At 42.6% G+C, this 72,089-nt stretch overlaps 3 protein-coding genes across 3 annotated transcripts; 1 reads left to right on the forward strand and 2 right to left on the reverse strand.

Annotated features, from left to right (window-relative positions):
- The first annotated feature begins 15,537 nt into the window (after positions 1 to 15,537).
- LOC115385616 (aflatoxin B1 aldehyde reductase member 4-like) lies at positions 15,538 to 34,963 on the forward strand. Its single transcript, XM_030087689.1, has 11 exons — positions 15,538 to 15,749; positions 15,908 to 15,962; positions 16,161 to 16,263; positions 16,358 to 16,384; positions 28,288 to 28,527; positions 30,681 to 30,868; positions 30,953 to 31,057; positions 31,956 to 32,052; positions 32,358 to 32,457; positions 32,569 to 32,698; positions 34,627 to 34,963. Exons 1-11 carry the CDS (start codon positions 15,538 to 15,540, stop codon positions 34,786 to 34,788), a joined length of 1,419 nt encoding a protein of 472 aa, XP_029943549.1. The 3' UTR covers positions 34,789 to 34,963.
- A 2,293-nt stretch (positions 34,964 to 37,256) lies between these two features.
- On the reverse strand, positions 37,257 to 43,426 carry LOC115385618 (mRNA turnover protein 4 homolog). The gene is made up of 8 exons (XM_030087690.1): positions 43,381 to 43,426; positions 43,072 to 43,265; positions 42,039 to 42,142; positions 38,598 to 38,679; positions 38,472 to 38,539; positions 37,930 to 37,937; positions 37,492 to 37,568; positions 37,257 to 37,400 (listed from the first exon to the last, which is right to left on the reverse strand). Exons 1-8 carry the CDS (start codon positions 43,424 to 43,426, stop codon positions 37,257 to 37,259), a joined length of 723 nt encoding a protein of 240 aa, XP_029943550.1.
- A 23,026-nt stretch (positions 43,427 to 66,452) lies between these two features.
- On the reverse strand, positions 66,453 to 68,108 carry LOC115385619 (complement C1q-like protein 2). The gene is made up of 3 exons (XM_030087691.1): positions 68,048 to 68,108; positions 67,128 to 67,259; positions 66,453 to 66,736 (listed from the first exon to the last, which is right to left on the reverse strand). The coding sequence occupies exons 1-3, from the start codon at positions 68,106 to 68,108 to the stop codon at positions 66,453 to 66,455; spliced, it is 477 nt and encodes a 158-aa protein (XP_029943551.1).
- Positions 68,109 to 72,089: the final 3,981 nt, after the last annotated feature.

Consider the following 72,089-nt stretch of genomic DNA (forward strand, 5'->3'; position numbering starts at 1 on the left):
ATAGGTCTTCAAAATCCTGATCACTATTGCAAAGTTCGGATGAAAACAAATGCTGGTCTGCAGTGTGAACTGAAGCTTTGTGTTTCTGTGCATCTCTTCTGTGTATCTCTTTCTCTCTTTCTATCCTCTCTCGCCAACCTGACTAGCAGAAAGCAGCCACCTCTGGTCCTGGTTCGGCAAAGGTTTCTTCCTTTCTACAGTCACTTGTGCTTGCTCATGTGGATCTGTTGGCTTTCTCTGTAAAAATGTCTAGAAATAACTATGTTGTAATTCTCGCCATATAAATAAAGCTGGATTAAATTGGATGCATTGAATTTTAAATTACCAGGTCGGTTAATGAACAACAACATTCAATGACCTACATGTCAGGGTTTCAAGTGCATCAAATTCCCACATCAAGTTCATGCTCTGGCAGCTGTCCATGGTGCTGAACCAGGTGACAGTACAGGAGTGACAAACATGACAGTCCTCAGAGCGGACCGTGGCCTCTGCGTTCTTGTTCTAGCGACTTGCTCATGTGAGCTGCTGCTCAAGGACTGGCAGGCCACACATCTGGTGGTGTGTGTGTGTGTGTGTGTGTGTGTGTGTGTGTGTGTGTGTGTGTGTGTGTGGTGTGGGTGCATCTGTGCATATTATGAAATTTAATCGTGGCGGCGTCTTTGACATGAGCAAAAGGTCTCTCAAATGATGTTGAGCTTTCCCGTCAGCAAAGTTTTTTTTTTTTCTTTTTCTGATGCATATCTGCTCTAATCCTGTTCAAACATCTCCATGATATGCTCGTAGCAACCGCTCCACTGACCAGCCTCTGCTCCACCGGTGGAGCTCTGCTCAGCCGGCAGAGCAGCTCTGTGAGACGCTGTCTGATGAGCTCTGAAAGGTTCCACCGACTGCAGTGCTCCGCCGGGCGCTTGCCTCCGCCGGTCACAGAGACTCAGCAGGTAGCCTGTCATTGGGCTGGTTGAACAACTCAACCGTGAATGAGTGAGATTTTTTTGTCCCTTTGTTTCCTCTGTGATGGACAGATGACCTGTTCAGGGTGAAACCTGCATTCACTGATTGTTAGCTGGGATCAGCTCCAAAGCCTCATGACTTTAAGTTGTATAAGGTGATTTTGAGAATGTAGAAAAACAGGAAACAACACTTTTAGTCTTTTTGAACCCCAGTGTGACAAGCTGCTGCCTGTCTGTGGGTTCGTCCGCAGCCAGCCTGGGCGCTGTTTCATCCATCGTTATTAAAAACACAAAACAGAAAGTACACGGCCTGGGAAGCCTCCTCGGCCTCCCTCCAGGCATCCCCCAAAATCCAGCCATTAAGACATTAAGCTCTCCAAGGAGATGACGTCTCCAGGTGAGTTACCAATCTGTGACTGGAGTTATTAAGAAAAGTTTGTACTTTAAATTGTTTTCTTTACGTTATTTTAACGACCAGGTCAGGATGTGAGAAGAATCCTACAAGCAGTACTTATCAGTCATTAATATTAACTACAATAATTAATATAGTGCATTTCTGTTCTATCCGATTGTCAGCAATGCTGGAGTTTTAAAAACCGAGATCAAATTTCAGATCCACAGTTGAATTTAACAATTGAATTAATAGCACATTTTCAATAATGAACATTTTTCTTGCATTACAGGGATCAAGGTTCACAACACCGTTCCCTCCATCAACCACTCATTAAGCTCGAAGCAGGCTGGCAAGCAGGAAAGGGAACTATTGATATTATAAAAGAATGAGCCACATTAACCATTGAGGGACCGTTCACCGTTGATGTCTTGCTTGGTAAAATTACAAGGTTATAAGGGGATTATTGTTTGGAATTTCATTATTTTAGATGATATTTGTGGTGGCTTGTTGTATTATTAATAGTAGCATTGGTAGTCATGGATAACTGGATAGCTGGTTCAGCAGCACCGGAGTCCACAGGTGAAGTGGTACAAGATGCAGCGGCAGCAGGAAATGAGGTGCAGATGGCCTGATGCACCATCTGATGAATCACGATTAAGGACTGCTCAGTTTTGAAGAGATTGTCACTGGAATCACTTAAATTAGTGTAGATCAATTGTAAAGATGTAAAAACAGTTTTTTATGCTGCAGCATTAAAGTTTGATGAAAATAATGATTGCTGATTTAAGTTCACTCATTATTGTCCTTTGTATTTTTTCAACCTGTCATTCAATCATTTTGTTGTGATCTTGTTTTCATACATGATCCAAAATGTTTTATGTAACAATTTTTGACATATTATTTACAACAGCAGAGAGTAAAACTTTATTGATAATTAATATCAATTACGGTAACACTTTATCTGAAGCCCCCCTGTATAACACATTATAAGTACATTTATAAAGCATTATGATGCCATTATAACACGTGTAGCTATAGTTATAAACATTCATAGATGATCACAATGCCAGGACCTAACCCGAACCCTAACCCTATGTTGTATAGTGAGTTATAAAGCATTGTGATCATTTATGAGTGCTTATAACTATATATAAACACTTATAATGTGTTATACCGGATGCTTCAAGTAAAGTGTTACCGAATTTTTTTGTTTTTTTACAAAAATATGGATGTAATTCTGAACACTTAATCCATTTTTATTAATGACCTCTATCACTGTATATAATTTTGATCAAAAGTAACTAATAGGGACAGATGGACCATTGTAAGTTGAAAAAGATCATCAGTTTCACATAAACTGCTCCAGTCTGTCTGAGGAACTCTGCTGGGTGGTTCCAGCTGTCATACTGCAAAAAACATAAAACACTGTCTGTAGTTTACATGGTGAAAACCAGATGACCACTGAAGGTGCTGTGGCGATTCTCACTGTCATAAATTCTGCTATTCTGCCAAAGACGCACAAAAACAACGTCTCCGACCTCCAATAACAATGTGACGCCATTGGAAGATTTCATAACACCAGAAGTCTGATGCTCATATGCACTGAAAACATGCTGATCATTCTTCACAATATAAGCACCTGAAGCATGTGATGCATGTCCATATGCGACAATATGTATCTCAAAGTGGTAGGCTCCTCTCACTGGTGCTGTGAAAAAACCTGAAACACACAAATTTACATGCGGACATCAGGTGGGGTCCTTGAATATTTGGTGAAAATAATCATCAAGAAGTCCCGTGAAAAAAAAAATTATAGATTTGGATTATTTGTCCCATGTAGTGTTCAATAATTAAAATATAGGATGAAAAATAAATTAGTAAGCATCAAACTCCCTTCACATCCATCTAACTGACTACAGATAAGCCGATTCTGGTTTCCATTCACAGTGTAATCCTTCTGGCCTTTCTTCATGGAAAGATGAGGACTGACACTGAGGAACATGGAGCATTTTCTACTGGACCTGTTTCAGCAGTGGATCAAAAGTGATTAGTGATGTTCTCCGATTCAATGTGTATAAACTTGGTTACCTGTATTAGGGTTATAGGCATTTCCAATATTTGTAGCAACATATCTGAAGACCAGAGGTGTTTGAGTGTTAAATGGTCCCAGAGTTCCTGAACCTGAAGCCAACAGGGAGGTTGAAAACGCCACTTTCTTTACTGTGTGTGAGAGAAACATCCTTCTGTTAAAGTTTGTAGCTTAAAAGCAGATACATTGCAGTGAAGATGAGCTTTTTTTCTACAATCACAAACCTTCCCCCTCTCTCCTCATAGCCTCCACATGGTTTTCAGTGATGTTTGCTCTGGATTTAATGGTCGCCAGTTCTCCAGCTTGAGCTGAAAATTAATATTTATTAAAGGTTCTAGCAATAGCATCATTGTAATGTTTTTGATGTATAACATCATTCCACAAGCTTATGTCCAACAAGCTACAGCTATGAAGTCACATTTTTAGTAAACAACTGTCAGTGTAACCATACATCATTTAAAAATAAAAGTCGCTGATTGTACCTTGTTGTTGTGTTGTTATTTGCAACTCAAGTTCTCTGTCCTTTGCTGCAAGTGCTGAAAGCAATAAAACAAAAACAGAGGAAACATTTAATGTTAAACAGTACATCAGTGCTTTGACGTATTGTCCTTTTTTTTTTCTTCTTTTTTTTTTTTTTTTAACTATTTTTGACACTTTACAACATCGTCCCACATGCTGCTTTAGGCCCATGAGCTGCAGCTATAAACTGACATTTGGAGGAAATAACTTCCACTGTCAAAGTGTGTCACACAGATATTTATCATTAGAAATAAAACTGATTGATAAATGTACTGTACCTGTCTGTTGAGTCTCCAGTTGAGCAACCTTAGCTGTTTCGACACAATGAAAAACAAACACAACACCCCATTAAGAGAAAAAAAAATTAATGATGTTAAACAGTACATCATTGGTATCCCTCAGGCCAGTTTTGGCCCATGAACCACATGTTGGATCCAGCTTCAAAGACAATCTGGAGGAAACAACTGTCAGAGTCTTGGTGTACACATATTATTTAAAAGAAAACCGATTGATAATTGTACCTTGCTGTTGTGTCTTCAGTTGGTCCAGCTCAGTTAACTGCAACTTGAGTTCTCGAACCTCAGCTGACTGCACTGAAAAACAACCAAAACAAAACCCACAGAGAGAAAACAGTCCATGTTGTTAAAGTACATCAGTGGTTTGAGGTAGTGTCATTACTTCTCTCACTGTTTTACCTTCGTTCTCTCTTTGCAGATCTCTCATTTCATACTTCAGTCCAGCCAGTGTTGCACTCATCTCCCTCAGCACAGCATGGATGTCAAGTGTGTGGCTTTGTTGGTTGTTCAAAGTTCTTGCTGGTTCCTCTCCTTTTGATTCAGTTTGCAGCATAATTTCACTGTCAGGCTCTGTACTGAGCTGAGCTGCAGAGACAGAGCAAATCAGGAGCAAAAAAGAAAGAAAGGTCTCCATGTCTTCTCTCAGAAGTTGGTCTGTGTCGCTCAGACTGATGGTCCCAGATGTCAGTGCAGCCTTAAACAGTGTCCTGGATGTCAGAAGCTGATCAGTAACTAGCAGGTGGTTGGATTTATCAGAACATCCGCGAGATAAAACTTCTACTTTGGACTTGACATGAAATTGAAACAAATGTGTCACAGGAAACTTTGCGTGAAAACATTTACAGTCATACTTTAGGATAGGGTTGCCAACTCCCTAAAAAAAAAAAATAAATAAAGGAACACCTCACCGGCAGAGCTGTCTGGTGGTTCACGTGACCTGATTGCTTTCACCCATCCCAGCATGGTGTTTTTTTTGTTTTTTGTTTAAACTATTTTGCCTGTGAAACTATTAATTATTTGACACAAATCTACGTGGATGCATACGTTCTGATATGGATACGTAAAAATCAATTACTTTATAAACCATTTATTTTTAGTGCAAAATAATGTTTTTATAATAAAAATATATTTCTTTAACAGAGAACTGTCTGCTTCTGAGCATAAAACAAATAAATCTTTCCTTTAAATGAACTATTTTGTTATTGCTTAACCTTGTATAAATTAACATAAAATAATTAAACGCAAAATAATATAACAGTGCCAGTTTACACATTTAGTGTAGAAAAACTCAGCGGTGTGCGTGTGTGCATCATCAGCCATGCTGTGCGGTGATCTACTAACTTACATGTCAGTGTTAAACTCCAGCCAAAATGGAATTGTTCATCACTGAAGTCATTTAACCCAGAGCCTGTTCCAGATCCAACAGCCCTCTGCTCCACATCAACGAGTGTACAAGTGACTAAAATGCTGTGAGGATGATTCTTTCAATTGTGTCTCAAACCAGAAGCCTTAATCTCACTAACTGAACGCTGCAGCTGCACTCTGACGCCCGAATGTTTGTTTTAGAACAACTTTAAAATCCAGATGCAACAATTTGACACGCCCCCCTCACCTGCACCTCTCTACACAAAACGCTACACAACGCAAGATCCGTTCGCTCCACCGCAACGCACTGGATATCAAATGAAACTAGAAGATCTACACTTTAAGATGACACCACGCAGAATATTCTCTGGGTCGACCAGCTCCCGTCAGCGGCAAAACAAACAGAAAACGATCTTGACATTTCACAGCCAGCGCCCCAGATCGCATGTTTCTCACACACTTCTTCAACAAATCTCAAAGCTGTTCTCACCAAACACAACATATTTAATGTCCTTACTGTTTTGTGGTCATTTTCCATCTATTCACACTCTCCTCTGGCCAAAATTAGCCCCATAATCCTCTATAATAGTGAGAGAGCGTCATACGCCTGAATGTTTTTCATTCCAACAACGGTGGCGACTACCCAACATGCATTGCGAGGCCGGGTGTGTGACGTCAGCTGCAAATACTCTATTGGCCAATGAACTGCCGTAGCCTACTAGGAACGGTCTTTTTTTGACCAATGAGATAAGAGTGATTCTGTGTTGTTAAGCCATGTTTGTCAGCTCATTGGTCACAGAACGTCAGAGAGCCGGTGAACACTTCACCGGAAGTTTTCATAAAAAAGTGCATGTTCCATTGCTCACGTTTTGACTCTCACAAAAATACGGAACAAAGTTCGTTCCTTTTCAGCTCAATACGGAACGCACACTTTTACGTCCAAATACGTAACAATTCCGTTTTTCAAGGAACGGTTGGCAACTCTACTTTAGGAACACATTCAGTGCAACAGATTTGCATTTAAAGTCCTGTTTATCAGGCTGCATGGTTCATCCATGTTGACTTTATGGATGAGGCTGAGCTTGGTGGTCACCCTCTCAATGTCAAAGAATCAATCAAATTATCTCTGGAGACAAGCCAACAGTGACTTCATCTCCTGGTATCATGAACCTGGACTTTCTTCAGCTCGTGGTCAGTACTTCAGATTTCTCCCACCTTGATTTCTCCTCTTGGTAGTTCTCTCTGCCAAACAAAGCTCGAACCTGTGAACAAGTCTGATAAGCTGCTGTACTTTGAGGGTTCTTGAGTCTTGGTCTGGTGGATTTTCCTCTGAAGGTTCATCCCTCCATTGCTTCGACTCTTTTTTTGTTTGATGTTTTCACATGGAAGCTTATCTCGCCACTTTTGATATAGCCAAGTAAGAAAATAAGTTTTCCAAAGTCCATCCACGTCCAGCATGTCACTGGTACTGGGAGGAAGCCAGAATACCTGGAGGTGACCCACACACACACGGGGAGAACATGCAAACTCCATACAGACAGGCCCCAGGCCCTGTTGTTTATCAGTGCTCTGTAACGTCTGCCTGATGGTGATAGGGTGGGAGGGGTCTGTGATGATATTTTGTTCTATTACATTTTGTACAGTTCATCAGGAGAAGAAAAGTTTATCATTCAACTTAACAGTGTTAATTGTAAAGAAAGCAGTGTGGTGAGCTGTCAGGGCCTGCGAGGCCTTCTCTGCTGGCCTAAAAAGTATCTGAATTACAGACTGATGGAATTTATATTAGTCCTGTGAATACTGATTAAATAATTACAAATGGTATGTTCTGGTTCCTTTCGTAGTTTTCCCACGCTGCTTCCAGACATGTTTTTTTTTCATATTAAAGTTTTTAACCAATCACATTCCAGCCATCATCTGTTGTTCAGGTCAAAGAAATCTGCCTGGAGGCCTTCACAGTCACTTCTGATGGCTCAATAAAGTAAAGTGTCAAACAGACAGTTGCTTCAACCAATCAGATTTTGAGTTGGCGACTCAGCACCTTCTCGCAGGCGGACAGTAACAGCAGCGTATTCAGGCCTTCTGATTGTATAGTCAGTGAGCGGACTAGCCAGAGCTAGCAAACAGCATCCGTAGCGAGCTGCACGTGCGAAAATACAGTTTGGCAATGGTGGAAGGAGGAGACGTTGATGTAAATTAATGTGAATTAAAAATTACACCAGAAATTCCACAGGGCAAGCTCGACTTCAGCACTGGCTTTGATGGCAATCCAGAAGGATCTGCTGATGGAACTGAAACACATGGATAATCTATATGCAAAGCAATTGAACTCTTTTTGAGGAAGAAAAGAAGGATGGATTTTGTTTACAAATAATGAGGATTTTGGTGAATAAAATGTTGCTATTGTCTTAAATAATATTGCTATTTTATTAAGTTGTTAATGCTCATTGTATGTGCACAGATGGAGAAGGAGACTTGTGCACTTCAGTAAAGGCATTTATTCTGGCTGCACAAAAATCTATCTGCTTTGCAACAGCTCTTTATATGCATGTCTGTATAATAAGATGGTTTTTATAGACATAAAATAGTTATTGAGAGGTGGATTGGTTCAGGCAGATCTGTTCTGAAGGCCTTAGTGTGAAATGTACGGTCCGCCACTGAAAGAAAGTGAAAACAGATGCAGATTTTATCAAATAAGGTCACTTGCCCCATAAAATAAGTTTCCCAAAGAGGTAACAAAGGTTAGGACCTTGTTCTCTGTGTAAAATTAGAACTAGATCTGATAACAATTTGTGTGATTTAATTTTTATGTTCCTGACATTAGTCATGAGACTGGCTCTCTAAAGTGGGTTATTTATGAAGCCACAAAATCATAAACAACTCTGAGTATGATGGAGTAAAGCTCAAGAACATTCCAAGGTATAATTTATCATTTAGTTAAAGTCTGATTTTAGTTCAATCTTGATGACGATGTTGAGAGAAACTGTGATCAAAACAGTGTTGTGGTGTTCAGGGTAAAATGATGGACATGTCTTGATAAAAGATTTTAGGTGAAATAATGATCTGGATTCAATCTCTTCATGGTGGCTCATGGTGGCTGGATGATGAGTAAAGAAGCACAGACTTCCCTGTTACAATCCTCCTGGGACATGCTCTCTGACAAACCCAGAGATATTCACTGAAAACTCAAGGAGGTTCTGGATCCAGCTCCTCACTGGAAGTTGATGGTCGACCTAGAAGGGAACCATCCTTTTTTTCTTTTCTATCTCTCTGGGATGGTTTGCTGTTGGCTGTATCCCGGGACCAGGGCCAAGTTGGTAGGGACCGACTTGGATTTGGGCCGATTTGACTGTAAGCCTAAACCGCTCCAGTCTGTCTGAGGAACACTGCTGGGTGGTTCCAGCTATCATCCTGCAAAAAACATAAAACACTCTGTAGTTTACATGGTGAAAACCAGATGACCACTGAAGGTGGTGGGGCGATTTTGATTATCATAAATTCTGGCATTCTGCCAATGACACACAAACACAACGGCCCTCATTTATCAAACGGTCATATGGTGGGATATGGGCGTACTGAAAGACGGGATCGGCATTTATCAATATGATCGTGATCGTATGGAAAGATGAAATCTCACGACAGGTCTGACATCGTGTACGCAACTTTGAGTCAGTGTGGATTTGCGGTGCAGCGCAGAAAAACCTGGCGGAGCGTGAAAATAATTATAAATGAAACCTCAAACATGTCATAAAACACAAGCAGCATATATTCAGTACAGATTAAAAAGTATAAAATAATATAATACCCTTACAGAATATCTAATAAAATTCCTCCTTGTGGGATTAATAAAAGATTTTTAACTTTCAATAACTCCGCTGGTCCATCCTGCCACGGAGAGGAGCGCAGTTTTAACAGTGCAAAAAGACGCACGCGCTGCTGCAGAGCAGCTTCAGATGCTCAAACTGAGCCGGGTAAATGCTGCTGTTTAGCCCCGAAGAGGTGTGTGACTTTATTTTGGCCTGTGCAGTTACACAATGTTGCATTGGCCGATAGCGTTACTGTTAGAAGAAATTCTTATGCCACTGAGTACGTGTGCTTTATCGTTGCACAAATGTCCCAGTTATGCACAATATGTCATCATGTTGTAAGAAAGTCCACAGGTTAGAAACACGTTTAACTGTACCATAATCTCATTACCTGTCTCAGCATATGACGTATAGGATGAAAGTTCATTGTTATCTAAAGACTTGCTCTGTATGTGCGTATGTGATGCCTTTGCAATAAGTAAGCTTAAAAGAATACTCCGAAGATTTTGGACCCACGCCCTATCCCTATCATTTACAAAGTGAGATAAGCTCATAAATACCTTTTTTGTGTCCGTTCGTCCAGTGCCTGGCTAACAGCTGTTAGCATCGTAGTTAGCTTAGCTCAACTACGGCAGGTAAAGTAGAGACAGAGCCAGACTGAGAAAGTGGACAAAATACTCCTTCCAGTGGTCCAGGGGACGGCGTATTAGCACGTGAAGTAAATCCGAATGGTTATAAAACATTTTAGAAGATGTGTTTTCTTTTCAATCCGTTAAAATAACGTTTCGATACACACAGATCTGCACAAGCATAGTGCTCTGCGGAAGGATATACCAGGCGCACAGCGGCTGAGTCTATGCTTCTACTGCTGTGCTCTGGTATATCCTTCCACGGAGCACTGCGTATGCGCAGGTCTGTGTGGATCAAAACATTATTTTAAGGGATTGAAAAGAAAACACGTCTTTTAAAATGTTTTGTAACCATTCGGATTTACTTCGCGTGCTAATGCGCCGTACCCTGGACCACTGGAAGGAGTATTTTGTCCACTTTCTCAGTCTGGCTCTGTCTCTACTTCACCTGCCGTAGTTGAGCTAAGCTAACTACGATGATAACAGCTGGGAGCCAGGCACTGGACGAACGGACACAAAAAAAGGTATTTATGAGCTTATCTCACTTGTAAATGATCGGGATAGGGCGTGGGTCCAAAATCTTCGAAGTATTCTTTTAAGTAAGCTTTATTTGTATAGCACTTTTCCTTGACCAGGGTCACAAAGTGCTTCACATAAAAATAATCTGTACAAAATACAATCACTAAAATAACAAATATGCAAGATAAAACAGTACCATGCAGGCCAAAAAACAAATAGATATACAAGATAAAAACAGTACCATACAGGCTAAAAGGCTTGTTAAAAGAAAAAGGTCTTTAGCTGCTTTTTAAAAGAATCAACATTGTCCAGAGACCTGAGTGAGCAGGGAAGCTCGTTCCAGAGACGCGGTGCCACTGCCTTGAATGATCTATCCCCACGAGTTTTGAAACATGTGCGGGGAACCATTAACAAGTTTTGGTTGGAGGACCTCAAGCAGCGAGTGGAAACATAGGGCTGGATCAAGCCCCTGATGTAGTCCGGTGCCTGCCCGTGTAGAGCCTGAAATGTCAAAACCAAGATTTTAAAATTTATCCTGAATGAAACAGGGAACCAGTGTAGGTCCTTGAGTATGGGACTTATATGGGCTCTCCTACGAGTGCGGGTCAGAAGCCGTGCAGCGGAATTCTGGACAACTTGAAGGCGTGCCAGTTCTTTTTTGTTGAGACAGGTGAACAGGCTGTTACAATAGTCGAGGCGAGATGAGACAAACACATCTACAATCAACTCCAACTCTTTGAAGGACACCATTTTGCGAAGTTTAGCTATATTCCGAATTTGGAAAAAGCAGTTTTTCACAAGCTGATTGGTGTAGTGTTCCAAGGACATTCCTTTATCAAAAATAACACCCAGATTTCTTAGGCTGCCTTTAACTGAACAGTTCAGGTCACCAAGATGGTGCTTTATGGCAGACATGGCACTGTCTGGGGCAACAATCAGAGTCTCCATTTTGTCTGAATTCAGCTGCAGACTGTTTTCACTGAGCCACTCCTTAATTTTGGCCAGACATCTCATCAGCGACTTAAGTTTTTCTGGCTCAGATGACTTAAAGGAGCAGTACAGCTGCAGGTCATTGGCATACAGATGGTAGGACACATCACTGAACTGCTGAATCAGCTTGCCAAGAGGGAGGATATACAGCGAGAACAAAACAGGTCCAAGAACAGATCCCTGTGGCACCCCCCACTGAAGCTCAGACATCACATTGTCAACGGAAACACTGAAAGTTCTACCAAACAGGTATGACCTAAACCAGTCCAAAACAGGACCTGACAACCCAACCTAGTGCCTCAGTCTGTTGATCAGGATGCCATGGTCGACTGTGTCAAAGGCAGATGATAGGTCTAGTAAAACCAGTACAGTGCATTTGCCAGAGTCCGCAGCCATCATAATGTCACTAGACACTTTCAACAGGGCCGTCTCGGTTGAGTGAAACTCACGAAAACCAGATTGAAACGTGTCGTGTATGTTGTGTGTCTTCAGAAAGGAAGCAAGTTGGACACAGACCACCTTCTCCAGGACTTTAGCCAGGAATGGAGTTTTTGATATTGGCCTGAAGCTCTTAACATCTGCTGGGTCCAAGCGTGCTTTCTTGTGTGGCTCCACAATGGCATGTTTGAAAGAACGTGGAAACATGCCAGTTGACAGTGACATGTTGAACATTTCTACAATACAGGCCCCAATCAAATCAAACACGTTCAGGAGGAGTCTAACAGGGAGAACATCAAGACTACTAGAGGATGGTTTCATTTTGTGAATGACAGATAAAATGTCCTCTTGTGTGATGGGCTTAAAAGATGCCCAGCATTGAGGGGGGGGGGGGGGGGGGGGGGTCGTCCCAAATGCTGAGGTCCTTGGCATGGGGCCAATGACAAAGGCTAACCATCTTGTATAGCTCTGACCTTCTCAATAAAAAAGTTCAAGAACTCATCACTACTGATATTACAATGAGCCGAGGTGGCAGGGACAACAGGTGATACAATAGAACTGATTGTATCAAAAGCACCTTGGGATTCTTTTTGTTGGAGGAAATCAGCTGATGAAAATAGGTCGCCCGAGCCTCCTCTAACTTCTTATTTAAAGCTAGGGTTGGCGATTTGAATGAGATACATTTTTTTAAATACTGGTTAAAATAATCTTTATGACCCGATGGGAAACAATTCATAGCGTGTTCTTAAAGTAGTTTGGAAAATATCCGCTATCTACAGCAGGAGTAAAACGGGAAAAACAGCAACCAATCGTCTTGACGGGACACCTGTTTTTAAACCAATCAAATCCCTTCGCCGTTCGACCTGCCCCCTGCGCGTACATGTCAATGGCGTGCACTGACCCTGATTCAGTGAGCGTGTAGAAGGACGGAGCGTCGTTGCAGAATGGCGGAGAAGAATGTTTGGGGCTTTACTTACCGGTGAGTGCGCCATACTTGGCATAGTGCAAATAAAGAAAAACGAAGAAACGAAGCGCTGAGGACAGGTTACGCCAGGAACGCACTTGACGCGGAAGTGCTGCGCGCACCGCGCGCGCGGAACGTCTCTGCGTCTCCGCTCCCAACGGAGCTCCTCCAATGGGGTGGGAGCTGGGCGGAGCCTTGGGGAGATGCTACATTTGTGCTACATGCTAGTTTTCCAAGATCGCCAACCCTAGCTTTAAGGAAGCTATGAGGTCCCTTAAATGAAGCCTGTGGACCTCCAGTTTCGTAGATTTCCACAAACGTTCAGTTTGGCGACATGTTCTCCTTAGACACAAAATTGCATCATTGATCCAGGGACAGGACTGTTTGCGGCACATAATATTAGTTTTAAGTGGTGCTATTTGATCCAGAATAGACTCACAGTCACTGTTAAAACAGTGCATAAAATCATCAATGTCAGTGCAGTCATTAAAGAGTGAAGGGTCAAACCTATCACAGAAATGTGTGGCTGTTGCCTCTGTGATAATCCTCCTCTCTGACTTAGATTGAACGTGCCTGGACTCAGGTGGGGCACTTAGTTCAAAGAAGACACAGTGATGGTCACTCAAATGCACATCTTCTGCACAGACATTGTCACTATGCAGACCCAAAGAAAAAACAAGGTCCAGAGTGTGACGTTTGGTGTGGGTGGGGCCTGACACATGCTGTTTAAAGTTAAAAGCCTCAGTCATGGATAAAAGTTCAGTTGCTGGGCTGCATGTGTTATCATCAATGTGTGAGTTAAAATCACCCATAAGCACAACTCTTTCCAGGCGGATTATTGATGATAAAAAGTCAGAAAAATCCCTTAAAAAGCCCCCAGCAGGGCCCGGAGGGCGATAGATTAAAATACAATAAAACATGTCTGAAGTGCCAACTTTAATCATAAGTGCTTCAAAGGATGAGAAGTGCTCAGTGTTTATAAGACCACAGGTGTACCTGTCCCGGTACACCACGGCCAGACCTCCTCTGCGTTGGCAGGGGCGGGGCCTCCCAAGAGCCAGACAGCCCTCAGGACACAGTTCATTTAAATGAATGAACTCATCCTCCTTCTGCCATGTTTCCGTAAGGAAAAAGAATTGGAGTTTTTCCCTGATGAAAAGTTCATTAAGGGAGAAGGCTTTGTTTGCTATCGAGTGTGAATTAAATAATCCGATCTTGCACGATGAGAGGGATGGCGAGTCCGTGCGGCTCGCTGTGCACAGCGGGATTGGCTGCAGGCATCTCCCACGGTCACGTGACGACCAGCTGGACCGGCGGCAGGACCCACGCTGCTCCGGGGATGTGAATGTAGCAGTATAGGTGTGTGTGCTCTGTGCAGGGCACTGCTGATTGGCCACCTGATGCAGCAGCAGAGAGGTGTGTGCCCTGTGCAGGGTGCTGCTGATTGGCCACCTGGTAAGGTGGACCAGTATAAAAGCAGCCCTCCTCCCAGCAATCATCCTTTTTGATTGATTGATTCAGCTGGTCTTGGAATGTCATATCCAGGTCAGAGGCTGCCTGACTGAGAGGCAACTGTTTGTGTGCAGTTGGGTGCTCCGTTTTGAGGCTTCGCTGCATTGTTCAGCTTTGGTAAAGCGTTGGTGGCTGGAGTCCTCTCTCTCTCCCTCCTCTGAGTGTGCGTGTGTGCATCTGCTGAAATCCCAGGTGCCTCTGTGATTGGCTGGTGGTGTCGCTGCTGCTTTGTCTCCAGCTGATTGTCTGCAGCTGCTGGAGTTGAGCTGCTTGGTCACAAGTCTTTGTTTTTGGTACCTCCAACCTGCATAACACCGTCTGCCTGTGCCACGGAGGAGATCCGACGACGGCGCAGCAGCTACGACGAAGCCACATCCCCCGTTGCCTTGTGCTGGCCGGGGCACAGTCTTGAACCGGGGCTCCCCACCCCCCACTTTTAGTATGAATGAGTCGATGAGTATGTGAATGTGTGGGTTGTGTATGTGACCGTGTTTTGTTATGTGCATTTTTTTTTGTTAATTTTGATTTCTTTTTGACTGCAACCCCACTGTTTTATTCCCTTCCCCTTTTTGCAGTGGCTGGAGGCTGGTGGTGTTGGTGACCCGGTGGTGGCGTCCCTCCATTTTCTTCGTGTGTTCCTGGTGGTGGGAGTATTTTTGTGTGTGTGTGCCACTGGTTGGGTGATTTCGATTGATTTATTTTTTTTTGGGATGGTCCCTCCACCTCACGAACTCGGGCCCACCCACTAGGCCTCAGCCAGGGTAAATTCTCCCTTTCCCCTCCCCTGAGTTTTATGGTGTGAATGTGTTTTGTTTTAAACCAATTTAATAAAATTTGTATCTTATCAGTGCAACCACGTCTCAAGCCGTTCTTCCGGGCAGCGAACCAGTGTGCCTTTGTACTTTGAATAATTCCCTGGGTGAAATTCCCAGGGTGGCGTTGTCGGGTTCATTAATATATCTTTATTCAATTTTCCATTTCATCGTTGCCACATAAACACTGGGAATCGGCGAAAAACCGATGACCATATAGCACATTCAGCGGGGATCCAGCGCTGCGGAAAAGGAGCATGTCCATGCAGAGAGGCTGCGAGAGGCAGAAGGACGTCTGCGGCGTCGGTCGTGTCCTGCAGGAGAGGAATCGGGCGCAGCCACCTGTAGCCTCAGTGAAGTCCTCCACGAGCAGCGTGCTTCATTACATGCTTAACCCGGACCTGGACACCGGCTCGGCAGCCTCTTTCCTCCTCTTTCGATTACCCGGACGGCGACGAAGAGGCAACAGGTAATCCTGCGAGGTGGGAGGGCAAACAAACGGTGGAGGGAACGCTTGCTTGTAGCCGTCCCAGTCACTAAAGAGGCCTTCCATAGACTCCTTAACTCTAAGGAGAGAGCTGCGATCATAAGTCCTTACAGCAAAGACACAATCGCTGTCCGTCAAAGTCGCTATGACAGCGAAAACGACCAAAAACAACCCAGGGAGTCGGCACAGGAGCAGGTGAGCAGCCCAAACGGACGCAGGCGCCATCTTGCTTATTGTGTGAGCTAACAGTAAAAGGGAGTCGTCGGCAGACAGAGGGAGGGAGAGATCAGGCTGGAGGATACCTCTTTCAGTAGGGCTCTCCTTCTTGCGGGAAGTAAAACCTCGATCGACTCTTGTGTCTTTTTGTCATGTCTGTTGTCTGTTTTCTATCAGGTTTTGAACCTGACAATTTGGTCCTTTCGGGCCGTATCCCAACATACCCGAGTTCCTGGAACGTGGATCGAGACGGCTGAATCCGTACACGGGCAGGACAGGGGTCCTGTGGCAAAAGCTCTCCAGGTTAAATTCTTTGGAGGCCAGCTGTAAAAATTCTTGATCCTTTTCTCATAAGCCGGATTGACGTGATCCAGGGGACACGGACATCGCAAAAACCACAGGTGAGGAAACTAATTGCAGTGAGCCAGTTAGAGCAGTTGGACTACTTGTGATCATAGAATAATAGGCAAGATCTGAATTAGTATGTGTCTACAGTGAGCCGTAAAAAAGAAAGACCATTGAGACACGAAATAGTGGGGTGTCCACAGTGAGCCGTAAAAAGCGAGACCTTTGAGACACAGCGATCGCAAATTTAAAAAAAAAAAAAAAGTGTTTGAACAGTGTGAATGTGCTGAATTAATGAAGTGAATTTTGGCGAAGTTCACTTAAGGTTTAGGTGATTCTGGTGGAAGAGTCTAAAACAATTTTTGGCTCTGGGATAAACCCCGAGTAAAAGACTGGAAGAAACACAGGTTTCTTCTAGAAGCTTGTCTTTTCGGAGCTGAAAATTGGTTCAAAGAAACATTCTCTTGCCACCGTCTCACACCAGTAATTTCTTTAACATCTGACAGGCCTGAATCAATCAATAAATAAAAAGAAAAATAAATGAAAAAAAAAGCGATGCTAAAAATATGGATACAGCCAGGGTCGACACTCAAAGACGGCAAAATAAAAATGGTTTTGAGGAAAAAATTGAAGTGAAAGCATGCACCAACTCAGTAACAAGACTGGAAATTGAAGAAAAACCCATAAAAAGTAAAGGAAAGACTCAGAGAAGGGAATTTGCGCAAAAAAGGGAAACAGGAATAAAAAACTGTCAAGACAATGGTAAAAAAGTTGATAATCATCAGAGGCAAACTGACAGGCGTGAAGGAAAACACACATACAGGCAGTGTTGTGAAGGAGGGGCTGTCTCTACCCCTCCTCACCCTGCTCCAGGTGTCAGTTTACAGCTTGCCTGAGATGAAGTCATCTACACCACATCTTTACACATCGTCTCAGACAAGATCAAAACAACGGCAGAAAAATGCTGAATGGAGCAAACATTGAGAAAAGACATTAAACCCTGAAAAAGATGTGAAAAAGGCTATGGCTGGAGTAACTTCATACCGACAAGATCCAGAATTATTTTGTCAAGACATGAACAATTTAATTCACTTTTACTGTTTGAATGAATTAGAAATCCAGCAGATTTACATCTTAAGCATGGGATCTGACTGGGCAAAAGTCAGAGGGAATTGGAGTCTTTATCAGGATGCTGAGAGCAATAACCAAGGAACACAATCTCCACTAGAACAAAGGTCATATACTTTACAGCAGAGAGAAACTGAACTGAATCAGAGAATAATACGTGTTTTTTGACAACAAGCGGACTTCACTAAAAGTGGACAAATACATCAAAAGAAAGGACAAGAATGTGGACATGGACTCTTTCTAGGACAGAGGAGACCAGCAGAAAGTAAAGATGAATGCTGGCGTTGTGGAAAAAAAAGGACATTTTGCAAGACGTTGCAGACAGAGAACAAGGAGTCAGATAGCCTGACTAGATAAACAGTTCGAGGACAGTCGTTGCCTGGAGTGAAACTGTCAAACAATAAAGTAAGATCTACTAATGACTACACTAAGAATCAGTCCTGATTGAGGATAAAATGACAAACGGAACAATACCAAATGTTCACTTAAAAATGATGAGTGATTAAGAAAAGGAACCACTGATGTAGGATTGTTAAAAGATAACCAGCTTGTACAGATAAGACCGAAAAACTGAGTACAGACTATGTGTGAAACAGTATCATATAAAATCAAATACTAAACAAGGAATCAAAGCAGTGATTTTAGATCTACCTAAAGTAGTTTCTTGTTGAATGTAGTGATCCTCCATGTAATACACTTATATTTCCTATAAAGAAATAGAATAAATTCTACAGAATATGCGGTGGTAACAAGTGACACTGTATTACAGGCAGGACCATTACCTAAACATTGTTTCAGCTCAAGTTACTAGTGTGAGCCATGAAATTTTTCATGTCTCAACAGGCAGGATGGTGGCATTAATACTTATGGATTTAATTCTTACTAAAAAAAATTCTTAACATGCAAAAGGACAATCCACAGGGGTTAAAAGAGGTTTAAGGCTTAAAAGAGAGCAAATTCCTAAATCAAAAATACCCTTTATAAACAGACATGGATTTTATTGAACTAAACAACAGTAAAGATACAAATATAGTTTGGTAAAAAATTAATGCATTCTTTAAATTTGGGAATTGTTTCCATCAAGACAAACAGATGCAATTACAGTAGCAAAAGCTATTTGTGAAGGAATAATACCAAACTATAGAATACCACAAACATTTTATAGCGATAACGGAAGCCATTTTGTGAATCAAGTCATACAAAAGATAGGAGAAAATTTGGAAATAAAACTACAAAATCATTGTGCTCATCATCCCAAAGTGTAGAGGATTTGTAGAAAGAACAAATGGGGCAGTAAAATCTAGGCTACGAAAATGTGTGACTGATACAAAAAGACCATGGACTCAATGTTTGGACGTTGGACACACCTCCAGGTTCAAGCTCGACACAAACTGATATGCCAGTTTCTCAATCTCTCAATAGGAGGGTGAAGACCAAGAGACTGGGTCCTCATCAAAGCCATCAAGAGGAAAGATTGGTCCAGTCCAAGGTGGGAGGTTCCCTACCAAGAGTTGCTGAACATGCCTACAGCTGTGAAGATTGCAAAAAGGTCATTGTGAATACATCTATCACACTGTAAAAAGCAAAGGTACCTAGAGGACAGTTCCACCGACGAGAGAGGAAATCTGACTACAAAGGGGGGTTGGTTGATTAGTAACCACTCATCTCAACGTCAGAGAAGCAGGGAGATTCTCTACGTTATTAGGGAACAGAACACTCTGGGTATCTGAGAAGATCAAAGTACAGGACAAGTACATTTTTAGCCAATCACATATTGGGCCTGAGGGGGTGACGTGCGAGTAACCTCTCCCTCCGAGAAGATAGGTCATGATACTTCGTACGAGAAGAAGCAACTGGAGCACCCTCAAGGACGCAGGATCGGAGTGTTTTTTGAATATGTTCTGATCTCACACTGACATCTTGTGTTTATCTTTGTTTCTGTTTGAGTTAGTTAACATAAATGTAATCAAACAAAAATGCAAAGGTAACTGTTTTGACACCAATAAACCAAAGAGTAAGTATTAGCTGAATACATACAAAGTTTTTGGCCAAGACTAAAACTACTAAAAAACCAACTGCTATGTGAGTACTCAGATGCCTGTCATCTCAAGGCATGATGATGTAAAGGTTTCTCCATTCCAAAATTTTAACAAAACTTTTCCTTGATGTTTTGAGATCTAAATTTGATAAGAGGACTTATGAGTTATTACAATTAAGATTAGTGACACTTATTCTCCTGTTCCTACATGGAAGGGAAGAAAGTTTGAAAAATTGATAAAAGCAAATATAACGGATCCTTTTGTAACAATTAGAGTATCAATACCTCATGACATGTTAACTGTGTTTTGCCAACAACGTGACCATGAAGGGTTACAAACAACTTGTGGGAGACATTCCTGTGAAGTTTTGTAGAGTCACCTATGTCCCTTGTGCCCTGAAGGGTGACACTTTGGATACCACGCAGGCTGGACCCGGACGGACATGCAGGAGTTATTCCACCATTCCTGATGTCATGGGACCACGCCTCAGAGTGACTTCTGCTGGATGTGCAACATTTACCTGAATCCAATGAACTGAATAGGGGTGTGTGCACCTGTTGTGCTTTCCCAACACTCAAGTTGGAGCCAGCCACTGTACCCAGGGCTAGAAGAGAATTATCTCCTCATGACCCAGTGTGGGGCAGTGATGTTCCAGCAGACCAGAAACTCTGGACAACAGGACGGAAGGTGACCTATTCTTTGCTTCCATGAATCAGTGTTGGTAAAAAGCTTATTGAGGATTGAGACTCTGAATTACAGATTGGATATATTTTTAAAATTTGACTATTATGGCACTGAAATAAAAGACGAATGTTGTTGTATTTATATAGCCTAATATAAAAACAATGGAAATTTAAAACTAGATGGTATTAGATCTACTCACAACACCCCAAGGAGGTGTATGTGTTTATGTGTTATTATTGGAGAATCTTGTTATATCTTTATACCTGAGAACGACACAGGTGAGTGCATTATCACACAGTAAGTTCAAAATCTAATTTAAACTGGTTGAAATCCATCTTTTAAAAGATCACTTGAAAGACATTTGGAATGGTAAAATTTTGAATTGATTGTTTTCAGGAAGTTGAAGCTCAATTCTGTGAAGATTTTATGTGACTGTGAGGATTTGACATTTATCAACGATAAACAGGAGGTAAATGTTAGAAGAAATTCTTATGCCACTGAGTACGTGTGCTTTATCGTTGCACAAATGTCCCAGTTATGCACAATATGTCATCATGTTGTAAGAAAGTCCACAGGTTAGAAACACGTTTAACAGCACCATAACCTCATTACCTGTCTCAGCATATGACGTATAGGATGAAAGTTCATTGTTATCTAAAGACTTGCTCTGTATGTGTGATGTATGTATGTATGTGTGATCAAATTGAGCCGCAGCATTTATCAACACCTGATCATTAAAATGCTGAGATCGGCAAGGTACGAAAATTTCGGTAATGCCACGGGGAACTCGTTACCTCCGTCAAGGAGGTTATGTAATCACTTCGGTTTGTTGGTTTGTTGGTTGGTTTGTTAGCAACATTACAGAAAAAGTAATGGACGGATTGCAATGAAACTTTGTGGAAAGGTGGGTCTTGGGCTAACTTAGAATCCATTAAATTTTGGTGATGATCCGGATCACTGTCTGGATCCAGGAATTTTTTACTATTGCAACAACACATCATCAGTAGGGTAAAACTAACCTGTCTCACGACGGTGCCGACAGGGAGCGTGCGGCGCGGCTTGGTGACTGATTTGCCCTGTGGCGGAGGTCTGCGCTCTCTGAGTGCCAAATTCTAGTTGTATGATGAGCTCACCGCTTGAAAGATAGATTAATAAATGAGAGTAATTTTCTCTAAATGACCACAGATGTGAACGAGTGTGTTTGTTTGTCTCTTTGTTTCCTCTGTGATGGACAGATGAGCTGTTCAGGGTGAAACCTGCATTCACTGATTGTTTTCTGGGATCAGCTCCAAAGCCTCATGACTTTCAGTTGAATAAAATGTTATTAAGGATGGATAGAAACAGGAAGCAACACATTAAGAATTTTTTAAACCCAAGATTAAGGTTTATTATTATGAGGAACACAGAAAAATGTGGCTGAGAAAATATGGGACATGAACTTTACATGCCAGCAAATTTAGAAGGAAAAGAAAAAAACTCATAAATGTTTATTACTAATGTTAACAGAATTACCATCATCTCAGTGATAAGTATAATCATAAGTAAAATAAGTCAATATAAAAAAAAACAAAAAACGATTGTAGTATTATGTGAATCCAGGTTAATCAAAACTAGAATCTGGCACTCAGAGAGCGCAGACCTCCGCCACAGCTCAAATCAGTCACCAACAACAATAAGAACTCCATATATAATAAAACAACGTTGTGATCGGGGGTGTGATCGGAGCGGAGCGCTGCGGCGTGCGGTGCCTCTGTCTGTCGCCCTCTCTCCCTGTGTGTGTGTGTGTGTGTGTGTGTGTGTGTGTGTGTTTATCTGAAAAGGAAAACCAAAAAGCAACATAATTTATGTGATTTTACGTCATTTTAATTTGAAAATTGACCGGATTCTCTCGTATTTTCCGTTCCCTGACTTCCTGTCTGGTGCGATCTGTTCTGTCCAGCTTTAAAACTGACAGTCCATGGCGCACGGCCCGCGGAGAAAATTGAGAGGAGCAGAGCGGCCACGCTCCACGGCGCCTCCTGTATGAACCGTCAGATAGGTTAACAGGGGTGCCGATCTGAAAGTCGGTGCGCGGCGATTTTCACTTCCGCGTTGGAAATGGCGTGTCTTGTGTGAACCAGGCATTTGTCCCCCCCTGTCGGCGGGCCTGCCCAACATGTGAAAGACTGCCTATCTGTCAATGATAAAGAATCCTTTAAAAAATTCCTGGATCTAGACAGTGATCCAGATCATCACCAAAATTTAATGGATTCTAAGTTAGCCCAAGACCCACCTTTCCACAAAGTTTCATTGCAATCCGTCCATTACTTTTTCCGCAATCTTGCTAACAGACCAACCAACGGACCAACAAACCGAAGTGATTACATAACCTCCTTGACGGAGGTAACGAGTTCCCCGTGGCATTACCGAAATTTTCGTACCTTGCCGATCTCAGCATTTTAATGATCAGGTGTTGATAAATGCTGCGGCTCAATTTGATCATCATTAACATGTTACACCCTGAAATATTGATGGTTTTAAAGCCCCGCCCACTCAAACACACAACACTCCATGCCACACAAAGAAAAACGAAGAAACGATGCGCTGATGACAGGTTACGCCAGGAACGCACTGGATGTGGAAGTGCCGCGCGCACCGCGCATGCCGCGAACGTTTCCGCGTCTCCGCTCCCAACGGGAGCTCCTCCAATGGGGTGGGAGCTGGGCGGAGCGAGCTAGGCGGAGCCTTAGGGAGATGCTACATGCTAACGCTAGTTTTCCAAGATCGCCAACCCTAGCTTTAAGTCTAGTACTGTCTTAACTTTAGCTGCTGTCCTTAGCTCTCATTATGCATTCCAGAAAGTAACTATTTTTTTTAAAAAGATATCTCTAATCAATTACTTAATTCCCCCTCCCCCTTAAAGGTGCTGTAGGCAGGATTTTGCTGGTCAATGCTAATTTTTCTGTGTTTTCTTTGGATTAAATGGTCTACTTCACAATCTCTTAAAACCTGTCTGTCATCAAGAGATGTCCATCAGTATACCCTGAACAACACATTATTTTGTTCACAGTTTTTCTTGACATCATTATCAAGATTTAATTAAATTTAGACTTTAAATGATAAATTTACTACTTAGGCCATAACTTGTAATGTTCTTGAGCTTTACTCCATCATACCAAGAGTTGTTAATGATATTGTGGCCTCACCAATAACCCACTTTAGAGAGACAGTGTCATGACTAATGTCAGGAACATAAAAATTACACCACACAAATGGTTATCAGATGTAGGTCTGATTTTACACACAGAGAACAAGGTCCTAACCTTTGTTTCCTCTTTGAGAAAAATATTATATAGGGCAAGTGACCTTATTTGATAACTTCTGCATCTATTTTCACTTTCTATTCAACTGACAGTGTTGAGTTGAATGATAAACAAACAAAATATAATCCAACACAATATCATCAGAGACCCTTCCCACCCCACCACCGGGCTTTACTGCTGTTTTGGCTCCCTTGTCTGGATGTGCTTGGCACCTAATCGTCGCGCCGCGGCCTCCTCAGTGCACCCTGCTGCCCGAGGGGCCTGATGAACAGTCCGGGCTGCTGAAGGAGTGTCAACCACCTGCCTCGGACCTAGGAGCATGCCCAAGTGCCGGGCTGTGGCGTTTTAATAGATGCAGATGCACCATTTATTTTGATTTCTTTTTGTTTTTGTTTCTTCTGTTGAATCAAGTGCATTAGTGATTACTTTTGTCTCGTTTCTTTTGATTCCTTTCCTTTATTTTGTTAAGTATTTCATATTTATTTCTGTCTGTCATTTTGCATAAATTGCTTTGTTCTCTTTTTTTCTTTAGAATATTGTTTAGGTATTGGACTTTTTTTTTGGGGTATGGGGGCTGCCATTGTTGCGTGAGCCTAATTGTTTTTCTTTTCCTTTGACAGGTGCTGGGGGCTCCGGAGCGGCAGCGGTTCCCTGGTGGTGGTCCCTTTTTCACTTTTTGTGTGCTGTGTCAGGGGTGCTGTTTGTTTTTTGGATCCTTCCCCCTTTCTGTTACCGCTGTCGTGGTAAGCCCCAGCCTTGTCTAGTTCAGTTTTCTTTGGCAGGGCCCAACCCCTCGTTAATTTTGAGTTAGTCTGCTGATTTTAACATTGGGAATTTAATAAAGTTTGTTATAATTTGAAATCACGTCTCCGGTCCGGTGAGTCATTTGAACCTGCGGGTCCTTGGTTTTTTGAATTTTGTTTAGCATTTGAGATCCTGGGGTGCAAGTCCCCAGGTGGCGTTGTCTTTGATTTGGTTTTTTTTCTGTTCACCTCACCACTCGTCCTGCCACATTTGCACTACGCCAAGTTATGGCGCACTCAACGGTAAGTAAACCCCCAAACATTTGTCTCCACCATTCTGCAGCGACACTCCGTCCTTCTACGCGCGCACGGAACCAGGGTCAGTGCACGCCATTGACATGTACGCGCAGGGGGCAGGTCGAACGGCGAAGGGATTTGATTGGTTTAAAAAAAGGTGTCCCCTCAAGACTATTGGTTGCTGTTTTTCCCCTTTTACTCCTGCTGTAGATAGCGGATATTTTCCAAACTACTTTTAAAACACGTTATGAATTGCTTCCCATCAGGTCATAAAGATCATTTTAACCAGTATTTAAAAAAATGTATCTCATTAAAATCGCCAACCCCAGCTTTAAGGCCTCCGCACACCACAGGATAATCGGGCTGAATTTTGCGGCGATCTCCTCCTCCCGATTGAAGCCGACAGGGTCCGATTGTCGGGAGTATGCAAATGAGTTTGGGTCCAATCTTCGTGTAGTGTGCGGTGTGTTCTGAGAGATTTTTTTTGAACAGCGATGAAGGGTGCATCAAAATACACATTTCCAGAATATTGGTTTGATTGGGTGCTAAAAGTGTTACCATCCATGCAAAAACAATACATACAAAATATTTAAGCGATATGAGGTGATTTAGAGGTGGAACGGTGCGTCTGATTTTATGGCATAAGGGGGTAACAGGAACTGTGGGGTTGTCTATATAAAGCTTTGCCTGTGTAGCTCAGTCGCTGAGTCAATTCCCTCAATGCCACCATCACACACCACAGGATCCAGCTCTCACAAGATGGCCTGAAGCCCCCGCCAGAGCAGCCGCACCCTGGTTTTTGGTCTGGGCGCCAGCATCACCGGTGCAGATGCCATCATTACTGGCGCCAAGCTGCCAAGTGGTCGCCAGATCTTGCAGTGCTTGCTGTATCACTGCGACACACAACTGCATGCAAAGCGACCAGGTTTGACTCTAAATGGTAAATGGACTGCACTTATATAGCGCTTTTTACACTGCACTGACAGCCCAAAGCGCTTCACACTGCAATATCAGATTCACCCATTCACTCCATACTGGGTGTTGGTAAGCTACTACTGTAGCCACAGCTGCCCTGGGGCAAACTGACGGAAGCGAGGCTGCCAAACTGCGCCATCGGCCCCTCCCACCACAAACCATTCACTTTCACGCTATTTTCATACTTAGGCAAGGTGGGTGAAGTGTCTTGCCCAAGGACACAACGACAGTTTTACGCCTGCGGGAGCGGGGATCTGGTTCCTTGGTATTTTTTGTTTTTATACATGCTTCTACATGCTTTATAAAGAATATTTCTAGAAGCAAGCGCATCATTACATGCAGTGCAGGTTGTTTCAGAGAGTGACTTCTATGTTCTATTCAAAATAAATGTTCTAAAAATCGATTTCTTGTCGTTTTTGAGATTGCCTTGACATGTTACACAAGAAATCAACCAAAAACGCCCATTTGGTATTTTTCACATGCTGTGTTCCACCTCTAAATCTCAAGTAATTTCCCCAAAACTTTGCACAAATCATTTTTATGTGTGTCCGAACAAAATGCAACCCCAATCAGATTGATATGCTGAGATTTCATTTTTGCATTGCAATTTGATGCACCCCAGTGAAGACAGAAGAGTTCAGATGCCTGGTCTTTTAACACCTGTGCTGCACTCACACTCCAGTTTGAAAGCAAACTGAGACCTGCTGACTCAGTGTGCAACAGGATGCAGATGGCAGCCAGTCTGCTTTAAGAAAAGGACAACACTGCCAGAGCAATCACATCAAAGATTGTTGTAATTTGGCCAAACCTTAGAACTTGTGAGCACACGCCTGCTTCCTGGGCTCTGGGGGACTGTGCTCTGCAGGCCAGTTGTGTAACCCATCCATGCATGCAGGCTACTGTTCATCATTTGAACTGCATGTGATCAGTCAGCCTAGAGAGCATTCCAACTCTTTGCTGACACCTTGTGGTCAAGATCAAGAACTACACCCAGAGACAGTCCCTGCTAATGGGGCAAGAAAAGCGCTAAATAAATATTGACACGTATAGCTGAATAAACAGGAAGCGGTCACGAAATAGCAGGAAAAAAGTGAACTTTGCACAGCCTTGACTGCAGATAAATACAAACCCAGATGACTCAGATCGCAAATTTTGCGTTTTTAACCGGGAGCGACAGCTTTACCACACTCCCTACAGCACGACCTTTGACCTCCGCGCTGACTGCGCCTGCTGCAGCACCGTGGCATGCAATGGGTTTCAAGTAGAGGTGTGCGATACTCCGAATTTTGGTATCGATCCAATACCAAGTAAATACTGGGCCAGTATCGCCGATACCAATACCGATACCAATACTTTTTTTTACTAGGTTTTAAAAAAAAAAAATTCTAAGTTTTTATTTTTATTTTACATACATCACAGGTAGCAGTTTCGCTGTCTGACGCTCTGAAGCAGCTCTTAACAGTTCCTGCTCCTGTTCCTCATCTTAAATTTGCCATTAATGAACCAGTCTGTCTGATCAGCAGCAGGAGGAGGAGAGCTGCACAGTGAGCCTGAGTGAGCTGAGAGAGAAAGAGGAGCGCTATTTGTAATCACCTCACCTGGAAAATAAAACACGGGACCAAGATTTTAACCACAGAAAATAACAGTTTTTATCAAAAAACACAAGATTACTACAACAATGTTAATACTTCAATAAAAATAATTCCTTTTGCCTTTTTCACACAGAAAATGTCAATACTGAAAATATAATTAAAAAAATGTAACAGTATAAGCAGTACAACAAAAAGTACCATTACCCACAGGTATTTATGAAAAAAAGTCAGTGCAAATAAGGTGCAAAATACTATTGACTCTTTGCTCTTTTGTCAATGAGCTTATACCCTGAGGTCGCTTTTTGCCCCTGGATATCGTGAGCAGTTATACTACAGTAAATAAATACATTTGAAAAAAAGACCTGAAAATGCACAGCAACAACACGATAAACAAAACTTTAAAAACACACAAGCTGCGTCAAGACACAGCATCTTCAGAGTCACATGCTGAACCACATTAAACAACTCCAGTCATTAGTGTAAATATACTGTAAACTACAGCTGGCTGTCATTCTCCACCACCTTTGATATATATTATAGTTTTTTAGTTCCATTAACACAATCAGGATTTATTTCAATTGACTAAATATATGAAAATAGTTTAATCACTGCTAAAATGACATCTTTGACCACCAATTGAAAAGCAACGTCAAATTATGCTGGAAATGCCAAAATGTTAACTTGGCTTCTCTAAAACTCTCCCTGGATGTTCTGGAGGCTTCAGTTGGAAACCTCAGGCAGAGACCTCTGTCTGTGCCGGGGTCTGGTCCGTTTACGCTGCTTTTAAAAGTTTGTGCAGATTGGTGGTGTTCCCCTTCATGCACACATGATGCAGTGTCTTTGTCTGAAGCTGTGAAATCCTCCACCATTGCTCGCTCTCTCTCTCTCTCTCTCTCTCTCTCTCTCTCTCTCTCTCTCTCTCTCTCTCTCTCTCTCTCTCTCTCTCTCTCTCTCTCTCTCTCTCTCTCTCTGACATGGCAGTGAAGGCAGAGGGAGGAGGGAAGCGGCGCAGAGCGCGTTAACGAGCGTCTGAGCACTGAGGTGAGCTGAGGTCCGATAGAGAGGCTGCGCTAACTCTGCCAGAGCAGAAAAAAAATATCGATCGATACCAATACTAACTTTGGTATCGATACTATCGATATTTGGATCGATCCGCCCACCACTAGTTTCAAGAAGCGGACTGTGTCGCGCCGTTAAAGACGTGTTCACCCGGTCGCAGCGGTTTGCGGTTAGCAGAAGAACCATGTCGTCCTCTAAGGCCACGCGGCCGGTGTCCCTCCTGGGCAGCACATCGTTCGGGGGGCGAGCGGACGCCGCCCAGAGTCTGGAGATGGTCACGGCGTTCCTGGACCGGGGCCACAGACACCTGGACACCGCCTTCATGTACACGGACGGGAGAGCGGAGGCGATCATTGGGGACATGAAACTCCCCAAAACAGGTGAGTAGAAGCAGATATGTCGGAGACAAAGCAGCGAGTTGTGTGAGAAGTTTTCTGAGGGTCTAACTTTGGTAACCTGTAGACGCACCTGCTGGACCCTCCGCTATGAATTGTGGGTGAACGGTGGCTAATTTAAATACATTGAATTTGTCTTTTCGCTGCTTAACCTTATTTTAGAAAGTAACTAAGTTCGTAATTTGGTGTGTTTTTGGGTATATTTTAGAAAGACTGACCTCATTTTAAATGTAAGGGAGAGCGGGGTAATTTGTGCCAAGGGGCAAGTAGTGCCATCCCTATTATTTAGAAAACCATAGTAGTTTTTGGTCACGTGACCACATATTTTTGAAGAGGCGTCCATTCCGCTCATCTTGCAAAAAAGGGAGACACATGGCTTGAGTGGTAAGCAAAAAACATTTTTTTGCCCTCCAAAGTAAAATTTCCATGGTTAAGGTTTTTTGATTGCTGTGTTTGAACAATTATAGAAAACTTTGAAAACATTTCACACATGTTTTATTGCTTTAATAAGCTACTTCATGAGTCTATACAGTTAACATGATGCTAGCTCAGGACAGCTGGGGGATGCATTTTTTTCAAAATGGTGGGCCTGGGGTAATTTGTGCCAAAGGATGCAAACTCATGATTATTTACTATATATTACTTTTTTGAATTTACTGTTATTGTACATCTTATTCTTCCATTTGATCACTAAAACTTTGTGTCATTCTTAATTTCAGATCAAAATCCATCATGTCCCGCAGATACAATAGGAAGACAGACAGGGTTCCAACTTTTCAAAGTTTCTGAAGCAAAGTTATGAGGCCTGCTGATGGAAAGTCCATCTTCACATTTAGAGAGAATGATGAAGGAGTCATCCCTCGAGGTGATGTGCTTAAAAAATTTCCCACACCATAAAAGCGTGGTGATAGAGCCAGAAGGGAGCGCAAGTTCATATTCCACTGCAACATTGACAAGTGGAACGTCCAGTAGTAGGTCGAATCTGTGAAGATATTCAGATGCAGATGCAGTCAGGTGCTCATTTTTGATTTTTGATTTTGTTCTTAGCCTGGGTTCATGTGGCACTAGGTCTTGTTGAAGCAAATTGGCCTTTGATTATGTTAAAACTTTAAATAAGCATTAAACAAGTACTTTTGTATATAATTTGTCTTGTTTTTATCTAGCATTATCATTTATATATAAACTTTATTTCAGACACAGTTGGTCCATATGAAAAATACAAAAAACATGACAAAACACTAAATTTTTTATATTAAAATTATCTTTTTTACTTCAGTTATCAGTGGCACAGTTTACCCCAGTGTATTCTGACTAATGGCACAATTTACCCCGCACTTGGGGTAAGTTGTGCCACAAAACCACTTTTTTTTCCAAAGCCATATTTCTCACACAGTTTATTTAAGATCCAAAGTGATTGCTCCCAGGGATACACAACATCCTAAACTATATGAACATATTTTAGTTGCAGGCATTCCTGTTATCCCCTTGTGTAAAAGGCACTTTAAGTAAAAATTGGCACTACTTACCCCACTCTCCCCTTTATAGAAGTAAATAAATGTTTGATTTTTTTATCAACCTTCCAACAATTCTTGACTGGTTTGACACTTGCCAATTAATTTTCAATTCAGATAGCTATTTATAATCAGGTATTTGCAGCCTCTAGTTCATGCACACAATTTTCACAAATAATACTTGCACAGTACACTTTCAGAGAACAAATGCACAGCATGGGAAGCTATATGTGGTTAGTCCTCTTGTTTCACGGCTGCAACAGTCCTAGTTTCAGTTCTGTATGTGCAGTTTGCATGTTCTCCTTTTGTGTTCATGGGATTCCTCAGTTTCCTTCCAAAGTATGCATTTTCTAAAGTTGCCTATAGGTGTTAATGTGTCTCTCTATCTGTGTTTTCGATTGGATGGACTGGCGATGTGTCTATGGTCATATTCTGTCCTGGCTCATCCTTAGCTGGGATTGGCTCCAGTGCCCTGTTCCCCTCAGTAGGATATAAGCTGGATAGACATGAAGTGGTTCAAAGAAACTCTCAAAAAGAAACTTTTTCAAGTGAATTCACCACAAAGACCGTAGGATGACAGTTTAAATATCCAAACCATAAAATTATATTCTTTTTCTGTAAGTGCAGTGAGCATAGCTACAAAGGCCAACCCGTGGGATGGAAAGACGCTGAAGCCCGAGAGCGTGCGCTCTCAGCTGGAAACCTCCCTTCAGAGGCTGCAGACTGACAACGTGGACCTCTTCTATCTGCACATCCCCGACCACCAAAACCCAATCCAAGACACTCTGAGAGCCTGCAATGAGCTCCACAAAGAGGTGAGGAGACCGCAGTTTTTTTTTCTTTTGACATATGTGTCTGAAACATTTCATCTTAACAATGCATCGAAATATTCCTTGCAGGGGAAATTCAAGGAGTTAGGCCTGTCCAACTACACATCTTGGGAAGTGGCTGAAATTGTGTGTATCTGCAGACATAACAACTGGATTGTTCCGACTGTGTATCAGGTATTATTTGGCCTCTTATCTAACATTGTTATGGTTTTATCATAATGGCTTTATTATGTTATATTTAAATATTAAGGTAGAAAACAGTTACCACCTTCTACCTCCGTTTTTCTAAGAACAGGCACAGTTTGGTTGTTAAAATTCTGATATCAAAAGGAAATTTAGCATTTTTTACTGCTTGTGTGGTGTTGCACACAGGGCAGCATCCGTTCTTAATCTGGTTTCAGAGCGCTGAAGCTTATTCCTGCTTGCACTGGTCAAAAGGCAGAGGAAAATGTGGACAAATAACCTTTGACTCATAGACCTGGTCAAAAGTAGGAGGCAGATTTAACCATGTCAAACTGACCCAACACCCACTGATTACATTATTGCAACGATAACAAAAAGAATAGATGATAACTCTTTAATTTTGCACCCTAAAGTACCGCAAGGTTTTCATACATGATCAAGTTTTATCTTCTTCTCCGGATAAATGTGTTACACTATTTGCGTCACAGAATTTAATGCAAGACTGACTACAAAGGTTCTGGTTAGGCCACACAATACACACTCTGTATGCATGCTACCATTAAACTGCACAAATAAGTTGAAATTGGGAACTGTATGCATTCATTTTGATAGTGCAAAAAATATTTTGTAATATGTTACGTCCATATAAAATTTGATCTTGGACTTTGGACATGCCTGCTCTAAACAGACAGAAATCATGAGCCATAAAACACCAACTAAATATGCAAATCTTTCAAAACTGCGGAGAAAAGCCATTGTAGGGAAGTAACTCACTACCTCACCAAGATAATCATTAGTTTTTAGATGTTGTTCAGGGGTGATTTTACCTGAGAGTTAAGCTATTTTTTACTGGGAGTGATTGCATCTTGACTCTTCTAATCTTTCACAGGGAATGTACAACGCCACTACGAGACAGGTGGAAACCGAGCTGCTGCCGTGTCTGAGATACTTTGGACTGAGATTCTACGCGTACAATACTCTTGCAGGTACGCCGTCTGCTGTGGCGGACTTTCACTCGCTCCCGAGACCACCTGGTTCAAACAGGTCGAGTAGAGGTGTGTGTTGTGTGTTATGGAGCTCAGGTCAGCTGTAGACTGTTCACAGATCCTAGTGTGAGCTGAGACCGAATGAACACTCCTTCAAATGATTCTGAACAATCATTTACCATCAATCCCTTCTGGTGTAAAAACGAGTCTTGTCCGCAGACTTACTGCTTCTGTGTCAGTCAGTTCTATTATACCTACATCCCCTTGAAACAGACACTGTCCTGACAGTATTGGTCTCCTGCCAGGTGGCCTTCTGACAGGAAAGTATCATTATGAAGATAAAGACGGCTCTCAGCCTCAAGGACGATTCTTTGGAAACAACTGGGCCGCAGCGTACAGAGACAGGTGAAGCAGCGGCACTCTTCTTTGAGCATTAACAAAACATGTCATTTCTTGTTTTAGGGTTGGGACAAGAGTTAAAACACAGAATATGACTGTTTTTCTCTTTTGTGCAAGATACTGGAAGCAGAGTCATTTCCAGGCCATAGATGGAGTTCTGAAGACCTTGGAGGAGGCTTACGGCTCGGAGAAACCCTCCATGACTTCTGCGGCGATGCGCTGGATGTACCACCACTCCCAGCTGAAGGTACGGCTGCTGTGACATTAGGCTACATCCATACGTTTTCTGGATTAAGGCCTCCGCACACTACAGGATAATCGGGACGAATTTTGCCCCAATCTTCTCCTCCCGATCGAAGCCGACAAGGTCCGATTGTCGGGAGTATGCAAATGAGTTCGGGTCCGATCTTCGTGTAGTGTGCGGTGTGTTCCGACAGATTTTTTCTGGTCGGAGCCTCTCGGGAGGCATCGGAAGGGGAGATCGTAGATAATGAACATGTTTAATATTTCCGATCGCAAATCCTGTGGTGTGTGGTGCTACGAGAGGCGCTGATCAGCTCCGAGTAGAGCTGCCCACACCCTCGAAATAAAGCTCCTTGGTTGGGTGAACAGCTCCGTCTCACCAAGGTGCCGCTGACTAAAAAAATCCACTCACAGCTGTCAGAGCTGGATGAATATATGTCTGTGAAATATGTTCACTATATATGACAGTGAAACAGAAAAGCCAGAGCTCCTAAACTCAGCTGTACAGAAAGTGATGGTTAATCCTGTCGCTCCTGGATGAACTGGATTTCCTCCATTCAGACCCAAACTCCGATCTAATATCTGCATCTCCGCCAGTCCTGCAATAATCCCAATGTTTTAATTAATCTCCGTTATTAACCATCACGGAAGAATGGGGAAGAAAAAAATAATAATAAAAGAAAAAAAAAACTTTCCGCTGACTCCGTGCCTTCAGAGAGAGAGCGGACTATAATGAAACTTACCTAATCAAAGCTCAGCGTGTTTTTATTCTGATTTAAACTATCAAATCTGTGGACATAAAGAATGATTTAAGATATTTGGTGATTTAAAAAAGTAGCTTTGATTTGACACGGTCTGCTAATAACTTTATTCTACTGCTCCACTCGGGACTCAAAAGTAAAAAAAAACACACACACAAACAGATTAGCTAATAAGCTGAATTATTATTAAATTGTGGAGGGTAAATTATAATAAAATGATCTGAAACTATGTTTCCCTCTTCTGTACTGGAACATTTGCATTTTCTGACAAGGTGCTGACAGTCCGTGCTCCGTGCGCACTGGGGGGGGGGGGGGTCTGCACTGAAGGAGCGATGCCGATGTGAATGAATGAACTGAGGGAATGAATGAGTTCTCCACTTATTATTGAAAGTGAGATGAATGTAAACACAGCAATGAAGGAAAACAGCACAAAGTCACGTTGGACGACGCGAGATTTGGAAGAGAGGATCCCATTCTCGGCTGAAGAATCTGCTAGTGTGTGTTCTGCTCCAGAGCGACACCACACACTAGAGGATCAGGAAAGGAAGATCGGGTGCGATCTGATCTGTCCTGTGTTGTCTTGTAGTGTGTGGTCTCTGAATCGGGGAAGATTAAAAAAGTCCTGTAGTGTGTGGCGGGCTTAAGATCAGATATTTATCGGTTATTTTTTTTAGGAAAAGTGACTTATCTGCCCAGAGGAAACCCACACATGAACAGGGAGAACATGCAAACTCCACATAGGCCTGTTCTCACTGTGAGGTTAAAGTGGTAACTCCTATTCCAGTGGATCATAACATACATTGTCTTATCAAGAACTTGCATAGAGGATAAAATAATGTGAATTTGCAGGCAGATTAAAGTCTTTTTCAGAAAAAAAGATGCATTTTATGTTTATTTAAATGTTTCAGTGTCTCTTTTATAGGATACCAGTTGTTTATTGTTTTGATCCATCCTGTATCTAATTAGGGCTCAGAGGGTTGTGGGTCTAGTCCCACCTCAGGACCAGGGATCACAGCTGGCTTGTTCATCATAGGACACATTTGTTGTGCTTCATAAGATTTTTTTCCCAAGAGGAGCAGATGCTTGTGAAGCTTCTTGGAAAGATATATTCATCTACGTAAATCGTGTTTGTATCAAGTGTCTTTATTTTGCTCCTTTCGCCTGTGTCCAGGGCGATCTTGGAGACGGAGTCATCATCGGCATGTCAAACATGGAGCAATTTCAACAAAACCTGGCTGCTGCAGAGGAGGGTCCCCTGGACCAGAGGGTGGTCCAAGCCTTCGATGAAGCCTGGAACCTCGTGGCCCACGAATGCCCCAACTACTTCAGATGAGCCCAGTGTTCCCAAATCTCCACAACTGGTTCAAACCCTCACTGAGAGATCAGCTGGACTTAATTACCTGCTTTTCTTTTTTCCTTGAAATCATGAAGATGAACTGGAGGCTTTTCTTTTCTTCTTCAGAGCACTTAATTTCCTTTATAAGCCTAATATTTCCCAGGGAGAATCTCTTCATCACTTTCTGATGTGAACAAATTTAACGGCAGCTAAATAACGTGCATGTGTGAGGAGTGAGCTTTGTTACTCATCAGAGATTCATCTGGGTTTTATTTGCCCTCAATGTGGGCCGGCAGGCTCACGCAACGCTCCTCTTCTGATCAATTTAACGCTGCAAACTCCAACTTACAGACCAGTAATCACTACAGGAGAGTATGAAGAGTAGGGTGCATCAAAATACACATTTCCGGTGTACTGAACAGTGCGTCTGATTTTATGGCATAAGGGGGTAATAGGAACTGTGTCCCGCACATGGCCTGCTGTTTAGTGTGTGTGTGTGTGTGTGTGTGTGTGTGTGTGTGTGTGTGTGTGTGTGTGTGTGTGTGTGTGTGTGTGTTCTTGTATTTCTATCCTTGTCGGGGCCAAATGTCCCTACAAGGATAGCAAAACGTGGAACGACGTGCCTTGTGGGGACCTTTTTCTGGTCCTAAGTAGGAGAAACAGTGTTTTCTTGACCATGTTGTTGTTACTGAAAAAAGTAAAAGTGCAAAAACATTTCTTTAGGGTTAGGCTTTGTTGTGGTGTGGGTTAGGGTTAGGGTAAGGGTCAGGGTTAGGGGCTAGACATGAATGGGAGTCAATGGACGGTCCCCACAAGGATAGAAATACAAGAGAGTGTGTGTGTGTGTGTGTGTGTGTGTGTGTGTGTGTGTGTGTGTGTGTGTGTGTGTGTGTGTGTGTGTGTGTGTGTGTGTGTGTGTGTGTGTGTGTGTGTGTGTGTGTGTGTGTGTGTGTGTGTGCGCGCGTTGTTGCAACACTGTTACATTTCAAGCCCGGAGACCTGTATATTCCAATATTCCCGCACATTTTACCCTCTGTTTTGCGAGAACTATTCTATTTTCCCGCACCTGCATAAAAAAAAAAGGGGGGGGGGGGTTTGTCTAAAGCTTTGCCTGTGTAGCTCAGTCGCTGAGTCAATTCCCTCAACGCCACCATCACACCCCACAGGATCCAGCTCTCACAAGATGGCCTTAAGCCCCCGCCAGAGCAGCCGCACCCTGGTTTTTGGTCTGGGCGCCAGCATCACCGGTGCAGATGCCATCATTACTGGCGCCAAGCTGCCAAGTGTTCGCCAGATCTTGCGGTGCTTGCTGTATCACTGCGACACACAACTGCATGCAAAGCGACCAGGTCTGACTGTAAATGGTAAATGGACTGCACTTATATAGCGCTTTTTACCCTGCACTGACAGCCCAAAGCGCTTCACACTGCAATATCAGATTCACCCATTAACTCCATACTGGGTGGTGGTAAGCTACTACTGTAGCCACAGCTGCCCTGGGGCAAACTGACGGAAGCGAGGCTGCCAAACTGCGCAATCGGCCCCTCCCACCACCAACCATTCACTCTCACGCTACTTTCATACTTAGGCAAGGTGGGTGAAGTGTCTTGCCCAAGGACACAACGACAGTTTTACGCCTGCGGGAGCGGGGATCTGGTTCCTTGGTATTTTTTATGTTTTTATACATGCTTCTACATGCTTTATAAAGAATATTTATAGAAGCAAGCACATCATTACATTCAGTGCAGGTTGTTTCAGAGAGTGACTTCTAAATTCTATTCAAAATAAATGTTCTAAAAATCGATTTCTTGTCGTTTTTGAGATTGCCTTGACATGTTACGCAAGAAATCAACCAAAAACGCCCATTTGGTATTTTTCACATGCTGTGTTCCATCTCTAAATCTCAAGTAATTTCCCCAAAATAACCCCAATCAGATTGATATGTTGAGGTTTCATTTTTGCATTGCAATTTGATGCACCCTAATGAAGAGCCACTTGCAAAAAGTCATCAGTGTGAAAGACTCGTCTTAGATGCATGTAAGAATCTGTGGGCGCGCACACACCAAATATGAGAACTGAAAAAAATACCTCTCCACACGTATGCACTGGTCATTAGGTTACCGTCATTTCCCACACAAATTGAATAGTTTCTTCAAGATTAGTTTCTTTATAATGAAAGACTGAATGGGAAAAAAAAAAAATAGCCATACACAAAAGTCACACGATCCTTTTTCATTTTGACAATTCATATAATTACAAACCAGGATTGGCATGACTGCATGTACAAAACTGATGACTGTGACTCCAGGATCCAGTATACTTTTCTCACCAGCAGGTCAGCCCCAAATCAAAGTTCAAGACAGACACACATTTCTGTTACAAGTTATAAAAAATGCCGGGACAAACTGTTTCATTTAAAATGTTCATCTGCTGAGGAAGGCAGAAAGAAAGTGGGTGTTCAGCTTTCACTCTGCATCATCGTCCTCTTCCTCAACATCTTCACCCTGTACAGGCTCCTCCTCCGCAAACATCTCAAACTCGCTCGTTTCCGAGTTCCACATACATTTAATCTGCACCTTGAACTCTGCCATCTCAATAGCAAAGAGTTTCTGTGTGAGAGGCAAAAAAAAGGTCAAATGAAACTACAGTTCTTCTTGTTACAGTCAACACTTAGTTGAATCAACTGAAAGAAGAACTCACCAGAATACGAGCCTGCTCCGGCGTCAACACGTCTCCCTCCTTGCAGACTTGGTGGTCCTTCAGCAGAGTCTCCACTCCTTCAGGAGCAGCGGACACAGAGCGTCAACGCAACGTCTCAGTTTGAGGTCAAATCAGCTGTCACTGTTCACTGCTTAGTTTGATCGATCACGGTAAAATTCACTTTGTATGGATAATCAGCCAAATATAACTGTTACACACAACATTTAATAAAAAGATTAATGCAATATCAGATTGTGTTTTTGACTTTGAAAGTGTGGACACTGTTGTTTTAACATTTGATCCCCATACTCAGAACTGGAAAGTTTCCTAACAGAAGGATTTACTCCTGTTTATGAAGGTGGTCCAATATAAAAGATTTAAAGGACTGGTGATTTTGATCATTATCACAAATTTACACAAAATTCTTCAATATCAAACTGTGAGAACTTTTAACACAAGAGAAAAAGAGTTGTGCATATTAATGTGATAAAAATAAATTCTGTGCCTTTATATTTGTTATATAACATCAAGTAGTTAAAATAACCATCCTGTCTTTAGAACCTGGAAAGACACCTTTTTTCTTTTTGGGTTTGTCTTTAAAATTTGTCTGTTCAGCCACATGAAGGCTGAAGGGGATTAACTGATTGAAGCACCCACAGAATAAACGTATGATGCTGTTTTCTTGAAACCTTTTTCCACAGAGAAAAATGAACACTCCCAGAGCTTTCACTATTTCACCCAGTTCAAAGAGATGGATTATGCTCGGGCAGGCAACCCGGCACAGATGGATATAACTCTGGACGAGGGACCTCTGGAGCAGTTCCCTCACTCGATGGAACCTCAGCTGAGGCAGCTGGGTCTTCCCACAGCGCTAAAGAAAGGTACGACTAAAGCTGTGGAGTAAGAACATATACTTAAGTCTTGTACTTTTAAAGAATCACAAAAGCTAACATTGGTGAGTTTACTGATGCACCACTTACTCTAGAACTTCATCTTTTGTTTTGTTGGTGAAGAGGATTGCGACTTCCCCTCGCAGATATCTGGTCACCTAAACACCACCAAAGGAATTAATAAGTCATACTGACCAGGTGTGAGGTGCTGCCCACCTTATGCAAATTATCTTTATATTCATCCGTATCTCCTTTTCCCAAAGCAACAATCATGACTTTATTTTTGCCAAAGAAGAATCTGTGAAAAAGGGACATAATAGTCGTGTCACTGTTACTTCAATAGCATCAACAGACGTTTACGGTCACTGCCTCAATGAAGATACTGGGGAGACACAGCTGACACGTTCTTGTCAAAGAATGACAACTAACTTGTCAGAACTGAGTGCTTCTGCAAGTATTTGTAAATGCAATGATAATTCTTAGAATTTAAAAAGATTTCTTTAAATTAGATTCTGTTCATTTTAAGACTACCTAATTTGCAATAATGAAACCTGGCACACACTCATCACTAAAGTATCAACACTGTCAAACTGCTGCTGAAACTCTAATTTTTACTCCTTTACCGTCAAGTATAGATGAAGTTAAATACGATCTATTTGACCTGACTTACTACGACAATTCCAAATGATAGATCTTTAAAGTAGGAAACCTTGGTGTTTGAAGTTTGAAGTTTTATTAATGGAATGCCACTTGAGATGTAGCATCTCGTTTTCGAGGGGGTCCATAAACACATACATATCGAACACAATTTACAATAACATACATAAATGCACACATATAAACATGAACAGACACACACACACACACACACACACACACACACACGCACAGGACAGACATGCTCCTTTGTTCCCTCACCCCCCAATCCTCCATGAATTGAGAAACAGGTAATACATCATTGACGAAAGTTCAAAGGGAAAAAAAAAAAACAACTAAAAACTAAAAACATAAGCACAAAGCTTTAAGGTGTGGAAATAATAAGGATTGGAATAGACCCAAAGATGTTATATCACGAATGGATAAAGGTAACCTATTCCAATCAAATGGAGCCCTATACTGGAAGGCTCTGCGACCAATTTCTCTGTTTGTACGTGGAACAGTAAAAGTAAGACTATGAGTGCTTCTTAAAGAATATACAGAAGTAACTGGAACCAGAAATCGTTTAAGATACAGAGGACAATAAAAATAAATACATTTGAAAATGAATAGTATCCAGTGATATTGTCGCCTTTCATATGGTTGCAACCAGTTCAGCTTCTCAAACAAAATACAGTGATGAGTTCTAAAAGGACATTTGAGTATGAATCGACAGAGAGAATTGAAGAGAACATTTAAAGGTTTGAGATATAAGTCATGAGTGTTTTGATAAATTGTGTCAGCATAATCAACAATAGGGAGGACAAGTTGAGTTATTATTTGCTTCCTGACTTCTTGTGTAAAACAGTTTGCAGACCGAAAAAGAGGAGTTAAAGTAGCATATGTTCGTCTTATGATGTAATCTACATGAGGTTTGAAGCAGAGTTCAGGATCAAACCAAAGTCCAAGATATTTAGCAGAGTCAACGTTTTGGATAGTTGAACCATTACTAAACGAAATATGTAGGTTAGGAGATGTAAGTAAGTTAAAGTGAGAGCCAAAAAGCATGCAGCACGATTTCTTCAAATTCAGCTTTAATTTATTATTTTCAAGCCAGTTTTGAATCAGATTAAAATCTGCTTGCAGCTGAATCTGTAGTTGTGTGAGATCGGAATTAGCATTATAAAGCACTGTATCGTCAGCATACAAATTTATTGAGCAGTTCTGTATAATTTGCGGGAGATCATTTATGAAGATAGAAAAAAGTAGAGGACCAAGGGTGGAACCTTGAGGTACCCCATTTTCAACTATGCATTTCTCAGATTGAACACCATCAAAACGAACATACTGTTTCCTATTGTGAAGATAAGAGTTGAACCATAAAACTGCCTCTTTATTCAGGCCTGCTGCATAAAGTTTGTCAAGAAGCAAGTAATGGTCAACTAAATCAAAAGCTTTGGACAGATCTAAAAATATGGATCCCACAAGTTGACCCTGGTCAATGGAGGAGAATATGTCATTGGAAAATTTTAGCAAAGCTGTAGTTGTTGAGTATCCAGCTCTAAACCCAGACTGTACTGGTGATAAAATATGATATGCATTAAGGTACTGATATAGTTGATTGAATATAATTTTCTCAAAAACCTTGGCAACAGCACATATAATAGAAATTGGACGATAATTGTTTAAGTCAGTCGAATCGCCTCATTTGAAGACAGGAGTAACTCTAGCGGTCTTCCATATTGAAGGAAATGAGCAGGTGTTTATGGACAGATTAAACAGATCAGCTAGTGGAAACATTAACACATGTGCAGCCATTTTCAGAAACTTTGCATCAAGACCGTCAGGGCCCGCACTACTATTAGTTTTTAATCCACATAGTGCATTAAAAACATCTGAAAGGGTTATATTTCGAAAAGAAAAAGAGGGTCCAGTACATGGTTCGGTGGTAAAGCCCCCTGAAAGAACAGGAGGATTATTGGAGACACTACTAATGTTAGAAAAGTGTTGATTAAAAGCTTGTGAAATGATAACAGGATCAAACGTGGGTTCATTATTAACAATGAGCTGCTGAGTTTTACTTTTAGATTTGTGAAGAAGTTGATCCAACTGGTGCCAAAATTGTTTTGGGTTGTTTACATTTTGAGAAAAGCTGTCTTTATAAAAATTTGATTTTGCATTCCTTGTTTGTGTTTTACTCTGATTTCTAAGTAATTTGTAATATTCCCAATCAGAAGGATCATTTGAGGATCGAAACTTAGCCCAAGCTTGGTCTCTTTTTCTGAAGAGATCAAGCAATGTAGAGTTAATCCAGGACTATGAATTGAGTGGAAAAATAAAGTGCGCAGTATTAGATACATTGTGATTATCATTCAAGACAAACATTAGCATATTCATAAATGAGTATTTTATGATCAGTACTGGGGAGGCTGTGGCTCAGGTGGTAGAGTGGTTTGTCTTGACCACCTCTCTGTAAAACAAATCACAGTTGACCCCAATGGAAGTCCAGCAGTTTGCATGGCAGCCGTCTCGACTGGCGAGTGTGTGTGGCAAACAGCATAGTGCGTTAAACTAAACAAGTCAAAAGCCATTTAACATATTCTCATATAAAGATTCCATATAAATAAATCAAAGACGACAGCAGCCTCAGACTCAAACTGAAGGAAGAATGTGAATGTATTAACTACATAATCAGACAGACCAGTAACTTATCTGTTTTGGGTATTTTGATTCCTATGAAACTGCTGCAAACCAACATACGGTCATTTTATTTTATTTAATCGCGCAAATAGATGGACTGATGAGTAAAAAGACTATGAATCTCACTCTGCTCTTAACACTCCTCAGATCTCAGCACATTTGAACACTAAATTTCTAACTGATGTGTTGGCAAGCTCCACTGGTATCAATCAAAGCACTAAAAGAAAGAATATCTATTTTGAAGAGAATAATTATTTTATCAATAAACTCAAGAGACCACGAGAATCAGGAGTAACTGGACGGATGGAGACGTGTACATACCTGCTGTGTTTCCAGGCTGTTCTGATGTCTTTCAGTTTGTTATTCCTCATATTTTCCACGGAAAATATGAACAAATTTCTGTACGTGTCCACACATTTTCGTAGCTACAGAAAAACAGAAGGCATCCACAACTAGGCACACTTACTGACACTGTGGAAAACTCAGTCGAAATACCCATAGACCAGGCTGCACTAGACTCATCTTGATGGTCAACTGCCTGTGTAGCAGCATTCACAGCGTCGTATGACATTTTTTTTTAACATTCTTTCATGTAGGTCTCCATGTCTAACGGCATTCTAGACAGACTGTCTGCGTCGATATTCTCTCAGCCAGGACGATACTTTACCAAAAAATGGAAATCGGCCAGTTCTGCAACCCATCTACATCCTGTAGCATTCAACTTCGCTGTCGACAAAACATAAGTCAGCGGATTATTGTCACTAAACACTGTAAAAAACGGTGCATAGTACAAATAGTCGCGAAACTTTTCCGTAACTGCCCATTTAAGAGCTAGAAATTCCAACTTGCCTGAGTGCAAATTGTACTTTTTCTCAGCTGCAGTTAGCATTCTGGAGCCATAGGCGATCACGCAGAGTTTGCCATTTTGCCTTTGATACAACACAGCTCCTAATCCCTGGTTAGAGGCATCTGTATGTAAAACAAAGGGTTGCGTAAAGTCCAGAAAACCAAGAACAGGAGGCTGAACTAAACAGTCTATCAACTGCTCTAGGACTGACTGATGTACTTCACTCCACTGAATAGGAGAACTGGAGGGTACATTGTTATTTTGTTTCTGATTCCCTTTTTTTGGCTGATGCTCTATTTTCAGAGGGGCTTTAAGCATGTCATACAAAGGACTAGCGATACGAGAGAAATCTCTGATATACTGCCTATAGTAGCTTAGCAGTCCAAGTATTGCTCTGAGCTCACCAACAGTACCTGGCGGCTTGTTTTTCAGGGCTCGCACTGCAGCTGTATCTGCTGGGTCCATTTTACTTCCGTCAGCAGAGACAATCCTACCCAGGTACCTCACCTCTGATTTGAAAAGGTCGCATTTGCGTGGTTTCAGCTTTATCCCATTGTCTCTGAGGCGCTGCAGTACTCTCCCGACGTCCTCAACATGGTCCTCAAAAGTCCTGCTGAATACAAGAATGTCATCAAGATAAGAAACACATATCTCATCCTGCAGTCCTTCCAGGCACTGCTCCATACTCCGCTGGAACGCAGCTGGGGCGTTCATGAGGCCGAAAGGGATCCTGATCTTCGTAAAGGCCCCAGGGGGTCACGAAGGCAGTTAGATGTCTGCTCTCTTCAGACATTAACCCCTGGTGGTATGCCTTACCCTGGTCCAACAGTGAGAAGATGGTGTTCCCCCCCAGGTTGTCCATTACATCTTGTACCCTGGGAATAGGGTGTCGATCTAGGTGTGTTTTGCGGTTGAGCTCTCTGTAATCAATGCATAAGCGCAGCGAACCATCTTTTTTTCTTATGCATACTACAGGAGATGAGTAGGAGGATGTAGACTTCTCCACCCATCCTGGTGCTATTAAGTCCCGTGAGTAGTCCTTCATCTCCCTGTATAGCGGCTTTGGTACAGAGAGATATGTTTTTGAGACTGGTTCTGTGTCTTTTAACAAGATGTCCATTTGCAGATTTTTCACACATCCTATGTCATCATCTGTTTTTGAAAATGATGCTGACTCCTCTCGTAACATCTGCACAGCAAATTTTCCAGTGCTGAATTAACTCTGAAAGTGTTAAGAGTGGTCTCATATATACACTGTTGTAGTATTAAATGTAAGTGTTAAAATATACACTTTAAAGTGTTCATTCTAAGAATTAACACTGTCTAGAGTTAAATAGGAACACTGGTCAACAGAGAGCAATATTATTATAACTCCACAGAGTGTCAGCATTAGAAAATTAAAACTGGTCAGTGTTGAGATTTTAACACTACAAAAGTGTATATATGAGACCACTCTTTAACACTTTCAGAGTTAATTCAACACTGGAAAATTTGCTGTGTGCTTAACAGTCTCTCTTTTGTTTTCATCCAGATGAGACAGATCGACAGGAGGGTCTCATTGCTCGCTGATGGAAGCACACTCTGTGGCGTCTTGAATTTGGATCTTGTTCACAGCTACAGCTGGGAGGTCTTTTCTGAATATGTTAGCTGGATATACAGACCCCACTGACTGCACAATTCCTATAATCGTTCTCCCTGGTAGTGTAATGTCATGGCTGGTTGGGTTTTGTACACTAACAGTAATCTTTGGAAGAGAACCTGCTTTCACTAAAACTAATGTGTCACAAAACTCTAGGCCGTCCGGCCACTGTGTGTCTTCACAAGGTTCAAAAATCAGTGTAGTGTCCTCTTTAAATGTCTTAGCCTGCATTCTATAGTCAATAAACACAGGCTTGGTATGGTCACTCTCTCCTTTGCTGTTTTTACCTTGTACTCATGTATCTGCCCCACACTAACTGCTTTGATGAAAGTCGTAGCTTTGTTTTTCTTTAGATGTGGGAAAGCCACTTTCACTGCTCTCAAAAGCTTCTCTTCCTCTGAGTCAGTCGCACCTTTCATACTTTCCAGAACAAGGTGCTCGATGACATTAAACCCAATAATTTTACACCGTTGCTGGTTACCTTTAAGCACTAGAATGGGTACAAGTAACTCAGAGTCATTAGCTGTAAGTTTAAATGGTATCTCAACTCACCCTACATATGGCATATCTGTACCATAGACTGCTTCAAGATGGAGGGGTTCAGTTAGGTCGACCAGCTCGCTCACATTTCTGATTGGTACATTCGTTAAGTTAGCATCTTTCCATGACTCATCGATAGCACAAACCTGTGAGCCAAAGTCCCAAAGGGCTTCAACCATTTTATTGCCTAGAAAGCACCTAATGACACATTTTTTTTCCCCACTAACTGCATGACAGAAGGTATTTTGTCTTTTTCACACAGTATCTTTTTGACAGGCTTCTCAGAGAACTTCCTATCCCTTTCATGCACACTACCACAAGTGAAAGGCTTACATATTGTTTAATGGATGGGCCAGTGCTCTGCCTGGCACTTCTAGGAGACACTGAACATTTTAAACCCTGAGTTTTATTTTGTGTAGCACAACTGTAACACTGGGACTTATCCGTATCACTGGTCACACCATGTCCCATTGGAGTGACCCCTCCTAGTTTAAAGATCTATGTAATGCTTATCAGGGGGTGTAACAATGGAATTAAAGTAAATACACGTTAGGGCGGAGTTATGGCAATGGAGGGGTGTATCTGACTTAACAAAAGAAACCAGGTTCGCTATGGGAGCTCGGTATGTGAATGAAAAACCAGTGGAAACAGAAATTAAGTTTTTGGTAAATTGTATTAAATGAAAAATGTATTGACAGACATAAACAATAATAAACAACAAAGGGCCCAACACAACGGAAAATTCACAGATGGGAAAAAAAAAAACCCCAAAGGGAGAGAAAAAAAACCTTCAACCTTATTCACAGTTAGAGTGTTGGTTGTTACTCAGCTCACAGTCCACACAATCCTTGGTTGGTTTGCAAGGTTTAGTTCAGTTCATACGATTCTTGGGTTGGTTCGCAGAGTTTAGTTCAGTTCGTACGATCCTTAGTTTGTTCGCAAGGTTCAGTTCAGTTTTTATAATCCAGGCAAATTGGGAAAAAAAAGAAAGTCCGACCAGGCTCGGGCAGCTCGCCACCTCCCAGGGGAGGAATCTTTTTCAATGTTCTTTTTGGTAGGGAGGGAAAAAAACCTGATCGTCGGATGTTGTGGTTTATAAGGCACAGAATGAAGTGGATTTGAGGCAGGAATGAGTCGGTTCTCATAACCGGGTGGGATTCCTGATCTCAGAGTTTAAGCTTGATTTTGCAGCAGAGCGAGCAGTCTCTCAGCAGAGAGGGTTCGCCGCGACAACACAGTCACAGCCGGAGAAAACCGGAAGTGAGCTCGGCTTGGCCATTATTGTTTAGTGCCCTCTAGTGGCCTGGGCCAAGTAAATCACGGTGGAGAGTTCTGATGGGTTTGTCGGCATGCTTAGGCCTCACAGTGTAAACAGGTAAATTTGCTGCTTTCTTGACTACCACGTAGATCAGGGGTCGGCAATTAGATTTTGCGGCGGGCCACTTTTTTGGGGGCACGTCAATCGCAGGCCAAGGAGCGTGGGGGGGGGACTGCATTCGCGCAACAAATGACACCATGCCGCGCTTAGACGCCCGACTTTTATCGCTGGTGTGTGAATTCATTCGCGGGACTCGTCACGCTGGATCAAATATGCAACACAGAACATCCTGCAGAAACATCACAGCTCCTCCTCACAGCCTCCTGCACAGCAGAGGACAGGACTCTTCTGATGTCTGTCCCGCAGTCCTGTGTGCACCCGGCTTTCTGTGTGTGTGTGTGTGTGTGTGTGTGTGTGTGTGTGTGTGTGCGTGCGCGCGCGCGCGCGCATACTGATCGATGGTGCGGGTTTTGTTCTTTTTTGTTTTTATCACTTTTTTTTTTATCGTTCAGCACTTTTATGAATATGATAAGTGCTTTTACAAATAAAGATTGCGATTGAGATGCTCCGCCTGCCGTCGCTGCTCTCTAATCGGCATGAGGAAGTCCGGTCAGCTCTGGCTGCAGCGAGGCGCCGGCCTTGCCTCTGGCTGCATGCTGCGCTCCGGAGGCGGTCAGAGCTCGGTGAGTTCCACCGTCTTCTGCAGGAGCTGCGCCCGGACGGCCGGTTCCAGCGCTGCTTCAGGCTGACCCGGTTTCCACCAGAAGCAGTGAACAAGTGAGATCGCGCACGCCGCTCACCTTGGCATCATGCCAACTGTTCTGCGTGGTCGGAGCCCTGCTGCCCTCCGTCAGCACGTCCGTGAAAACCTCCACGCTGACAGTCTGTCCTGGCGCAAATTCGCTATTTCAACCAACTCGAGCGACGAGCAATGGAGCGGCAGGTGGCGGGCGGCAGCGAGTGGCAGTGCAAGGCGACGGGTGCGCGGATTTTTCCATGGAAACGCTCGCCGCCGGCCGCTCGCCGCGCACTCACTTGCGCTCTCTGTTCACAAGACGAGGTGCCACTCCTCTTTATTTTTCAGTGACAAACCGGAAACCACAACTAAACAACACATCTTTCAAAGATTGTCTATTGCAACACAATATCGCACTCCAACAGGGGTGCCTGCGTCCGCTGGAGGGCCCGGGGTAATGCGTGGGTTTGTGCGCACGCGTGTTGGAATCCTCTCGCGGGCCGGATTGAACGGTTCGGCGGGCCACATGTGGCCGCTAATTGCCGACCCCTGACGTAGATGTTGGGCTCCCATTTGTCAGCAATCTTGTGCTTTCCACGTAGTCGAACATTGCGGACGAGCACACGATCTCCCACTTCCAGCTCAGATGCAGTGACATTTTGATCGAAACGTGCTTTGTTCTTCTGCATCGATTTCTCAGCATTTTCAGAAGCAAGCTGGTAGCTTTTCGCCAAGTGTGACCTCAGCTTCTGGACATATTCAGAGTGGCTGTGGGCTGGCTGAGACACGGGGAGGCCGAAAACGAGGTCGATCGGGAGACGTGGCTGCTGACCAAACATCAGCTCGTATGGTGTGAAGCCGGTGGTGTCATTTCGAGTGCAGTTGTATGCGTGCACAAGCGGTTTAACAAAATCCTTCCAGTGAGATTTCTCCTGTTCTGCAAGAGTGCCGAGCATGTCCAATAAAGTCCTGTTGAATCTTTCCACAGGGTTGCCACGTGGATGATATGGCGTTGTTCTGATTTTGTGGATGCTTGCCAATGCACAGAGTTCTTTTATCGTTCTTGAATGGAAATCGGGTCCTTGGTCACTGTGAAGTTTCTGTGGGATTCCATAGTGAACGAAGAAGTTTTCCCAGAGACACTTTGTGACAGTTTTTGCTTTCTGATTGGGGGTAGGCACGGCAACTGCGTATTTAGTGAAGTGGTCTGTTATGACCAAGGTGTCTTTGGTCTTGCTCTTGTCAGGCTCCAACGTCAAAAAAATCCATACAGACAAGCTCGAATGGATGGGATGTCTGGATATTCACCAGTGGTGCGGCTCTCTCCGGTAGTGCTTTGCGCTTTATAGATCACTCACAGGTCTGCACCTTGGTCTGCACATCATTGGCCATTCGTGGCCAGTAAAAACGATTTCGGATGAGGTCCAAGGTGCACTCAATGCCCATGTGGCTCATCTGGTCGTGTAGGCTTGACAGTACTTCTGCACGACATTCTTGTGGGAGCACAAGTTGGTGTTGGAGCTGGGGTCCAAGCTGCCTTCTCTGCACGAGGACATTATTGTGGAGCTCCATGCGATTTAGGTCCCGCAGGAGAAGTGGCAACTCTGGCAGTTGTTCCCTTACAGTAGAGGAAGGTCTCCAACTGTGCGATGACATGTCTGAGCACAGGGTCGGCACGTTGCTTGTCGGCGATGTCTGATGGGCTCAGCTGATTGACGACCAAGGATGCAAACTGCTCATCAGCAGTGGAGCTATCTGGTAGACTGTCAGCGGACATGGACAAAGAGTGTACGAGAGCATAATCAGGTGAGTCAGAAGCACTACAGATGAGATGGCGGTCAGTGAGAGCTTGTACGGTGTGTTGGTCGATAGTGATGACGTTGGGGCTTTCAAGGTGAGTTTCTGTGAATCTGAGAATCCTTTCCTTCTCTTTTCGAGACAACAGGTCAGAGGAGAGTTCACCGTGAGGAAAGACCGTCCGCATCCGCATTTTGCTTGCCGGCTCGGTAAGTGATCTTGAAGCTGTAGATGGAGAGTGCGGACAACCAGCATCATTGTAGCATCGAGCTTAGCAGAAGTGAGGAGGTACGTTAGTGGATTGCTGTCGGTTACAACGGTAAAATTGGTGCCGTAAAGGTAGTCCTTGAACTTTTCCATGACAGCCCATTTCAGTGCCAGAAATTCCAGCTTGTGTGCTGGGTATCTCGACTCGCTTCTGGACAGGCCCCTGCTGGCGTAGGCAATGACTCTCTGGTGACCTTCCTGCTCTTGGTATAATACAGCACCAAGCCCGGTGGAACTGGCATCAGTGTGTAGCAGGTAAGGTTTCTGCGGATCGGCAAAAGCAAGCACTGGGGCAGAGGTGAGTTTCTCTTTTATCTCTTGAAATGCTCTCTGGCAGGCAGATGACCAGCGACCCCCGAATGGCTCTTTTGGGTTGAGATACTGTTCCGGTTTGATGAGGGGTTTCAATCTTTTCTGTGATGGCGGGTATCCAGAGGTGAGCTCATGGAGTGGCTTGACTATTGCAGAGTAGCTTTGGACAAATCTCCGGTAGTATCCGGCAAATCCGAGGAAGGACCGGAGCTCTTTGAGATTGGTCGGAACTGGCCAGGATCTCAGGGCATCAATTTTGGCTGGATCGGTCTCAACGCTGTTTTTGGAGACTATGTGCCCAAGGTATTTTACTGACGTTTGGAAGAAAGTGCATATCTCTACTGAGAGCTTCAGGCCGAAATCTTTAAGACAGTTAAGAATTCTCATCAATCTCTCCTCATGCTCCTCCAGAGTTGGCGTGAAGACAATGAGGTCCTCTATGAACACAAGCACTTCTTTCAAGTTCATCTTTCCAACGCATTTCTCCATCAGACGTTGAAATGTGGATGGCGCATTGGTGACCCCCTGGGGAATTCGATTAAACTCCCAGAATCCAAGAGGGCACACAAAGGCTGTTTTCGGCTTGTCACTTTCGTCCATCTCGATTTGATAATACCCCGATTTTAAATCCAAAACAGAAAACCACTGAGATCCGGTGAGAGCGGTGAATGTGTCTTCGAGCTTGGGAAGAGCGTATGCGTCCTTGATCGTTTCTAAATTGAGTTTCCTGTAATCGATACAGAGCCTGACACTGCCGTTTTTCTTTCTTACAACTACAATGGGTGAGGCGAAAGGGGAGTCGGATTCTCGGATGACTCCAGAATCAACCAGTTCTTTCAGGTGTTCCCTCACGGCATCCAGGTCTTGTGGGTGGATGGGTCGAGGTCTCTGTTTGAATGGAGTTGGGTCGAGGAGCTTATTAATTTGATGCTTTATTCTGTCTGTTCTGCCGAAGTCCATATTGTGTTTTGCAAAAACTTCAGGGATACTGTTAAGTTTGGCAATGATTCTGTCTTTCCTCTCAGGTGTGAGTGGGGAGTTTTCAAAGTTGAAATCAAACAACGGCTTTGTTGTGTGGGACGAGGTGGATTCTGAGGTTGCCTGCGCAGCACAGGAAATGGACTGAAAAGCACTTATTTCAGCAATCACTGCTCGGGATGCTAAGTACAGATCATGTTCAGATTCATTTTTCGCGTTAGCCACGCTAGCTCGCACTCTCTCTTTCCTCCACTTACTTTTGAATTTATATAATTGTCCTCACTCATAGGAGATTGATTTTGAGAGTATATTGTAACTGACCTCATTTTAAAAGTCATAATGGGCGTGTGTGTTTTTCAGGGAGACCTGCTGATGAAGTGAATGAAACTCATCCAGACTCCACCTGTCATTACATCTCGACACACGGAAGTGAAAGCTGCGGATAACGACAGAATCCAACAGAGAAAAAGGAGACGGGAGATTGTGACGGCAGTTACTGCAACTGCTACACCTGCACCTCACACACCTGATGGTTATCAAGCTCCACAACAGAACGACATTGTGGAGAATGAGCAGTGTGTCCGTTGTGAACGTATGAATGGTGAAATTAAGTCTGTGTGCTGAGATGACCCGCTTGTTTTGTTTATCTTGATTATATGTGACCAACGTCTGTTTTTCTGTAAAAAAAATTGATGGCTAACAGTCTTCCTCTGCTTAATTCTAATATTTATCCTTAACATTTCATTATGTCCAGGACAGGTAAATCTCCTCAGCTGTTACTTGCTCATACGGTGACAAAACCAGCCCTCTACTTTAATAAGTTAAAGGGACTTAAGGCAACTTTACAAAATTTACCTCAGTGCTGCCGCGATAGGTGCTGCGGGTAACTGCAGCCACCAGCCAAGGCGGCACAGGAGCGCGCACAAACATTTTACAGAATGTCCGTCTTCACAGCGCTGCACCAGGGATGATCATGCTGTTAACTACGTCGCGGATTACTGCAAGACCACAGTGCATATTATGTGATTTTTGTAAAAAGAGATTTGCCGTCTCTCAGGGGGCAGTGAGCGGTCTCGTAATTCTATACGTCATTGTCTCCCCCTGTCTTGTCATAGCACAGTACGTGATCATACAGGGTAAATATTGTAAACGTGAATGCGCACAGCGCCACCTCCTGTTGTGGCATGCAAATTACGCACTGGCAGTTGTAAATAAATCCAAAGTCCTGCGGATGCGAATCAGGAAGGAGCAAAATTACTGCCAAAAGTCACGTGACGGTGGGGAGCCAATTGTTTCTCCAACCTGCAGAATTGTTTTTTGTACTCGGAAAAAAATAATTAATCTTGATAGATATTTTAATGTAAGTGCCGTTATATATTTTTTTTATTTGTGGAACTTTTTTTGATGAACAAACCTAAGTGAATTAGTTGTGAATGACATTTTGCTTTTGCGAAACACACTGAGTTTGTTTGTGAATCATTGGCTGTGAATAAAACACATTTTTTGTGTTGGTGAGGTTTTGGCATTAATTTCACTCCACACGGAAGGTTTACCCAGCTGGGCTGTCAGCTGGCTAGGGAACAAGAGACGCAGGGTGAGCTGGAGAAAATACTCTAAACGCATTCCACGGGCCGAACAATAGAAAGTGCTACGATCCAGCGCTGGAGTGCATCTGACGTCCGCTTAAATCGAAGTTCTCTTCATCAGGAAAAGTGACCTCCACTCCTAGTAGCAGCTGAACATGATTGCAGAAATAAGCCCAGCCCCGACTTCCATAAACACCACCTCAGCACCGCCCACCTGCAGAGAGAAAGGAGACAAAGAGACCCAGAGCGCCCCTATGTGGCCACAGAAGTACAGGGTGTAACACAGAGTGCCTTACTTTATAGATCAGCTTCCTCTTCCTCACAGAGGGCTTTAAATATTTATAGATTTAGATAAAGATATATTTCATCTGACAAATGTATTTACTTAATGGACAAGATTTAGATTCTAAAGGAATTAAAAGGAGTCTCATCTAATATTGAATCAATACACCCAGAAATGATTAAAGATTGGGAAAAGGATACTTTAGAGCAGGAGTTCTCAGAAGTATCCCTCAATGGTCTTTATGTTGTTTCAAAGTCTGGGAGGTAAGAACATTTAAGAACTTAATTCTTTCGGAAAGTAAAGTATTAGTTAAACTGCTGTGGTTTGAGCTCTTCAACTGTGTAAAATGTAAACCTGAATATAGTCAGCTCAACACTTTCTTGCCACTAACTTTATCACTTGTTGAACTTTTTCAACTCATTATTACTTTTTTAATTATTATTTTCTAAGAACTTCTTTTATGATTTTAACAATTAAGCAAAGTGCTACTGGGTTGTTGCTCTTTCAGCCTCTCCACGCCTCGCTTTACCATACTCATAGCAAGATCAGCTATCAGGTCATTGTAGAACACCTTCTGAGCCACGTCCATACTGATGCTGATGACAGCCAAACCACTTCAACGTTCCTGGCCCATTGATGAATGCAAATGTTTTTTAATGAACTTGAGTTTTGAAGAGCTTCATTATATTTATGTATCAATAACTTGTGCACAACAGTATGCCAAACTATTTGTCAGGCACAATATCTTTACATCATTTGGACACTAATAGTTCAACACACCGAAATGTGAATAATAAAAAAAAAGGATTACATCTCACTTGAAGAGTTCATTAATAAAATTAAAGTCTCATGACCACATGCTGCCTTTGGCACGTGAATGTCAATGATTCTAAAAGTTTAAAAGGCTCCTAATGAATGGTGTGTAAGTGTCTATTTCCTCAGAGTTATTGTTACCGTGAGTTATTTTACATTATACCACATCATCAGTTTATTTCTTTGTGAAAGTATTGTTACAACATGGAGAATCGGCAACATTTTGAAAAAGGATTAATCAAAGCCATTCACTAATTCTTTCTGTATTATAACTTACAGCCACAACACTAATTGCTTTTAGGTGCTGGGTAATTCTAGTGACATTTCAGCAAGAACAATCTGAAATGTAGTCTGTTGACAACACTGATAACAAGCCTTTTATTTGTCAGAAGTATTGTTTTTAGTTTTACCAAGTTTATTACAATTAAGTCTATTGCAAGTAAAACTAGGGCGTTCACGGTAGTGCTCGTAATCGCTGTTTATATTCCACCTGATGCCAACGCTAACTCAGCTATCGGACTGTTACATGCTAGCATCAGCTACACACAGAGCATCTGCCCTGACGCCGTGCAAGTTGTAGCGGGGGATTTCAATCATGCGGACTTAAAGATAGCTCTCCCTAAATTCCATCAGCATGTTAAGTGTGCTACGAGGGGAGAGAACTCCCTGGACAAGGTCTATTCAAACATCAAACTGGGCTACAGAGCTAGACCTCTTCCACATCTGGGTCCGTCTGATCATCTGTCCATGCTACTGATTCCCGCACACGCCCCCCTCAGGAAAACTGCTCCCATCATCTCCAATACTGTTGCTACTTGGCCGGAGGACGCCTCCCAGCAGCTGCAGGATTGCTTCAACAGGACTAACTGGGAAGTCTTCAAACATCACAACTTGAAGTTGTTCACAGATAGACTTTCTTCTTTCTTTATTTAAGCCAGACACAATAAAGGTCCATATAGATTAAAAGAAGTACAGAGAGAGAGAGAGAGAGAGAGAGAGAGAGAGAGAGAGAGAGAGAGAGAGAGAGAGAGAGAGAGAGAGAGAGAAGTACATTATACAAAGACAATCATCTATATACAATCATTTTAACAATGTCCTCATCCAGTGCTTCCTCAGCAAAGAGGTGTAACGACTGCTGCTCCTCTGAGGGTCACACAGAGTCTTTATGATGGAGTTCTCAGACTCGTCCAGTCGCTCCATAAACGTAAACATTAAGTGTCTCTGCAGAGCCTCACAGGTAGGAATGTTGGCTTCCACAAACAACTGACTTGCACTGTGCCACCGCGGCACCTTCATCAACAGCCTGAAACAGTCATTATAGGCCACAGTCAGTCTGCGCAGGGTGTATTGCCTATAGTGACACTACAAGGGGGCAGTATACAGTGGAGTACAAAAGGCTCTGAACAGGGCACGTTTAACGTCAGTACAACACATGCGGAATTTGCGCAGCAACATATTTGCCTGAGCGTACAGTTTACAATACTGTCTTTTAATGTCTCTGTCATCAGACCAATTGTCAGTCAAAAAGTGTCCAAGATATTTGACCTCATCGCGCACATCGGAAGTTTAAAGGATTTCTGAATTGACAAGGGGCAGATATTATAAGCTTTTGCTTCTTTCTGTACCTTTTCATTCATATCTGTGCTGAAGTATGCAGATGCAAGTATGTTGCATTCACTTTTTGTTTTATTTAAATGAATGAAATAAATAAATCAAATCAAAATCAAAATCAAAAAACCTCATTAGAGTGTGTGAGAGGCTGATCACACAAATAGAAGACAGGAAAATCAACATTTCTGTCCTCCCTACTTCCCACAATCATGATGTTACTCTTACTGGGATTATACATTACATCGAAATCTTTACCAAATTCAGAACAAATTTTTAACAGCTGCTGCATTCCTGCACTGTAAGGACTGATTATTACCAAATCATCCGCATACATAAGATGGTTCACAACTGAGGAGCCAATGACACATCCTGTTTTACAGCTGTTCAACTTTGAGGACAACTCATCGATATACACATTAAAAAGAGCCAGAGACAGAATTCCTCCTGCCGAACCCCGTTGCTGACATGAAAGGGGTCAGACAAAACACTGTCCCACTTTACATGCATGATCTGATTTGCATACCAGAATACTAAGATACGAACCAAATATTTAGGAACACCTCAATTTATTAATTTCATGAATGACTTATGATGATTTACTCTATCGAATGCTTTTGAGGCATCGATAAAGCAAAGGAATACGGTAGAGTTCAGGGTCAGATATTTCCCAACCATTTCCTTTAGTGCATAGATGCACATATCAGTGCCATGTCTCTTTGGTGGCAGTGGACATAATCTTTAGCTTGAATATTTCAGATGCTCAGCTGTTATGCTGTCCAGTCCACAAGCTTTGTTCTTTCCAAGCTTGCGAATTGCGTCATAAACTTCACTAGTACGAACAATTACACGCTCAGTCATATCAACATCATCAATTACAACATTCTCACTTTTCACAGAGTTAAATAAGCCACAATAGTGTCTTCGCCACAATTCAGCAATATTCCCTGGACCACATACACCTTCTATATTAGATGGCAGTGGAGTTTTAACATTGTTCATGACTTTGACCACATTCCAAAACCCATAGTAATCATGGACCTGTAGTCTTCTAGCAAGAGCATCTGCTTTCATTGTATTTTCATTTCTTTTAATATAACGAAGGGCATTCTTAAATCTGCATTAGTGGCTTTTTTAAGTTTAAAGATCTTTGTCGAGGCTTCCCTGCTTCATACCAAAGGCTAAAGGCTTCTCTTGCCTTCTCATGATGCTGGGCCACAAAGTCATTCCAGCCAGGTTTAACAAAATCACTTATGCGCTTCCTGCTCTGAAAACAAACAGCACTCTTTTTAAGAACATCCACAATGCTGTTATATGTGGCACACAGTGCATTATAATGCTGTTCATCCTTACAGTTTGGATCAAGACACTTCAGTGCCTCTCTGGGAAGTGCGATGTCCTGCAGCAGCACATCAGTGCTGGCTTTGTTAATTTCATCATTTGTTAATATCATCATCTGACACTTCAGACCAATCCGGTTTATCTGTCCCATAGTCTTTTGATTTTTCCACAAGGTATAGTGTCCATATCTACGACAATACTTATAGGTACATGATCACATAAAGCATGACAATATAAGATATCAATATGTCTCAGTGATGCATGGGCATCTGCTGTACAGACACAATGGTCCAGCCAGGAGGTGGAATGCCAAGCTTCACTAATACCCCTTTCCCACTGGCCAAAAAACCTGTTTAAACCCGCTAAGTCATGGCAGTGGGAAAAGGTTTGACCCAGGATTTCGACCCGGGTCGTTCACCCTGCAAGCGACCCGGTAAATTCCCGGGTCAGCTTTCTACCGGCTTTTAGTGGGAGGGACACATCCGGGAACTTACATGATGACGTCGAAGCAGCGCAGCTAAGTTAGCGCGCTAGTTGTTGTTTCTGGACACAGTGTGAGATTTCCTTCGTCAACATGACCCAGAAATGGCAAGATAGCGAGACCAGAGAGCTTCTCCTGATCCGTGGGGAAGAGGAGATTCGTCTACAGGTAACAGGGACTGTTTTCCGCTGCATTGTTTACTTTCGTTTTGCTCTGTTGCGCTGATGATGTCATCAACGTGGGACACCATCAGTGCGGGAAAACGCAGCGACGCAGCTCGCCAGCAGGAGGAGAGACGCGGGTCTGCAGGCGGTGGGAAAGGTGTCTAAAAAGGCGATAGTTAGCGGGTCACAGACACGGGTCGACCCGCTAGTTGCAGTGGGAAAGGGGTATAATGTAAGTAAAGCTATTATCTGGGAGAAGCATTTTACGGCAGAGAACCATATTATTGTCCACACAAAACTGCGTTAGATGTTTTCCAAATGAAGATGGTTTGCCTGACAAGTCAGCATTAAAATCCCCAATCACATAAACAGAAGTTGTGTCATTTTCATTAATGAATGATTTTATAAATGCTAATTTGTTTAAAAAAATCATCTTCTAAATGATATGACTCATATGGCATGTAAACATTTAAAATTGTACATTTCTTATCATTGAGACAAACTTCCAAGCTTATAGCCCAGTCAATGTGCAGTCTTACAACTTTAACAGCATGATCATACTTTACATTCCACAGAAGGGCAACACCACCTGGGATTCTACCACGGACAATCCTTGTGCTGAGATCAGTAGGAGATTCACCAGCACCATGAAAGTCCTTGTGCAAAGCATTCAGTTTTTCCAAGTCTTACTTTGGAAGCCAGGTCTCTTGTAGGCACAAAATATCACAGTCCTCCAGGAGAGCATCGACAACGCAGCGACTGGCTTTATCAGCATCACTGTGGCCTATGTGCAGACCACGCGTGTTGTATGTTACAATCCGAATGTTTGTTTCAATCAAGTGTCAAATGTCACTAATGCTCAGCATTTTCAGTGTCACTGACAGTGTTTGCAGTAGATTACTGTACTATATCAAAAACTGCATAGACACCGTCATAGTGAGCAAAAAGATCCGTGTCTTCCCCAACCAGAAGCCCTGGATGAATCAGGAGGTCCAGCAACTACTGCGGGAGAGAAACACCACCTCCAGATCTGGCAACAGTGAACTCTATAGCACAGCTCGGGCCAACCTGAAGAGAGGCATCAAAGAGGCCAAAGCAGAGTACAGAAGGAGGATCGAGGTCAACCTGGACAGCAACAACAGTCGGCAGGTGTGGTAAGGCATCAAACACCTCACCAACTACCAGACCAACCTGGGAGCCGCGGGGGCCCCATCTAACATTATCTTGTCCCAGGCCCAGGCAAAACTGTCGGCTGGTCTGTGTTTCACAATGAAAAGAATTCTTGGAAACTATGTCCAGGTTCAGGTCAGCCACAGCATTTAGGCCTGAGACTCTGTTGGCCTCCTGAGCTGAAGCTGGGAGCTGGTTCCACATGAGGGGAGTCTGATCGCTGAAGCTCTGCCTCCAATTCTACTTTTAGAAAACAGAGGAACCTCCAGAAAGCAGCTCTCTGAGAACCAAATGGTCTGTTGAGGAAATATGGGACTAACCGTTCTTTAAGATATGATGAAGCCTCATTGTTAAGAGCTTTATAAGTTGAAAGAAGGATTTTAAATTCTCTTCTGCATTTATGTAACAGGAAGTGAATGAATAGCGGGTAATATTGGAGTGATGTGATCTCTCCTGATAGTTCCTGTCAGTAATCTCACGGCAGCATTTTCAGTATATTGAACAGTTATTAAACAGATATTCAGACACCCTAGTCCAAAAAGGTTCATTTGGGATGAATTCCAATTCTCCCCTTAGCCCTTGCCCTTGGCCCTAACCCTTCGTTTTGCGCGTTCTCGTTAAGTGGTAGGGGCGTCCTGATTCTACTTCACACCCCTTCAGACCGAGGGGGAGGGCGGAGTGCTAGGGCGATCTGGCCCTTGAAATGGAGATTATCTGGGGGCACACTAGGAAACGAGGGCTATGTGAAATTTTCCACATTGCGCTCGGAAATGGCGAAGAAAACTTCAGCGGCAGCCAAAGAAATCTACAAATGTGAGTATTTTTTGTGAAAAAAACCCCAAAACGCTATTTTAAGGTCGCTTCAATGTTACGTGACAGCTCGTTGTGTAGCGTTAAATGCATCTGCTCATTAACGATTAACTTGCTTTAATTTCTGCATGACCATGACACGTTTTATTGATATTACCGCAGCCTGCTTTTCTGCTTTGAGTGTATAAGACACCCGAAAATATGCCATTTGTGCTCCGCTAGTAAAGTAAACATTACTGGAGCATTATGCAGTATCACCTGTAACGCTAAAGAAATACTCCGAAGATTTTGGACCCACGCCCTATCCCTGTCATTTACAAAGTGAGATAAGCTCATAAATACATTTTAAAGGAGCTGTATCATGCAAAATTCACTTTTTGTATGTTTTAACCTTGTTATATAGTTATGTACTCACCAAAAACACCTCCAAAGAGTTATTTTCCTTCGTACCTGTGTGTTTGAGCTTTCCTCATGTTTCTGCTGCTCAGAGAGGCAGCCCCTCCCGCACCCGTGAAAACGCTCCGTTTCCCACGTTGACGTCACACGGTGAAGATGGCTCCCCTGAGCCCCCCTCCCGCAGGCCCTCGGCAATCAGCGTTGCTGCTTTTTGTAACTCCGATTTCGAGGATAAAGTTTGACCATCGTCTGAAAGCAACAGTCAAGCAAGAGCAAGAGTCTGAAGGGTCTGAAGGGTCTGCGCTTGGTGAGTTTCTAACAGGAAAAGACGTTTTCGCGTGTGGAGAAGCTCGAGCTAAAGAGCTAAAGCTAGCTAGCGTATTTGTTTTGAAGCACTGATTGGTTGAAGTACGCCGTCAGTCAAAGTCCACAGGAGGAGAGGCGGGATTTTCAGTGAAACGGAGCGTTTTCTCTTCCGGGTTTCAGAATTAGCCCCAGAAAATCTTTTATTTCACACAAAATGACTTTTCCTTTGCGCCAAAAATAAACTATTACCATGTTAATGCCATTTCTAGGGTTTGGACTAGCTAAAAAAGCATGATACAGCCCCTTTAAAAGACGTGTTTTCCTTTTCAAATCCATTCAAAAAATGCTTTGATCCACACAGACCTGCGCATGCGCAGTGCTCCATGGAAGGATATACCAGTGCACAGCAGTAGAAGCCATAGACTCAGCCGCTGTGCGCCGGTATATCCTTCCGCGGAGCACTATGCTTGTGCAGATCTGTGTGTATCAAAACGTTATTTTAACGGATTTGAAAAGGAAAACACGTCTTTTAAAATGTTAATAACCATTCAGATTTACTTCACGTGCTAATACGCCGTCCCCTGGACCACTGGAAGGAGTATTTTGTCCACTTTTGTCAGTCCTGCTCTGTCTCCTCTTCACCTCCCGCAGTTGAGCTCAGCTAACTACGATGCTAACAGCTGGGAGCCAGCGGCTGGACGAACGGACACAAAAAAGGTATTTATGAGCTTATCTCACTGTGTAAATGATAGGGATAGGGCATGGGTCCAAAATCTTCGGCGTATTCCTTTAATGCCATTTCTGGGGTTTGGACTAGCTAAAAAAGCATGATACAGCCGCTTTAAAATGTGTTCTCCTCGAGACTACTGATTACATGTCTTAAAATGTAATCTATAATGTTTTCCCTTGGGTTACTCAAGTAACATATTACTTACCAAAGGATAAGTAAGAATCTCAAGGCTCACATATTCTGCCAAATAGCCTTTAGAACACATTTTATCATTCATATCATGTGAAATATCTTTAAATTTGCCAATTTTTCACTAATGCAAAATAAAATGTGACAAAGGTAACTATATTACTTGTGACATATTTATTCATGAAATATTTAAAAAATCAATGTATAAATTCGTCATAGCCGAAGCATTGAAACCAGACAGGTCACAAAATTAAAGAGGAGGCAAAGAAAACTCAGCAGAAATTAAGCACAAAGAACTGCCAAGGCAAGGAATCTGCACTGTCCAAGGTCCTGAACTACAGATTATAAATGTAACATTTTGTATCAGTGATGAAACTCATACAATTTTAATATTTTTTCTGTAAAAAAAATATAACTTTTCTGTATTTGTATAAAGTAAAGCCTCTAACAAAGGGACACCCTAAAATCCAAGTGGCCATGTCCCCTGGAGAGAGTAATCTCTTGAAAGGGACACACTATGAGGACTAAATGGCAGACATGTTGAAAATGAAAGAGTTGGAGCTCATTGCTGAAAATGAATGGTAAAAAATATGATGAAATAAGCTGCTCATTGATTACAGGAAGAGTTTGATTGCTGCAATAACAGATGGAGACTAATAATTTCTGGTCAAAAACTTTGTGGATGAATGAAAATAACTTTGAGCATACATTAGCCTGGAGTTTGAATAATTTCTGGCCTAACCATTTGGAAACCACTGCTGTAAAGTAATTCCTAAAATCAAATTAAAACTGTACCTGTGACGGAATACAGTTACTCTTATTTTGTATTCTAAGTACGTTACATAATGTAATCTATTACTTCCCAACCCTGATTATAAATAATCCGCTCTGCTTGTTCCTATGACCAAAGGACTGATTGTGTGTTGGTGCCTGTTACCCCACACTTCAACACAATATGTGAAGTGTGGAAGTACGAGGGAAGAATGAGGGAGGAGGAGGTCAGGAGGGTGCTCCGGGGTGTGAACCGAAGGCTGCTGGTCCCGATGGTGTCCAGTAGGGGTGTGAATCTCAGCACTGAGGACGATTCCATACGCATCTCGATGCACTGCCAGCGATACGATACTTTAACGATATATGGAATTTTCTGGCGATACGATGCGATACAATTCACCCTCTTCACGATGCGATGCAATAATCATTTCGTTCAAATCAATGCGATCCGATACAATATGATGCAATTTGCTGCAATATGATGTGATTCAACATAATACAAATAAGCAAAGAGAAAAAAAAAGTTTAATAAAAGATGGAATTCAGTATGGTACTTCAAAAAGGATTTGGCTTTATTCCTCATAGACACTTGGCAGTAAATTCAACAAAAGTGGTGTTTTTGCCATCTTAAAAAACACTCTCAATGAGTAACTTCAAGTGACACTTTCAACAGTGCAATCAATGTTTGTTCATATTCCTGTCTCCAAAACATCCTGCTAATATGAACTCACCAGGAGGGAAGCTAATACAGTAGTGAGGAGCAGAAAGTGTAAACCAACTTATACCCTTTCACAATTGGGTTTTTTGCAAAGAAAATGTAAACAATTTTGCATCTGAGACTCACAGCTGCTGCTGTAGTGTAAACACAAACAGACGACCCTCACCAAGCGTGAAATGTCCGTAAGAATTAAAAAAGAAAAGAACAAGAAAACAGATCTTTCTGCAAATACCACTCTCGCGGTCAAAACCTCACTTTATGATGCATTTCATATGGTGCTCCTTCAGGATTTTTTTTTTTTTTTTTTTTTTTTTTAGGAAGATCAGTTGGTGATTAGTTGAAGCTCTCCGGTGTCTGATGAGGAACTAGACAGGGAGGCGGCGGTACACTAGTTGGTGATGTGGTGTACTCTTTTTAATTGGTCTGCATGTTTGTCGTGCAGCGTCTTAACGCGGCATTCTTTCAAACGACGGATGTTTTGTCATGCGAATCCGTAGTGTTTCCAAACATATGATTTAAACGTTGCGGGCGCATTGAATACAGAATATTCCTCGCTGCTGCTGGCGCGAATGTCCATGGTGTTTTGTGTGCCTCACGGCTTCCATCTGTATATAATGATGGTGCATTCACTGTGCCTGGGGAACACCAGATGGGGTGAAGTTTACAATGAACCAAACGGCGCTTGCATCAGATTTTACCGATACCCGCTAACGCATAAAGATGAATCTAGATTTCACCCGTCAATAGGCTGTATGCACAGCTCCATTACTTCCTGAAGTTCAGACAGCACCTTTATTTCTTGATAGGATGAACTGATTAATCCAGGTGTGTCTGACCTCAGTAAATGGCTAGACACACCTGGATTAATCAGTCCATCCTATCATGAAACACAGGAAATAAAGGTGCTGTCTGAACTTCAGGAAGTAATGGAGCTGTGCATATAGCCCATTGCATCGATACTCAGTGAATGAGCTGATGCACTCACGTCGCACACGTGCGCATCGATGCATCTATTAATATCGATTATTTTTCACACCCTTAGTGTCCAGGGGAGGGTACTGAGGGGCTGTGCAGACCAGCTACCGGGAGTTTTTACATCCATCTTTAACCTCTCGCTGGCTGACGTGGCATAGTCCCCAGTTGCCTGAAATCTGCCACCATCGTGCCCATCCCCAAGAGGCAGTCAGTCAGTGGCCTGAATGACTACAGACTACAGATCTGTGGCTTTGTCTTCCACTATGATTAAGTGCTTTGAGAGACTGGTTCTGAGGCACATAAAATCTTTACTGCCTCCCAGTCTCGGTCAGCACCAATTCGCAAACAGAGCCAACAGGTCCACAGGTGATGCCCTCAGCACAGCCCTACACACAGTGGCCCTCATTTATCAACCCGTCTTTCAAACGGCTGTATATCTGTGCGGTGAGCTCATCGTACGACGGGGCTCGTGCGGCAATACAGAAACTTCCGTACCTCGCCGATCTCAGCGTTTGAGTGATCGGGTGTTGATAAATGCGGCGGCTGAATCTGATCGTCATTAACATGTTACGCCCTGAAATATTCATAGTTCCGAAGCCGCGCCCAGTGAGGTCAAACACGGAAAAGGAGCGATTTTGGCGAAAAAAGAAACTTTTGGGAGCTGGAAATGGATTCTCTGAGGTCTGAGATGGAGGTAAATCAGGAGGAGCTCTTTGGAAGAAGAAAAACTGAAATTAAAGGGAAAACGCTGTCTGGAGGAAGCTCGCAGCAGTGGTGAGTTGCGTCACCTGGACTAACGGACACCGGCTGAGGTCTGAACAGATTATAGATCCGTTAATTTAATTTAACCCTGATATTACAAATAATGAGGCTGATTCATGCTGTACAGCTCACAGTTTTATTGTTTTGTTTAATTATGTCTCAGAGACAGCAGCGGCACCGCCACCAGGTCTCCTCCCCACAGCGGGGACGGTCCCACTGAGACACACACACCCGGTACCGGACCGGTGCCGAGAATTACCTCGGGCTCGGACCGAACAGGACCTGGGACTCAGGCCACTGAGGGCGGCGCATGCCACCTGCTGCCGGATCTGCTTAAATGAAAGAAAATTTTTAGAAATCTTAATAAAATGTTTGACTAAACGTCCACTGTCTCCCTTTAGTTCATATGTTATTTTCTAGGTTACTGGCATCACATCATTAAATAAATCATTTTCTAAACTTTAGAGATTATTTACATTTCAGTAGCGGTTCTTTAGGTCCTGTCTCCTCCTCCAGACCCAGTTGACGCTCTGCTGGTTCCCGCATCCTCTTGTGGCGCAAGCACATCAAAAGTAACTATTGGCCAGTGCAATATTGTGTAAAACTGTCTAAATAAAGTCACACACATTTTTGGGGATGAACAGGAACAGCAGCGTTTCCCCCGCTGGATCTGAGCGTCTGAAGCAGCTCCGCAGAAGCAGCGCGTGCGTCTTTGCTCACTGTTAAAACTGCGCTCCTCTCCGTGGCAGGATGGACCAGGGGACTTATTGAAAGTTAAATATCCTTTATTAATCACACAAGGAAGAATTGTATTAGATATTCCGTAAGGGCATCATTTTATGTTCTATTTATTTATTTTTAATCTGTCCTGAATGTGTGCTGCTTGTGCTTTATGGCGTGTTTGAGATGTGCTTTATCATTATTTCCACGCTCCGCCAGGTTTTTCTGCGCTGCACCGCAAGTCCGCACTGACTGAAACTTGCGTACACGATGTCAGAGCTGTCGTGAGATTTCATCTTTCTGAACGATCACGATCAAATTGATAAATAACTAACCCATCTTTCATATGGACGTACGACGGGCGTACGCCCATATACCGTCGTACTACCGTTTGATAAATGAGGGACAGTGTGTAAATGTAAACACCTTGAACACCCCAGCAGCTATGCCAGGATGTTGTCTGTGGACTTCAGTTCTGCTCCAAGCAGACTGCTGTCCAAACTGTGCAGTTTGGATATTGACAAGCACACCTGCAGATGGATCGGAGACTTTTTTACTGATCGTCTGAAGTCGGTCAGGCTGGGGGACCACCAGTCCTCAAACCTGGCCATGAGAACTGGGTCACCCCAGGGCTGTGTGCTCAGTCCACCTCTGTACACTTTGTACACCCATGATTCACAGCAGCAACATCTTGGTAAAATTTGCAGATGACACTACTGTGGTGGAGCTGATCCATAACAACGATGAGATGGCCTACAGGGAGGAGGTCCTGAACTTCACTACCCGGTGCTCCCTCAATAATCTGGCACTCAACTTCTCAAAAACTAAGGAATTGGTTCTGGACTTCAGGAGGAAGAGGGAGGAACCCCCGCTCTTCTCATCTGAGGGTGCCTGGTGTAGCGGGTCAGTGACTTCAGGAATGTACATTTCACAGGACCTCACATGGGGCACCAACAACAATGCCCTCGTGAAAAAGACACACCAGCGCCTGTACATTTTGAGGTCGCTGAGAAAGGTCAAGGTATCCCAGGACCTGCTGCTGTCCTTCTATCGGTGTTCTGTAGAGAGCATCCTCACCCACAACATCTTGGTGTGTTTCATGAGCAGCTCTCAGGCCGACAGGAAGGCTCTGGACAGAGTCAGGAAGTCAGCATGTGTCTGACGTGGGCCTTCCATTATTATTTACTGTCAGTTGTTACGCCTACAAATTTATTCTCCTCAAAAGTGGTGTGGAGGACAATCCCGGAATTTAGAGACTAGTGACTGCTAGTGCCTTTTTGAATGATGTGCATGTGACAGACCATTCCACCCGCAAATACCGGGAGTGAGCGTGCGTGAGGTCATTCTGCTCACTTGTGCGTGCACGTCACTGTTTACAGCACTCAGCATCGCTCAAACTTGCCATCTCAGACTTCCCTAAAGATTTCCACGATGTCAGACTTGAAAGCGGATCTCACGGGGTTATTCAATATTCGTACACCTGCACAGCCAGCTGACCTAGCCAGGTGCAGCGTACTGAATGTCTTTACGTAAGCGCCTTCAGAAGATTGATGAGCGGTGAGCCAATTCATGGTGGTGAGCCAATAGTTGAGATGATCTACCCGGAAAGCCACAAAAAGAAAAACTGTCCATACCACCTTTAACATATTCAATTTGGACTCCGTTTATCAATATCTGTGGTTCTGAGTTGGCTTCAACATTTCCAAACATCTTTACTTTAGTCTTCGAAGAAATAAATACGTGTGGCTTTAATGATAAGCACAGTCTTTGTTTAATATTTGCAGGATGATAAATACTGAAAGGTAAAATAACCAAATATATTTGCCTGAATCAGTGGTGGTCAAAGGGTGGTAAAAATTGTTTCTTTGTCTCTTTGTTTCCTTTGTGATGGACAGATAACCTGTTCAGGTTGAAACCTGAATTCACTGATTGTTATCTGGGATCAGCTCCTATTCCTCATGACATTCAGCTTAATAAACTGAAACTGAGGATGGATGAAAAAAGGAAACAATACTTTAAGACTTTTTTAACCCCAGGTTAAGGCTGATTGTTATGAGTAACACAGAATAATGAAAGTGAAAAGTGACAGACAGAAAAAAAAAACAGGACACGATTGAACTGTATTGTGACTAATTAATGAATCCAGAACAAGCTGTCTAAACCAAAAATGCATGAAGTTCTTCTGAATCCAAATATGAAAATACAAAACAAAACAATGCAACAGAAATTGCTGGTAATTAAGAGTCACCTTTATTGGGTTGCACATCCACAGAATTCTCTACATTCAATCCGTTATGACTTAAAAATCAATACACCTGTGAATTCTGACTACAATTAAGATATGAGGATAATATTAGTGGACCATTTGTCACTGAAAAAGATCATCAGTTTCATATAAACTGCTCCAGTCTGTCTGAGGAACACTGCTGGGTGGTTCCAGCTATCATACTGCAAAAAACATAAAACATTGTCTGTAGTTTACATGGTGAAAATCAGATGACCACTGAAGGTGCTGTGGTTATGTTCATTATCATAAACTCTGGTATGGTGCCAAAGGCGCACAAACACAACGTCTCCGACCTCCAATGACAATATGACGCCGTTGGAAGAGCTCATAGTACCAGAAGTCTGATGCTCCCATGCAGCGAAAACATTCTGATCATTCTTCACCAATACAGTGGCTGAACCATGTGATGGATGTCCATATGCTCCACTTTTTATTTCAAAGTGGTAGACTCCTCTGACTGGTGCTATGAAAAAACCTGCAACACACACATTTGGATGTGGACATCAGGTGGAGAACATTTTGATAAAGTAAATTAAATCACTTTAAATCAAACTTTATTTCTAGTTAAACAATCATCAATATCATGTGAAAAAATTATATATTGTGATGTGTTTCATATGTAGTGTGACATAATTAAAATATAACACAAAAAACCAATTAATAAGAAATCAAACTCCCCTCACATCCATCTAACTGACAACAGATAAGCTGATTCTGGTTTCCATTCAGTGTAATCCTTCTGGCCTTTCTGGAAAGATGAGGACTGACACTGAGGAACATGGAGCATTTTCTACTAGATCTGTTTCAACAATGGATCAAAAAAAATTAATGATGTTCACCATTTCAATGTGTATAAACTTGGTTACCTGTATCAGGGTTATAGGCATTTCCAATATTTGTAAGAACATATTTGAAGACCAGAGTCGTGTGAGTGTCAAATGGTCCGGTGTGTCCTGAACCTGAAGCCAACAGGGAGGCTGAAAACGCCACTTTCTTCACTGTGAGAGAGAAAAACATCCTTCTGTTAAAGTTTGTAACTTAAAAAGAGACATTGCAGTGAAGATGAGCTTCTTTCTCCAATCACAAACCTTCCGCCTCTCTCCTCAGAGCCTCCACATGGTTTTCTGTGATGTTTGCTCTGGATTTAATGGTCGCCAGTTCTCCAGCTTGAGCTGAAAAACATTATTAAAATTGGATCATTGCAGGAAATATCTTTATTGTAATTTTGATATGTTGCAACATCGTCCCACATGCTGGTTTACCAATGAGCTGCAGCTATAAACTGATATTTGGAGGAAATAACTTTCACTGTCAAAGTGAACAGATATTTATGATTTGAAATAAAACTCTGATCGATAAACACATTATACCTTGCTGTTGAGTCTCCAGTTGATCAATCTTAGCTGTTTGGACAGAATGAAAACGAACACAACACCCCATAAGGACAAAACAGTCAGTATTGTTAAACGGTATATCAGTAGCATCCCTCAGGCCAGTTTTGGCCCATGAACCAAATGTTGGATAATACAACTTTGAAGTCAAATTTAGACAAGAAGCTTTCAGTGCCTAATTGTACATCTATTTTTAAAAGACTGTAATTGATAAATGTACCTTGCTGTTGTGTCTTCAGTTTTTCCAGCTCAGTTTTTTGCAACTCCAGTTCTCTGTCCTTTGCTGCTTGTACCAAACAAAACAAACAAAACCCACAAACAGAGAAAACAATCCATGTTCTGAGACGGTAGATCAGTGGTTTGAGGTGGTGTCATTCCTTCTCTCACTGTTTTACCTTCGTTCTCTCTTTGTAGATCTCTTATTTCATACTTCAGTCCAGCCAGTGTTGCGCTCATCTCCCTCAGCACAGCATGGATGTCAGGTGTGCAGCTTTGTTGGTTGTTCAAAGTTCTTGCTGGTTCCTCTCCTTTTGGTTCAGTTTGCAGCAAATGTGCCGTAATTTCACTGTCAGACTCTGTATTGAGCTGAGCTGCAGAGACAGAGCAAATCAGGAGCAACAAAGAAAGAAAAGGCTCCATCTCTTCTCTCAGAAGTTGGTCTGTGTCGGTCAGACTGATGGTCCTCGATGTCAGTGCAGCCTTAAATAGTGTCCTGGATGTCAGAAGCTGATCAGTAACTAGCAGGTGGTTGGATTTATCACAACATCCGGGAGATAAAACTTCTACTTTGGACTTGGCAAGAAATTGACAACATGTGACACAGGAGAGTTTGCATAAAAAAACATTTACATTCATTCTGTATTACCAAGGGAAAAAGTGCAAGACCTTTAGGCTACGTTCTCACTGCAGGCTGAAGTGACCCAAATCCGATTTTTTTGCCCCTATGCTACCTGTATTGGATCTTTTCATGACAGTCTGAACGACACAGATCCGATTTTTTCAAATGCGACCCAGGCCACTTGGATATGTGGTCCTAAATCCAATACGTATCTGATCTTTTGCCATGCGACTTCAGTCTGAACGGCCAGGTCGCATTTATCCGACCCACACGTCACGATATGGGGCGCTGAAGACGTGTGTCTGGCCGTGAGAGTGTTAAAAAAAGGCGCTCGCAGACGTACATAAAGGTAGTTCTTCTCATCCCAAAATTATTATTGAACTCCGTATCATTAAAGCCTCTCATCACTGTCCCACCACTCCTGGTTGTGTTTCTCTGTTGCTGCCACTGCCCCACAAAACACCATGGCCAAAAACTTGGCTCTCTTCCTTCTCATTCGCTAAATTCTGCAGCGCCAGGACAATGGAGAGGAAAATAATATCCACAGGCTCGCTCTCTCTCTCTCTCTCTCTCTCTCTCTCTCTCTCTCTCTCTCTCTCTCTCTCACACACACACACAGAAGGAGCTCGGCGCGGCTGATTAGAAGCGCTGCACTCAAATGATTGCTCAATGTTCAATTGTAAGAATGCGTGTTTGATCAGTTCTTAAATAAATCATCGACGCTTGAAAAACTACAGATTCTGTATGTTGTCTGTGGGTTCCGCAAACACTGAAGCGCTGCTGCGTGACGTCGTTATGGTGACCTCTAAGGGGAGGCTCGCTATTCCACACTTTGAAAACTCCTGATCTATCTTGTGATCTACCACATGACAATTGTTGGAGCACCTAAAGGAATTTTGTTTGTGTAGATTGTACAAGAATGAGCTTTTAAAACACAGCATAAATAAAATCAGAACTTAATGTAGAGTTGAGAGTGATCAGCAGCTCACTCCTCATGAGCTCCATGAAGCAACTGTTCCTGCAGTCACTCCATTTGTTGGTCATTCTATAGAATATATTTTCCACACATCCAGTGGATGCTGGGATGTTCAGGATGTGGCTGATGATAGACAGCATGGTCGTCAGGTCAGCTTCTTGAAAGAGAGCCACCCACCTGGCAGCCACACCTTTGCACTTCATTCAGCTTCAGCATCTTCTTAGAGCCTCTTCACAATGAGTTTTGCTGTGGAGCATTCATCATAAAGTTCATCCATGTTGACTTTATGGATGAGGCTGAGCTTGGTGGTCACCCTCTCAATGTCAAAGAATCAATCAAATAACTTCTGGAGACAAGCCAACAGTGACTTTATCTCCTGGGTATCATGAACCTGGACTTTCTTCAGCTCTTGGTCAGTACTTCAGATCTCCTCTTGGTAGTTCTCTCTGCCAAAGAAATGAACGTGTGATCAAGTCTGATGTGAAAAGCTGCTGTGCTTTGAGGGTTCTTGAGTCTCGGTCTGGTGGATTTTCCTCTGAAGGTACATCCCTCCAATGCATAGACTCTGTGGTTTGTTTGATGTTTTCACATGGAATCTCATGGTGCCATTTTTTATATATCCAAGTAAAAAAAGAGGTTTTCTACAGTTCATCAACTTCCAGCATGTCACTGGTACTGAGGCCATGTGGCATTCACTAAAATATGTGTGAAGTTAAATACTTGACATCAGTGTGTTGTTGGAGGATATTTCCATACTTCATAACTTTAAAGGTGCCTTAAAAGAGTACTCCGAAGATTTTGGACCCACGTCCTATCCTGATCATTTACAGAGTGAGATAAGCTCAAAAATACCTTTTTTGTGTCCGTTCGTCCAGTGCCTGGCTAACAGCTGTTAGCATCGTAGTTAGCTTAGCTCAACTACGGCAGGTGAAGAGGAGGCAGAGCCAGACTGAGAAAGTGGACAAAATACTCCTTCCAGTGGTCCAGGGGACGGCGTATTAGCACGCGAAGTAAATCCGAATGGTTATAAAACTTTTTAAAAGACATGTTTTCTTTTCAATCCCTTAAAATAACGTGTTGATACACACAGATCTGTATAAGCATAGTGCGCTGCGGAAGGATATACTGGCGCACAGCAGCAGAGTCTATGCTTCTACTGCTGTGCTCTGGTATATCCTTCCACGGAGCACTGCGCATACGCAGGTCTGTGTTTATCAAAACATTATTTTAACGGATTGAAAAAAAAAACACGTCTTTTAAAAAGTTTTATAACCATTCGGATTCACTTCACGTGCTAATACACCGTCCCCTGGACCACAGGAAGGAGTATTTTGTCCACTTTCTCAGTCTGGCTCTGCCTCCTCTTCACCTGCCGTAGTTGAGCTAAGCTAACTAAGATGTTAACAGCTGTCAGCCAGGCACTGGACGAACGGACACAAAAAAGGTATTTATGAGCTTATCTCACTCTGTAAATGATCGGGATAGGACGTGGGTCCAAAATCGTCGGAGTATTCCTTTAAGGAGTTTACACGTTTTATGCGAAACAGCGCCCCCTGCAGGCCTTGGGTGTAATGCAGCTTAGTGAAAAACTCGAGCCTGTGGCTTGCGTGCACGGAAGAGGGGAACTCCTTCCTCGCTCTTTTAGTAGCGCTCAAGTAAAATTTAAGTTTCTTTTACCTGGTGGAGTCTGTGTGGAGCTGTGGCAGTGCCAGAACCCGGTCTTTTCTTACTTTCTGGAAGATCCTGCTCAGTTGTTGCTCACTAAGCATCTGGCAGAGTAATGCCGGACAAAACGAAACCTAACCAGCCGGAGCGTGCATTACGTCATTCCTTTCAAATTCTCCCTAAAAAACTCTGGTGCCGTACCGGCACTGCAGCTTTCAAGTGACAATTTAGCGCTGTTAGAGGTACTTGTAATGAATATGTCAGGGCATATTGTACACATCATTTAAAATGTGTAACATTTGAGGGAAACATTTGGTGGGAAATAAGTATTTTTAAGGTTGTAAAACTTCTTAATGCACCTTTAAGGTTAGTCATAAAAATACATCAGAATCACAATGTCTTCATTGTCATTGTCATTGTATGAAATAATGAAATTTGATGTGCCACCAATGTCCACAGCGAGATAAATCAGATAAATATTGTAAAATCACACTCAACATGTGACATTTGTGCTAAAAAAACAAAACAAAACATAGAATCATCCAATGAGATCCATCAAACACCAATGATTTATTGTGTCTTGTGTTCACTGTTTAGAAACTGTTCTGGAGTCTGTTCCGGTTTTTCAGTGCTCTGTAACGTCTGCCTGATGGTGATAGGGTGGGTGGGAGGGGTCTGTGATGATATTTTGTTGTATTATATTTTTTAAGATAAGAGAAGGCAAGTTTATCTTTCAATTTAAAAGTGGTGTGAATGAATTTCCTGGAATCTAGAGACCAGCGACTATTAGGGCCTTTTTGAATGGTGGGAATGCGCCAGACCATCCTCCTGCTCCTCCAGAGAAAACACCTATCAAATGCAAGGAGCGAGCTCAGTCTGCTCACCTGTGCGTGCACGTCGCCATTTATAGCTCTCAGCATCACTCAAACTTGCGATTACAGACTTTTCTAGAGATTTT

Source organism: Salarias fasciatus, unplaced genomic scaffold, assembly GCF_902148845.1.
Source record: "Salarias fasciatus unplaced genomic scaffold, fSalaFa1.1, whole genome shotgun sequence".
Lineage (NCBI taxonomy): Eukaryota > Metazoa > Chordata > Actinopteri > Blenniiformes > Blenniidae > Salarias > Salarias fasciatus.

Coding starts and splice junctions, on each gene's coding strand:
- LOC115385618 (XM_030087690.1), bottom strand. CDS start 43,426: ATGGACAACCTGGGGGGGAACACCATCTTCTCACTGTTGGACCAGG. Junction 43,266..43,380: donor CTTCTCACTGTTGGACCAGG/GTAAGGCATACC, acceptor TGAACGCCCCAG/CTGCGTTCCAGCGGAGTATG. Junction 42,143..43,071: donor GCGACCTTTTCAAATCAGAG/GTGAGGTACCTG, acceptor GTTTTTCTGTAG/CTACGAAAATGTGTGGACAC.
- LOC115385616 (XM_030087689.1), top strand. CDS start 15,538: ATGTCCATGCAGAGAGGCTGCGAGAGGCAGAAGGACGTCTGCGGCGTC. Junction 28,528..30,680: donor CATGAAACTCCCCAAAACAG/GTGAGTAGAAGC, acceptor CTGTAAGTGCAG/TGAGCATAGCTACAAAGGCC. Junction 31,058..31,955: donor TTGTTCCGACTGTGTATCAG/GTATTATTTGGC, acceptor AATCTTTCACAG/GGAATGTACAACGCCACTAC.
- LOC115385619 (XM_030087691.1), bottom strand. CDS start 68,108: ATGAGCGCAACACTGGCTGGACTGAAGTATGAAATAAGAGATCTACAA. Junction 67,260..68,047: donor TCTACAAAGAGAGAACGAAG/GTAAAACAGTGA, acceptor TCTCTCTCACAG/TGAAGAAAGTGGCGTTTTCA. Junction 66,737..67,127: donor TGCCTATAACCCTGATACAG/GTAACCAAGTTT, acceptor TGTGTGTTGCAG/GTTTTTTCATAGCACCAGTC.